Source organism: Sylvia atricapilla, unplaced genomic scaffold, assembly GCF_009819655.1.
Source record: "Sylvia atricapilla isolate bSylAtr1 unplaced genomic scaffold, bSylAtr1.pri scaffold_99_arrow_ctg1, whole genome shotgun sequence".
Lineage (NCBI taxonomy): Eukaryota > Metazoa > Chordata > Aves > Passeriformes > Sylviidae > Sylvia > Sylvia atricapilla.
In genome coordinates this window covers 1-69,283 of record NW_027077180.1, presented here as the reverse complement: position 1 = coordinate 69,283, position 69,283 = coordinate 1, and the positions used below count along the sequence as shown (strand labels likewise).

General features: G+C 49.6%; 2 protein-coding genes and 1 pseudogene across 3 annotated transcripts in view; 2 read left to right on the top strand and 1 right to left on the bottom strand.

Annotated features, from left to right (window-relative positions):
• Positions 1-18,886, top strand: part of CERS1 (ceramide synthase 1) — a 20,407-nt gene extending 1,521 nt beyond the window's left edge. Inside the window, exons 2-7 of the mRNA XM_066340537.1 lie at positions 9,680-9,839; positions 11,956-12,136; positions 13,289-13,450; positions 15,828-15,975; positions 17,406-17,542; positions 18,844-18,886. Coding sequence (XP_066196634.1) covers positions 9,680-9,839; positions 11,956-12,136; positions 13,289-13,450; positions 15,828-15,975; positions 17,406-17,542; positions 18,844-18,886 — 831 coding nt within the window. The remainder of the gene's footprint in view (positions 1-9,679; positions 9,840-11,955; positions 12,137-13,288; positions 13,451-15,827; positions 15,976-17,405; positions 17,543-18,843) is intronic.
• Positions 18,887-20,494: 1,608 nt separating this feature from the next.
• On the top strand, positions 20,495-23,764 carry LOC136375169 (derriere protein-like; annotated as a pseudogene).
• Positions 23,765-28,361: 4,597 nt separating this feature from the next.
• On the bottom strand, positions 28,362-54,952 carry UPF1 (UPF1 RNA helicase and ATPase). Of its 2 annotated transcripts, none has more exons than XM_066340535.1 (24): positions 54,715-54,952; positions 47,599-47,741; positions 46,756-46,845; positions 46,377-46,544; positions 44,608-44,788; positions 44,005-44,166; positions 43,311-43,395; positions 43,067-43,165; positions 42,740-42,857; positions 41,785-41,944; positions 41,539-41,657; positions 40,801-40,965; positions 40,499-40,613; positions 39,132-39,275; positions 36,738-36,951; positions 35,775-35,892; positions 34,664-34,820; positions 32,917-33,059; positions 32,087-32,261; positions 31,370-31,451; positions 30,360-30,521; positions 30,027-30,244; positions 29,567-29,689; positions 28,362-28,467 (listed from the first exon to the last, which is right to left on the bottom strand). In XM_066340535.1, exons 1-23 carry the CDS (start codon positions 54,937-54,939, stop codon positions 29,570-29,572), a joined length of 3,363 nt encoding a protein of 1,120 aa, XP_066196632.1. In that variant the 5' UTR covers positions 54,940-54,952; the 3' UTR covers positions 28,362-28,467; positions 29,567-29,569. The 2 variants fall into 2 exon arrangements, with proteins under 2 accessions (XP_066196632.1, XP_066196633.1); XM_066340536.1 differs by having other exon boundaries at positions 42,740-42,848.
• Positions 54,953-69,283: the final 14,331 nt, after the last annotated feature.

The window sequence follows — 69,283 nt, the reverse complement described above, 5'->3', positions numbered from 1 at the left end:
CATCCCCGGATCCATCCCCTGCTCCATTTCCCCCGGATCCATCCCCGGATCCATCCCCCGGATCCATTCCCGGATCCATCCCCGGATCCATCCCCGGATCCATCCCCCGGATCCATCCCCGGATCCATCCCCGGATCCATCCCCGGATCCATTTCCCCTGGATCCATCCCCCAGATCCATCCCCGGATCCATCCCCGGATCCATCCCCCGGATCCATCCCCGGATCCATCCCCGGATCCATCCCCGGATCCATCCCCGGATCCATCCCCCGGATCCATCCCCGGATCCATCCCTGGATCCATCCCCGCATCCCCACAAGGCTGAGGTGGTTTCTTCCCGGTTATTCCATGGTTTTTTTCCTGCCGTTCCGTGTCTTTCCCAGGGTTTGGATCCTGCAGGATTGAGCAGCCCGGAGCTCCCCCTGCTCCTTTCCCCATTATTCCCATCCCCACAAGGTTCAGGAGATTTTATTCCCGGTTATTCCCTGTTTGTTTTTGCCTTTCCCAGTGCTGTATCCCAAAGAATTTGAACATCCCGGAACCCCTCCTGCTCCTTTCCCCTTTATTTCCATCCCCACAGGATTAAGGGGTTTTATTCCCGGTTTATTTTTGTCATTCCCGGTGCTGAATCCCAAAGAATTTGAACATCCCGGAACCCCCCCATCTCCATTTCGCCTTTATTCCCATCCCCACAAGGTCAGGGATATTTTTCCCCCGCTCATTCCCGTTTTTCCCGGGGCACAGGAAGAACAGGGGGCACATTCCTGCGGGGCTTTTTTGGGATGAAATCTCCCGCAGCCTTGGGGGACGTGAATTAAATCTTTAATTTCTGGCTCTTTGGTGGAGGGTTTGGAGGGAAATCGGGAGGATTTGGGGGTCATTTTATTTTAGTTTAGTTTAGTTTAGTTTAGTTTAGTTTAGTTTACCTTATTTTACCTTATTTTATTTTTATTTTTATTTTATGAATTTCCCTCATTCCCTGTCTGGCTGGGATGGGTTGAAGGAGCTGTGGGTGAGGAACTTGCTGGGAATTTTCTCCTGGATTTGGATTTCCCCCATTCCCTGTCTGTCCGTGATGCCAGGTAGCTCCTGGCAGCTCCTGGAAGACCCTGGCAGCATCTGGCAACACCTGGAAACACCTGGCAGGTCCTGGCAGGTGCTGGTAGCTCTTGATAGCTCCTGGCAGGTCCTGGCAGCTCCTCACAGGTCCTGGCAGCTCCTGGCAGGTTTTGGCAGCTCCTGGCAGTTGAATACAGCTCCTGGCAGCTCCTGGCAGGTCCTGGCAGCTCTTGGCAGCTCCTCACAGGTCCTGGCAGATCCTCACAGGTCCTGGCAGCTCCTGGCAGCTGAATACAGCTCCTGGCAGATCCTGGCAGGTCCTGGCAGGTTTTGGCAGCTCCTGGCAGCTCTTTGCAGTTGAATACAGCTCCTGGCAGGTCCTGGCAGCCCCTGGCAGCTCTTGGCAGCTGCTCACAGGTCCTGGCAGCTCCTGGTGGACCCTGGCAAACCCTGGCAGCTCTTGGGAGCTCCTGGCAGCTTCTTTTAGCTTCTGGCAGGTCCCGGCAGATGCTCACAGGTCCTGGCAGCTCCTGGCAGGTTCTTTTAGCTCCTTTTAGCCCCTGGCAGGTCCTGGCAGGTTCTTTTAGCTCCTTTTAGCTCCTCTTAGCCCCTGGCAGGTCCTGGCAGCCCCTGGCAGACTCTGGCAGGTCCTGGCAGCTGCGAGGAGCCGTGCCCTGGGGAAATGGGTCACTGTAACCGCAGACGGGCGGCGGGTCCCGGCGGTGTCACCTTCCCCCGGCCCGGGAGGGGTCACAGGGGACAGGAGGGGGCACGGGTTTGGGCTGTTCGGGAATGAAAACTGGCCCAGAAAGGCACAAATTTGGGGTTTTAGGAATAAAAACTGACCCAGAAAGGCACAAACTCGGGTTTATGGGGATAAACTGACCCAGGATGGCAAAGCTTTGGGGTTTTAGGAATAAAAACTGACACAGGATGGCAGAAACATGGATTTTTTGGGATAAACTGACCCAGGATGGCAAAACTTTGGGGTTTTAGGAATAAAAACTGACTCAGAAAGGCACAAACTCGAGTTTATGGGGGAATAAACTGACCCAGGATGGCAAAACTTTGGGTTTTTAGCAATAAAAACTGGCCCAGGGTGGCACAAACTCGTTTTTTTGGGGAATAAACTGACCCAGCCTGGCAAAACCTCGGATTTTTGGGGATAGACTGACCCAGGATGGCAGAATTTGGGTTTTTAGCAATAAAACCTGACCCAGCAAGGCCAAACTCGGGTTATTTTGGGATAAACTGACCCAGCCTGGCACAACCTCAGGTTCATAATTCACATTATCATAATCAGAAACTAAACTATTTATTAATTACCAAACCATTTATTAGCATTCCTGGGCCTATCAGCTTCTGTCACACAACATCTGAAACGCCTCAAAGCCAATAATCTGAAATCACCCAAACTATTGTTTAATTACAAACTATTGTTTAATGAATTACAAACTATTTTTGAATTAATTACAAACTATATTTGAATTATGAACTATTTATTAATTACCAAACCCTTTATTAGCATTCCTTGGCCTATCAGCTTCTGCCACACGATGTTACAAATGCCTCAAAGCCAATAATCTGAAATCACCCAAACTATTGTTTAATTACAAACTATTGTTTAATGAATTACAAACTATTTTTGAATGAATTACAAACTATATTTGAATTATGAACTATTTATTAATTACAAAACCATTTATTAGCATTCCTTGGCCTATCAGCTTTTGCCACAGAACACTCTGAAACGCCTCAAAGCCAATAATCTGAAATCACCCAAACTATTGTTTAATTACAAACTATTGTTTAATGAATTACAAACTATTTTTGAACGACAAACTATTTTTGAATTAGAAAACCCTTTATTAGCATTCCTGGGCCTATCAGTTTGTTCTGAGGAGGGAAAATTTCTCTTTTTTTGGTTGGCCCAGGGCAGGAGGCGGGGGTTTGTGTCCGGCTTTGTGGGACCAGCCCAGTTTTGTACTAAAAGTTTAAGGTAAAACTTGAAACTAAAACTTTAAATTTTAAGGTTTTTATCGTGTGACATTTCATGGTTCTGTTCAAACTCCACATCCATGATCTTAGTGCTTTATAGTCAATGTATGTATAGTATTAAATTAAATTAAATTAAATTAAATTAAATCACATGTTATACAATATCATATTATATTATATTATATTATATTATATTATATTTCAACGTATTTATATATATATAATAGACCATTTATATATTATCGTCAATAGATATATTATAAACGATTTATTTTAGTCTGTTTATTATAGCCTATATATATATTATAGTCTATATATGTACTATAGTCGATATATTTATTATAATCAATATATCTATTAGACTATTTATTATAGTCATATATTATTATAATCAATATATATTATAGACCAATTATTTATTATAGTCTATATATATATTATAGACTATTTTTATGTATTATAGTCTCTATATTTTAGATTATATATTATAGTTTATATATTATAATCTATATATATTAAAAACTACATATATTTTATAGACTATTTATATGTTATGGACTATTTATTTATTATAGTCAATATCTATATTATAGGTTATTTATATGTAATTATATTCTATCTCTGTATAATAATCAATATCTATATTATAGATTATTTACATATAATTATATTCTATCCCTGTATTATAGCCAATATCTATATTACAGATTATTTATATATAATTATGTTCTATAGATGTATTATAGTCAATATCTATATTATAGGTTATTTATATATAATTATATTCTATCCCTGTATAATAATCAATATCTATATTATAGATTATTTACATATAATTATATTCTATCCCTGTATTATACCAATATCTATATTATAGGTTATTTATATATAATTATATTCTATAGATGTATTATAGCAAATATCTATATTATAGATTTTTATATACAATTATAATCTATCCATGTATTACAGCCAATATCTATATTATAGATAATTTATATTTAAAGCCAATTTTGGGAGCCTTTTTTACAGCCTCAGCCCCAATGCAGCGTTTTTTTGAGGGGTCAGAACTTAAATTAACACCAAAAAAATTCCAAATATTCAACTTCCAAACTGTCAGCCAGGCTCTGCCTTTTCCTCCTCCGAACACAAACCCTGGGAACTGCAGAAAGGCACCAAAAACCACAAAAAACCACAACAAAAAGTTCTTTATTCGCTGCCTGGGCTGCAGCAGCTCTGCCAGGGACACGGAATTAAGGGGAAATTGAAACAAAATAATAATACTGTCATGGATTTGGGGGTGAGAAAATCGCTTTTTTTCTGGAAAATGTTGTCCAGAGCTTGGGGAAACTGAGGCACGGAGCTGCTGCTGGGGTGGGGGTTGGTTCAGGGCAAATTTGGGAGAAAATTCTCTAAAATTTGGGTCTTTTTAAGGAGCAAACTTAATTGGTTCCTCCTTTAATGAGCAGGGGAAAGAAGTTCTGTAGGAAAAAAAGCAGGAAAAAAAAAAAAACAAAAAACCCTGTTTGTGGAGCAAACAAAGTGCTCACGAGCGTGAAAAAAATTGAATTATGTAAAACAATAAAACCTCTTGTTGTTCTGAAGTGAGGTGGTAAATTTGGGTCAGTTTAGTCCCCAAAAAAATGAGGTTGTGTCTTGTTGGGTCAGTTTATCCCAAAAAAATTGAGTTTGTGCTGTTCTGGGTCAGTTTATTCCCCAAAAAATGAGTTTGTGCCTTGTTGGGTCAGTTCATTCCCCAAAAAATGAGTTTGTGCCTTGTTGGATCAGTTTATTCCCAAAAAAAAAAAAAAAAAAAAAAAAAAAAAAAAAAAAAAAAAAAAAAAAAAAAAAAAAAATAGAGTTTGTGTCTTGTTGGGTCAGTTTATTCCCAAAAAAAATGAGTTTGTGCCGTTCTGGGTCAGTTTTATCCCCAAAAAATTGAGTTTGTGCCATTCTGGGTCAGTTTATTTCCCCAAAAAATTGAGATTGTGCCGTTCTGGGTCAGTTTATTCCCCCCAAAAACCCCCCAAGAGCCCCAAAATTGGGACCCCTCAAACCCCCGGGATTCCCAAATTTGAGTGGCCGGGAGCAGTGTCCAGCCCGGGGACACAGGGGACACAGCAGGGGACAGAGGGGACACAGGGGACACAAGGGGACACAGGGGACACAGGGGACAGGGAGAGGGGACACAAAGCGGACAGAGGGGACAGAGAGAGGGGACACAGGGGACACAGGGGACACAGGGGACACAGAGGGGACACAGGGGACAGAGAGAGGGGACACAGGGGACAGGGAGAGGGGACAGAGGGGACACAAAGGGGACAGAGGGGACACAAAGGGGACAGAGGGGACACGGAGGGGACAGAGGGGGGCCACAAAGGAGTAGACAGACGGGACAGACAGGGGACACAGGGGACAGAGGAATGGCCAGAGGGGACAGAGAGAGGGGACACAGAAGGGACAGAGGGGACAGAGGAGTGGACAGAGAGGACGCAGAAGGGACAGAGTGACACAGGACACAGACAGAGGGGACACAGAGGGGACACAGGGGACACAGGACACAGACAGAGGGCACAGAGGGGACACAGAGGGGACACAGAGGGGACACAGGACACAGAGGGGACACAGAGGGGACACAGGGCACAGAGGGCACAGAGGAGACACAGAGGGGACACAAAGGAGTAGACAGAGGGGACACAGAGGGGACACAGAGGGGACACAGGACACAGAGGGGACACAGAGGGGACACAGGGCACAGACGGGTCCCTGCGGTCACCCCCAGCCCGGTGCCAGCCCCAGCAGCTGTCGCTGCCCGGTGTCACCCCGCTGTGTGTGTCCCCGCGGGTGGCCTGGCACCGCCCGGGGGCCGCGACAAACCCCCTGAACCGCGGGGACCCGTGAGCCGGGAGAGGCTGGGTGCGGATTTGGGGATTTCTGGGTGCTCCTGTGTCCTCCTGCTGGAGCTGGGGGCGGATTTCGGGATCCCTGGGGCTGGGAGTGGATTTTGGGGTCCCTGACTGTGGATTTTGGGATCCCCGGAGCCGGGAACAGATTTTGGGGTCCCTGACGGTGGATTTCGGGATCCCTGGAGCTGGGAGCAGATTTTGGGGTCCCTGACGGTGGATTTTGGGATCCCTGGGGCTGGATTTGGGGACAGAGGCCGTGCTGGAGGCTGGGAAAGGACAGAGCAGCTCCGCGCCCTCCTTGCCCTGAGGAGGAGGAGGAGGAGGAGGAGGAAGGGGACGTTGCCCTTTAAGCAGAGCCCCGTGACGTCACGGCCCCGTGACGTCACGGCCAGCAGCTCCCGTCGCCCGTAGCAACAGCAGCATCCCGCTCCGTCACCATGGCAACGGCGGCCGGGTGATGGGAGGACATCCCCACCCCTGTCCCCACCCCACAGGGCCGCGGTGGCGCCGGGGACATCCCTGTGTCCCCTCCCCGTGTCCCCTCTGTGTCCCCCCCGTGTCCCCTCTGTGTCCCCTCCGTGTCCCCTCTGTGTCCCCTCTGTGTCCCCTCTGTGTCCCCTCCGTGTCCCCTTTGTGTCCCCTCTGTGTCCCCTCTGTGTCCCCTCTGTGTCCCCTCTGTGTCCCCCCCGTGTCCCCTCTGTGTCCCCCCCCCGTGTCCCCTCCGTGTCCCCTTTGTGTCCCCTCCGTGTCCCCTCCGTGTCCCCTCTGTGTCCCCTCCCCGTGTCCCTGAGGAGAGGACAGAATGGGATGATCCCTGTGCTCCCTCCACCCCAAAACTCTGTGGGGTGAGCAGGGATTGAGGATCCCAAATCCACCCTGGGACTGGGGAAAGATGGAACTGGGTGATCCCTGTGGGGTGAGCAGGATTGACCCCTGTGGGGTGAGCAAGGATCACCTTTGTGGGATGAGCAGATGTTTGAGGATCCCAAATTCACCCTGGGATTGAGGAAAGATGGAACTGGATGCCCTTTGTGGGGTGAGCAGAGGTTTGGGGACCCCAAACCCACCCTGGGACTGGGGAAATATTGAACAGGATGATCCCTGTGGGGTGGGCAGGGATGATGACCCCTGTGGGGTGCGAAGAGGTTTGGGGACCCCAAATCCACCCTGGAACAGAGGAAAAACTGGAACAGGATGATCCCTGTGGGGTGAGCAGAAGTCTGAGGATCCCAAATCCTCCCTGGGACTGGGGGAATATTGAACTGGGTGATCCCTGTGGGGTGAGCAGGATTAATCCCTGTGGGGTGCACAGGATGATCCCTGTGGGGTGAGCAGGATTAATCCCTGTGGGATGAACAGGATGATCCCTATGGGGTGAGCTGGATTAATCCCTGTGGGATGAGCAGGATTAATCCCTGTGGGATGAACAGGATGATCCCTATGGGGTGAGCAGGATGATCCCTATGGGGTGAGCAGGATTAATCCCTGTGGGATGAACAGGATGATTCCTGTGGGATGAACAGGATGATCCCTGTGGAGTGACCAGGATGATCCCTGTGGGGTGCACAGGATTAATCCCTATGGGGTGAGCAGGATGATCCCTATGGGGTGAGCAGGATTAATCCCTGTGGAGTGACCAGGATGATCCCTGTGGGATGAACAGGATGATCCCTGTGGGGTGGGCAGGATGATCCCTGTGGGGTGCACAGGATTAATCCCTATGGGGTGAGCAGGATGATCCCTATGGGGTGAGCAGGATGATCCCTATGGGGTGAGCAGGATTAATCCCTGTGGGGTGAGCAGGATTAATCCCTGTGGGGTGAGCAGGATTAATCCCTATGGGGTGAGCAGGATGATCCCTGTGGGGTGCACACTCTTTGAGGCCCCCAAACCCCCGAGGGCTGTCCCCGTGTCCCACCCTTTGCACACCCCAACAATCCTGCCCAGGACTCTCTCTCCCTTTTCCATTCTCCCTCCCACTTTCCTCCTCTTGTTCCTGCCTTTGGGAAAAGCCTTTGGCAGGGCTGAGAACTCGGGATTTTTTGGGGCTGGGAGCCCCTGGAAAAGGCTCAGCCCGAAATCCGGCCACAGCCTGGGGACAGCTGGGACCTTAAATTAGGAGCAGAAAATGCTGAGCCGGGGCAGGGTCCAGTTACTGGGCAGGAGTTTTGGTTTTCACCTCCAGCTCACCGGGAGGTTCCGAGCGGGGGGATCGGGGGCTTTGGGGTCCCCAAAACCTTCCCCTGTGTCCTCTCCTGGGGGTCCCTGTCCTGAAAGGGGAGGCAGGAATGGGATGTGGGATTCCAGGATTTGGAGTGGTTCAGCGAGGGGCAGGGAAAACTCCCAGCCCGGAGATCCTGGGAGCTCAGGGGGAAAGGCAGAGCCCCCGGCTCCGGTTGTTCCCAAAAAACTGAGTTTGTGCCTTGAAGGGTTCATTTCATCCCCAAAAAATCCTGGAGTTGTGGGGTCCTGGATTCATTTGTTCCCAAAAAACTGAGTTTGTGCCTTGAAGGGTTCATTTCATCCCAAAAAACTGAGTTTGTGCCTTGAAGGGTTCATTTCATCCCAAAAAACTGAGTTTGTGCCTTGAAGGGTTCATTTCATCCCAAAAACTCTGGAGTTGTGGGGTCCTGGATCCGTTTGTTCCCAAAAAACTGAATTTGTGCCTTGCTGGGTTCATTTATTCCCCCCAAAAAACTGGAGTTGTGCGGTCCTGGGTCAGTTTATTCCCAAAAAAACCTGGAGTTGTGCTGTGCTGGATCCATTTATTCCCAAAAAACCCGGGGCTCTGCCTTGCTGCGTTCATTTAATCCCCAAAACCTGAGGCTATGCTGTGCTGAGTTCATTTATTTCCATTTATTCCCCAAAAAATCGAGATTGTGCCTTGCTGGATCCATTTATTCCCAAAAACCTGAGTTTGTGCCTTGCTGGGTCAGTTTATTTCGGGCATTTTGGGGAAAGTTTCTCTCCTTTCCTCCGTTCAAACACCACGAGGGTGGAGGGAATAAAAAATCCCAGCGGGATTTGGGGCTGGCAAATCCTCCGGGAGCGCGGCGAGGGTGACACAGCCCGGCCCTGGGGGCACCTGGTGGCACTTGGTGGCAGTGCCAGTCTGTCCAGGGCTCTGCCGAGCTTTTCCCTGCACATCCAGAGGATTTTTTCCCGTCTCCAACTGCCCGGGGTAGTGTTGTTAAAGCTCCTCCTCCTGGCCGTTTTATTTCTAGTTTTATTTTTATTTTTATTTTTATTCTAATTTATTTCTATTTTTATTTTTATTTTTACTTTTATTTTTTTATTTTTATTTTACTTTTATTTTCATTTTTATTTCTATTTTTATTTTTATTTTTATTTTTATTTTTATTTTTGTTTTTATTTTCGTTTTTATTTTTATTTTTATTTTTATTTTTGTTTCTATTTTTATTTTTATTTTTACTTTTATTTTCATTTTCATTTTTATTTTCATTTTTATTTTCATTTTTATTCTTATTCTTATTTTCATTTTCATTTTTCATTTTTATTTTCATTTTCATTTTCATTTTCATTTTCATTTTCATTTTTATTTTCATTTTCATTTTCATTTTCATTTTCATTTTCATTGTTATTTTCATTTTCATTTTCATTTTCATTTTCATTTTCATTTTCATTTTCATTTTCATTTCTATTTTTATTTTCATTTTTATTTTCATTTTCATTTTTATTTTTGATTCCCCCCGGCAGCCCCTGGGGGAATGGTGCAAGCTGCAGCCCAAGGACGCGGCCAAGATGCCCGAGAGCGCCTGGAAGCTGCTGTTCTACTCCTTGTCGTGGTCCTACGGCGCCTACCTGCTCTTCTGCACCGACTACCGCTTCTTCCACGACCCGCCCTCCGCCTTCTATGGTGAGCAAAACCGGAGGGAAAAATCCCATTTCACGTTTTTTAATATTTTTTTTTAAAAAAATCAGAGGTGGCGCGAGGAGGTGTCTGAGAATTTCTGTGGCTGGGGAGGGAAATCAGGGAATAATTAATTAGTTGGTGGGTTGGGTTGGGTTGGGTTGGGTCTTGAAGATCAGCTCGTGGTCGTGGGGAGAGGCAGAGAATCAGGGTTTGAAAATCACCTCGTTCCAGTTCCTGTGCTAGGACAGGGGTTAAAAATCACCTGAAAATCACCTCGTTCCTGCCCCTGGCCAAATCAGGGGTTAAAAATCACCTCGTTTTAACCCCTGCCCAAATCAGAGCCCAAAGATCACCTCGTTCCAACTCCTGCATTGAATCTGGGGTTAAAAATCACCTCGTTCCAGCCCCTGCCCAAATCAGGGTTTTAAAAATCACCTCATTCCAGCCCCTGCCCAAATCAGAGCCTAAAAATCACCTCATTCCAACCCCTGCACTAGGACAGGGAATAAAAATCATCTCATTCCAATCCCTGCCTAAATTAGAGCCTAAAGATCACCTCATTCCAACTCCTGCACTGAATCTGGGGTTAAAAATCACCTCGTTCCAACTCCTGCACTAGGACAGGGTATAAAAATCCCCTCGTTCCAATCCCTGTCCAAATCAGGGGTTAAAAATCACCTTGTTCCGACTCCTGCTCAAATCAGGGTTTTAAAAATCACTTTGTTCCAGCCCCTGCCCAAATCAGAGCCTAAAGATCACCTCGTTCCAAGCCCTGTACTAGGACAGGGATTAAAAATCCCCTTGTTCCAAACCTTGCACTAAGACAGAGATTAAAAATCCCCTTGTTCCAATCCCTGCCCAAATCAGGGGTTAAAATCCCCTCAGACGTCGGTGGCTGTGGAGGTTTTGGTGCCCGGGGCAGAGTTTGGGACCAGCTGGATCCTCACCCAGCCCCTGCCCCTGTGCTGGGCTGGGGGGACCTGCCACCTCCTGGGCCCCACTGGTGGCACCTCCAGGTCCCCAGGCTGCTGTGACCAGTGTCCTGGTGTGGCCAGTGTCCTGCTGTGACCAGTGTCCCCAAGCTGGTGTGACCAGTGCCCCAGTGTGACCAGTGTCCCCAGGCTGGTGTGGCCACTGCCCTGGTGTGACCAGTGTCCCTGTCCTGGTGTGACCAGTGTCCTGGTGTGACCAGTGTCCCTGAGCTGCTGTGACCAGTGTCCCTGTCATGACCATTGTCTGGTGTGACCAGTGCCCCAGTGTGACCAGTGTCCCCAGTGTGACCACTGCCCTGGTGTGACCTCTGCCCTGGTGTGACCAGTGTCCTGGTGTGACCAGTGTCCTGGTGTGACCAATGCCCTGGCGTGACCAGTATCCCCAGTGTGACGGGTGCCATGGTGTGACGGGTGTCCCCATGTAACCAGTCCCCTAGTGTGACCAGTGTCCCCAGGCTGGTGTGACCAGTGTCCTGGCGTGACCAGTATCCCCAGTGTGACAGGTGTCCCCATGTGACCACTGCCCCAGTGTGACCGGTGTCCCCGTGTGACCACTGCCCCGGTGTGACGGGTGTCCCCGTGTGACTGGTGTCCCCAGTGTGACGGGTGTCCCCGTGTGACCACTGCCCCGGTGTGACGGGTGTCCCCGTGTGACCAGTATCCCCAGTGTGACGGGTGTCCCCGTGTGACCAATGCCCCGGTGTGACGGGTGTCCCCATGTAACCAGTCCCCTAGTGTGACCAGTGTCCCCAGGCTGGTGTGACCAGTGCCCTGGCGTGACCAGTATCCCCAGTGTGATGGGTGTCCCCATGTAACCGGCGCCGTGGTGTGACGGGTGTCCCCGTGTGACCAGTATCCCCAGTGTGACGGGTGTCCCCATGTGACCACTGCCCCAGTGTGACAGGTGTCCCCATGTGACCACTGCCCCGGTGTGACGGGTGTCCCCGTGTGACCAGTGCCCCGGTGTGACGGGTGTCCCCATGTGACCACTGCCCCAGTGTGACCGGTGTCCCCGTGTGACCAGTGCCCCGGTGTGACGGGTGTCCCCATGTGACCACTGCCCCAGTGTGACCGGTGTCCCCGTGTGACCAGTGCCCCGGTGTGACGGGTGTCCCCGTGTCCCCCAGACTGGCAGCAGGGCATGGAGGTGCCCAGGGACATCGCAGTGGCCTACCTGCTGCAGGGCAGCTTCTACGGCCACTCCCTGTACGCCACGGCCTACATGGACACGTGGCGCAAGGACTCGCTGGTGATGCTGCTGCACCACGTGGTGGCCCTGACCCTCCTGGCCTCCTCCTACGCCTTCAGGTGAGCCCCAGAGCCCGGCCCGAGGTCTGGGGGAGCCCCACCGGGGTCCCCTGGGAGAGGTCTGTGTCTGTCACCCCAACCCCGACCTTCTGCCCTGCTGGAATTTCTGTCCCCGAGCCCAATCCCCAATTTTCCCTGCTGGATCTGTGTCCCTCACCCCAATCCCAACCTTTTCCCTGCTGGATTTGTGTCCTCACCCCAGTCCCAACCCTCAGGCAGGGAATGACAGACTGGGGGTGCTGGGAGCCAGCATCAACTCTCCTCCCTCTTTGCTCCCTGTTTTCTCCCCTTTTATCCTGTTTTCCTCCACTGCTTTTCCCCCTCACCCTTTTTTTCCTGCCTTTTTTCCTCCATTTTCCCACCCTTTTCCCCTCCTATTTTTCCCCCATTTCCCTCCTTTTTTCTCCCTTTTTTCTTTGCCCCCATTTCCCCCACCCCATTTTCCCCCATTTCCCCATTTCTCCCCATTTTCCCCCATTTTTTCCCCATTTCTCCCCATTTTCCCCCCATTTTTCCCCATTTTTTCCCCATTTTTCCCCATTTTCCCCATTTCTCCCCATTTTTCCCCATTTTCCCCATTTCCCCATTTTTCCCCCCATTTTCCCCCATTTTCCCCATTTTTCCCCATTTTTCCCCATTTTTCCCCATTTCCCCCCATTTTTTCCCCATTTCCCCCCATTTTTCCCCATTTCCCCCCCATTTTTCCCCATTTTCCCCCATTTTTTTCCCCCATTTTCCCCCATTTTCTCCCCACTTTTCCCCCATTTTTTCCCCATTTCTCCCCAATTTTCCCCCATTTTTTTCCCCATTTCTCCCCATTTTCCCCCCATTTTTTCCCCCATTTTTCCCCATTTTTCCCCATTTTCCCCATTTTCTCCCCATTTTCCCCATTTTTCCCATTTTTTCCCCATTTTTCCCCATTTTTCCCCATTTTTCCCCATTTCCCCCCATTTTCCCCCCATTTTCCCCATTTCTCCCCATTTTTTTCCCCCATTTTCCCCATTTTCTCCCCATTTTTCCCCATTTTTCCCCATTTTCCCCATTTTTTCCCCATTTTTTCCCCATTTTTCCCCCATTTCCCCCCCACATTTTTTCCCCATTTTCCCCCCATTTCTCCCCATTTTTTCCCCATTTCTCCCCATTTTTCCCCAGGTACCACAACGTGGGCATCCTGGTGCTGTTCCTGCACGACGTCAACGATGTGCAGCTGGAGTTCACCAAGCTCAACGTGTACTTCAAGCACCGCGGCGGCACCTTCCACCGCCTCAACGACGTGCTCTCCAACGTGGGCTGCCTCACCTTCGGCCTCAGCTGGTGCGTCTGGGGCTCATCCCGATCCTCGCCCGGCTGGGGGCTTGTGTCCTTCATCCCAGTCCTGATCCCAGTGCTGGGTTTGTGTCCTTCATCCCAGTGCTGGATTTGTGTCCCTCACCCTGCTGGGGGTTTGTGTCCCTGATCCCAGTCCTGATCCCACTGAGGGGTTTGTGTCCCTCATCCCAATCCTAATCCCACTGAGGGGTTTGTGTCCCTCATGCCAATACTGATCCCAGTCCTGGGTTTGTGTCCCTGATCCCAATCCTGATCCTAGTGCGGGGTTTGTGTCCCTGATCCCAATCCTGATCCCAGTCCTGGGTTTGTGTCCCTGATCCCACTGAGGGGTTTGTGTCCCTGATCCCAATCCTGATCCCACTGAGGGGTTTGTGTCCCTGATCCCAATCCTGATCCCAGTCCTGGGCTTGTGTCCTTCATCCCAATCCTGATCCCAGTCCTGAGTTTGTGTCCCTTATCCCGCTCCTCACCCTGCTGGGGGGCTTGTGTCCTTCATCCCAATCCTGATCCCAGTCCTGGGTTTGTGTCCTTCATCCCAATCCTGATCCCAGTGCGGGGTTTGTGTCCCTGATCCCGCTGAGGGGTTTGTGTCCCTCATTCCAATCCTGATCCCAGTGCTGGGTTTGTGTCCCTGATCCCAATCCTGATCCCACTGAGGGGTTTGTGTCCCTTATCCCACTCCTCACCCTGCTGGGGGGCTTGTGTCCTTCATCCCAATCCTGATCCCGCTGCGGGGCTTGTGTCCCTGATCCCAGTCCTGGGTTTGTGTCCTTGATCCTGATCCTGACCTTCCTCCCTGCTGGGTTTGTGTCCCTGATCCCACTCCTCACCCTGCTGAGGGATTTGTGTCCTTCATCCCACTGAGGGGTTTGTGTCCCTGATCCCAATCCCGACTCTTCGTGGTGGGTTCAGCTCCCTGATCCCACTCCTCACCCTCTTCCCTGATGGATTTGAGTCCCTGGTACCAATCCCGACCTTCCTCCCTGGTGGATTTGTGTCCGTGATCCCACTCCCGACCCTCCTGGTGGATTTTTATCCCTCTGACCCCACTCCTGACCCTCCTGGTGGATTTTTATCCCTCTGACCCCACTCCTGACCCTCCTGGTGGATTTTTATCCCTCTGACCCCACTCCTGACCCTCCTGGTGGATATTTTTTTGTCCCTCTGACCCCACTCCAGACCCTCCCTGTGGATTTCTCCCCCTGCTCCCACTCCGCACTCCCCTCCCGGTTTTTGGGCCCCCTCCCCGCCGTCTCCCGGGGAATTTTGGGGCCGGGAAGGATCCGGGAGGGGCTTTGGGCCCCACGCTGGGCTCGGAATCCCTCTGTAGTGCCCGGCGTCTGTCACCGCCAGAGCGGCTGTGAAACGCTGCGACACTCCGGCCCCTGTCACCCTGTCACTGTGCGCCACCGAGTGACAAATGGCCCCGGGCGGGGACAGGGGGAGGAGGGGGAGGAGGAGGAGGAAAATGCCCCGGGATGGATGGAGGGATGGAGGGATGGATGGATGGATGGATGGAGGGAGGGATGGATGATGGATGGAGGGATGGAGGGATGGAGGGATGGAGGGATGGATGGATGGATGGATGGATGGAGGGATGGATGGATGGATGGATGGATGGAGGGATGGATGGATGGAGGGATGGATGGATGGATGGAGGGATGGAGGGATGGATGGATGGAGGGATGGAGGGATGGATGGATGGATGGATGGATGGAGGGATGGATGGATGGATGGATGGATGGAGGGATGGATGGATGGAGGGATGGATGGATGGATGGAGGGATGGAGGGATGGATGGAGGGATGGATGGAGGGATGGATGGATGGATGATGGATGGATGGATGGATGGATGGATGGATGGATGGATGGAGGGATGGATGGAGGGATGGATGGAGGGATGGATGGAGGAATGATGGACAGAAGGACGGATGAGCCACGGCCTCAGGCTTTTGATGAAGAATTTGGGGTGCACAGGGCTGGAAAAAGCCCCCAGAGCTTTTCCCACCCAGCCCCACAGTGCAGCCTCGGCCCCAAACCTTTGGGATGTGCTGGGATGAATGGGGTGCCAGGGGAGCAGATATTGGGGTGCCAGAGGAGCAGATATTGGGGTTCCAGGGGCAGGGATTTGGGTGTCAGGGAACAGATATTGGGGTTCCAGGGGCAGGTATTGGTGTGCCAAGGAACAGATATTGGGGTGCCAGGGGCAGGGATTGGGGTGTCAGGAGCAGATTTTGGGGTGCCTGGGGCAGATTTTGGTGTGCCAGGGAACAAATATTGGGGTGCCAGGGGCCCAGGAGGCTGTGCCGGCTCTGTCCCCTGCCATGGGGACACTAAACCTCGCTGTCCCTGTCCCTGGCAGGTTCTGGTTCCGTCTCTACTGGTTCCCCCTGAAGGTGCTGTACGCCACCTGCCACTCCAGCCTGCAGTCCGTCCCCAACATCCCCTTCTACTTCTTCTTCAACGCCCTGCTGCTCCTGCTCACCCTGATGAACATCTACTGGTTCCTGGTGGGTCACCCCGGCCCCCCCTGGCTGTCCCCCCTGCCCAAACCGGGGCTGGGGACAGCAGGAAAGGGTCCCCTCTCCTCGGGGTCACCCCTGTCCTCGCTGGGGTCGCAGCGGTGGAGGGGGTTTGGGGGTTCTGGGGAGGAATTTGGGGGGGTTTAGAGGAGGTTTGGGGGTTTCAGGGGAGGAGGATTGGGGGGCTGAGGGGAGGAGGTTTTGGGGTTCAGGGGAGGAATTTTGGGGTTTTAAGGGAGGAATTTTGGGGGGTTTAAGGGAGGAATTTTGGGGGGTTTAAGGGAGGAGGTTTTGGAGTTTCAGAGGAAGAGATTTTGCAGTTTCAGGGGAGGAATTTTGGGGTTTTAAGGGAGGAATTTTGGAGGTTTTAAGGGAGGAGGTTTTGGAGTTTCAGAGGAGGAGATTTTGAACTTTCAGGGGAGGAGGTTTGGAGGTTGAGAGGAGGAGGATTTGGAGTTTCTGGGGAGGAATTTTGGGGGTTTCAGGGGAGGAGGATTGGGGGGCTGAGGGGAGGAAGTTTTGGGGTTCAGGGCAGGAATTTTGGGGGTTTCAGGGAGGAATTTTGGAGGTTTTAAGGGAGGAGGTTTTGGAGTTTCAGAGGAGGAATTTTGGGAGTTTTAAGGGAGGAATTTTGGGGGTTTTAGGGGAGGAATTTTGGAAGTTTTAAGGGAGGAGGTTTTGGAGTTTCAGAGAGGGAGATTTTGCAGTTTCAGGGGAGGAATTTTGGGAGTTTCAGAGGAGGAGGTTTGGGGTTTTAGGGGGGTGTAATTCGAGGGTTTCAGGGGAGGAATTTTGGGGGTTTTAAGGGAGGAATTTTGGGGGTTTTAGGGGAGGAATTTTGGGGGTTTTAAGGGAGGAATTTTGAGGGTTTTAGGGGAGGATTTTTGGGGGTTTTAAGGGAGGAATTTTGGGGGTTTTAAGGGAGGAATTTTGGAGGTTCAGGGGAGGAATTTCGGAGGTTCAGGGAAGAAACTTTGGGGGTTTCAGGGGAGGATGTTTTAGAGGTTTAAAAGGAGGCGGTTTGGGGAGGAATTTTGCGAGTTTCAGAGGAGGAGGGTTTGGGAATTGCCTTTGGAATTCAGACCGTCTGCCGCCCCGGGGATGCAGAGGGAGGGAGCGATAAGAGCAGCTGGGATCCGAGAGAGGTGTGAACGTCCCCGGGAATGTCCCCTGCGTCCCCCGAGCTTTGGGGAGGGCCGGGAAGGAGAAACCCCACGGGACAGCACAGGACAGGACAGCTGATTCCATCATCCCGTGGGATGAGATCAGGGAAAAGCGAGTTCCAGGAATTCTCCTCCGAACCACCGAGCCCACCCCGCCGCTGCCACCGCCCCGAATGTCCCCAGTGGGGTGGGGACAGCAGGAAAAGACCCCCCCAGAGCCTGGGGCTGTCCCCTGAGGCTCTGTGTCCCCCGCAGTACATCGTGCTGTTCGTGGCCAAGGTGCTGCTGGGGCAGGTGCAGGAGGTGAACGATGTCCGTGAGTACGACGTGGAGGAGAGCAGGAAAACCGGGAAGGAGCCCGGGATCCACCTGCCCCAGGCGCTGAAGGAAAGGTAAACGTGGAGCTCCGGGCTGGTTTGGGTTGGAAAAGACTGAAAATTCCACCCCTGGGGGAAATGCCTTGGGCATTGCTCAATTCCAGAGATTCCAGGGAATTCCAGCCCAGCCCTCGCCACCCTCACAGCCAGGAATTGCCTCCAAATATCCCACACAAATCCCCCTTTTCCAGTTTGAATCCATTCCCTGTGTCCTGGAATTCCATCCTTTATCCCAAATCCCTCCCCAGCTCTCCTGGAGCCCCTCCAGGGACTGGAAACAGCTCCAAGGTTTCTCTGGATCCTCTTCCCACTTCCCTTGGGCAATTCCAGAGATCCAGGGGCAGCCACAGCCGCTCTGGGAATTCCATCCTGGCCCTTCTCCACCAGGAATTCCTGCCCAAAATCCCACCCAGGTTCCCCTTCCCTGTGTCCTGTCCCTCCATCCCTCACCCCAAATCCCTCCCCAGCTCTCCTGGAGCCCCTCCAGGGACTGGAAACAGCTCCAAGGTTTCTCTGGAGCTTTCCCTTTCCAGCCTGACCTTGAATCCTCGCAGGGAGGAATTCCTTCCCGATCTCCCATCCCTGCCCTCTGGCCATAGGAGCCACTCCCCGTGTCCTGGAATTCCAGGTGTTGTCCCCAAATCCCTCCCCAGCTCTCTCTGGAAGTGGCTCTGAGCTCTCCCTGGAGCTTTTTCCCGGTGGGAACACCTCTGGATCAGCCCCAGCCTGGGGCCAGGGGAACTCGGGAGGGGAATTTTGGGGAGTGGGACAGGAATTTTGAGCGGTGGGACAGGAATTTTGTGGGGTGGGACAGGAATTTTGAGCGGTGGGACAGGAATTTTGGGGCGTGGGACAGGAATTTTGGGGGGTGGGACAGGAATTTTGGGGGGTGGGACAGGAATTTTGGGGGGTGAGACAGGAATTTTGGGGGGGTGAGACAGGAATTTTGAGCGGTGGGACAGGAATTTTGGGGGGTGGGACAGGAATTTTGGGGGGTGGGACAGGAATCTTGAGCGGTGGGACAGGAATTTTGGGGCATGGGACAGGAATTTTGGGGGGTGAGACAGGAATTTTGGGGGATGGGACAGGAATTTTGGGGAGTGAGACAGGAATTTTGGGGAGTGAGACAGGAATTTGGGGGGTGGGACAGGAATTTTGGGGGGTGGGACAGGAATTTGGGGGCGTGAGACAGGAATTTTGGGGGGTGGGACAGGAATTTTGGGGAGTGAGACAGGAATTTTGGGGGGTGGGACAGGAATTTTGGGGGGTGGGACAGGAATTTTGGGGCTGAGCAGGGGCTCTGCTCTCCCCCTCAGGCTGCACCTCAAGAACGGCCTCGTGAAGGACAAGAGGTTGTGAAGCTGCCAGGACCTGGCACCGCCCAGGACCCTACAAAGGACAGGAGAACTTCACCCCTGACCCCCTGCCACGACTGTGTCCCTCAGGGCTGGGCCCTGTCCCCTGTCCCCTGGGGCTGGGCGATGTCCCTCGGCCTCAGTTTGGTGGCTTTGGTGGCGTTTGGGGTCGGTTTTTTGTCCCCTCCTTGGTGTTCTCTCCACGTTCTCAGCCCCACTGTGACCTCCCCTCTGATCCTTCTCCAGCTGCTCCAAACCAGGGCAGGGAAAAGCCCCTGGGAAGGGGGATCCCGAGGCCAGCTGTGCTCCAGATGCCACCCAGGTGACCCTCGGGGGGTGGCACTGTCACCTGCAGCTCCCAGGGGTGGCTCTGCCTGGGAATCACCTCGGGAGCTTCTCCCCAGCGCCTCTGCGGGAGCCCCGGGAGGTTTAATGGCTTCAAAAAAAAACAAAAAAACAACCCCGTGGGGGCCTTGGGGTGGGTTTAACAGGGTCCTGCAGGTCCCTCGTGTCCCCAGGACTGTCCCCTGGCTGAAGGAAGGGCAGAGAATTCCTGTTCTCCAGGCTGGATTTCCAGGAGGAACAGAATTCCTGTTCCCCTGGGTGGGATTTCCAAAAAGAACAGAGAATTCCTGTTCCCCTGGGTGGGATTTCCAACAAGAACACAGAATTCCTGCTCCCCTGGGTGGGATTTCCAGGAGGAATAGAGAATTCCTGCTCCTCTGGGTGGGATTTCCAGGAAGAATAGAGAATTCCTGTTCCCCTGGGTGGGATTTCCAGGGAGAACAGAGAATTCCTGCTCCTTTGGTTGGATTTCCAGGGAGAACACAGAATTCCTGTTCCCTGACTAGAATTTCCAGGGGAACAGAGAATTCCTGCTGAATTTCCAGGCAGCTCCAGCCCTGCAGGTTCCAGTCCTGAGCAGCTCTGTGGGTTTGGGTTCCTCAGCCCCTGCTGTCCCCTGGCTGTCCCCTGGCTGTCCCCTCACTGTCCCATCCCCACAGCTCCCTCCCCGAGCAGCCAGGAGGATCCAGGGGGATCATTCCAGCTGGGAGGAATCTGGGAATTTCTGGGATTTTCCCCCGTGTTTGATGTGTCACGTCGATCCCGCTCCAGCCTCGCTGTGTCTGAGCCCCAAAGGGGCCGCTGGAAATGTCCCCAAGCTGTGACAGGCCTTTGTCCCCTCTCTGTGACTCTCAGGGTGTCAGAGGAGCAGCCCGGTGCTGGAATTCCTGGTTTTTCACTGGGATTTGCAGGGCAGGAAGGGAATTGATAGCCCAGGATGGGCCGGAGCAGAGCTGGGCTGACTTTGGGGGGGATAAAACTGAATTTTGGGGACAGCAGCTGGTTCTGGGGGTGTGACATCGATGTGGGGGTGGTGGCAGCTCTGCTGTGATGGCCACAAAGGGACGGGGGGACCTGGGGGTGCCTGGCTGGGGCAGGGACCCGGCGCTGGGTGGGGACTGGTGGCTGTGGGGCTGAGTTTGGGGGGTTGATGCTTTGGGGGCCGATGGTTTTGGGGCCAGTGGTTTTTTGGGGCTGGTGATTTTGGGGCTGGTGATTTTGGGGCCGATGGTTTTGGGGCTGATGATTTTTGCAGCTGATGGGTTTTGAGACTGATGGTTTTGGGGCCGATTGTTTTTGGGGATGATGATTTTGAGGCCGATGGTTTTTTGGGGCTGATGGTTTTGGGTCAAATAGTTTTTGGGGCCGATGGTTTTTGAGGCTGATGATTTTGGGGCTGATGGTTTTGGGGCCGATGGTTTTGGGGCCGATGGTTTTTGGGGCCGATGATTTTGGGGCCGATGTTTCTGGGGCCGTGTGAAGCAGAACTCTGACGGTTCGAAGGGCTGGAGGTTGATGGCTTTAACAGGGAATCGTTGGACGCCGTGATTGAGTTTAAAAAAAGGGAATTTTGGGGAGGAAGGGCCGGCTCCTGCTCTGCCCCAAGCTCCGGGCAGGTTTTTTGGGTTTTTGTTTTCCCACCCTCACCCCCGAGCCCACGGACCGCGCTGGATCCCAAAATGACTCTGCGGAGCCGCTGAAAGGGTTAAGGGGTGCCTGGGAGGGATCCCACCCTCTCTGCCCAATCCCGCCGCGCTAATTAAACACCGAGCTCATCAAAGGAGGGGAATTAACACCCGGGGCCGGGCCGGGCTTTGCCGGGACCAGCAGAGCAGCGATGTGGCTCCTCGGCAGCGTGGCCTGGGCTCTGCTGAGCCCCGTCCTGGCCACGGGGCTGAGCGGGCACGAAACCTCCCTGCTGAAATCGCTGGGTCTGAGCTCCAAGCCCAGCCCCAAAAACCCCGGCCCGGTGCCGCCCGTGCTCTGGAGGATGTTCCACAAGAGGAGAACTCAGCCGGACAAAGAGCTGGATTCGTGTAGGGTGGAGGAGCTCAATGTCCCCGGGAACATCGTGCGTGTCTTCGCTGACCAAGGTACGCGTTCGGGCCGCCGAGCCCTGGCTCCGCGCTTTTCCTTTCTCTTTTTCCCTTTTTTCCCTTTTTTCCTTTTCCCTGTCCCCTTTTCCCCCCTCTTTTCCCCCCTCTTTTCCCCCCTCTTTTCCCCCTCTTTTCCCCCTCTTTTCCCCCTCTTTTTCCCCTTCTTTTCCCCCTCTTTCCCCCTCTTTCCCCCCCTTTCCCCCCCCTTTTCCTCCCTCTTTTCCTCCTCTTTTCTCCCCTCTTTTTCCCCATTTTCCCCCCTTTCCCCTTTCCCCTTTTCCCTTTCCCCTTTTCCCCTTTCCGAGGCCGGGGCAGCGCCCGGAGCCTCATCCCAGGAGGAATTCCCTGTGAAATCCCTGTGGCTGCCGGAGGGGATGGTCTGGGGGGTTTGGAACCCCGAGGTGTGGGTGGTGACCGGGGGAAGCTGTGCCTGGCCCTGTCCTGGAGCCCCCGGAATCCGTCCCGAGGTGCCGGTTTGATCCCGATCCCGATCCCGGTCCCGATCCCGGGCTTTGGGGTGCAGCGATGGGATCAGCACCAGCTCGGGCAGGGTCGGGATGTTCGGCTTGGGCTGTGTCCCCCCCGTCCTCATTGTCCCCGCGGCACATCTGGCTGACCCCGGGGCACATCTGGCTGACCCCGGGGCACATCTGGCTGACCCCCAGCACATCTGGCTGACCCCGGGGCACATCTGGCTGACCCCCAGCACATCTGGCCGCCCTGGGCCGTTCCCAGCCCCCTGGGGACATTTGGTGGCTGTCCCCGAGCTCTCAGGGCACAGCAGAGCTCTTTCCTCTCGCGGTTCCCGTTTGCCCCGGGGGTTAAACCGGGCACCTCCCCAAATTCGCTGCCGTTCCCCCTCTTCTCCCCGTCCGTCCCCAACAGCCCGAATCCGCAGAGGAGGGAAAACAACTCCCCGGGATGTGGAGCAGCATCCAGAGGAGATGCGGGAGCGGTCCCGGGGTCACGGCCTGCGCTGGGTCCTTGTCTCCAGAGTTTCCTGCAGCCGTGGGCTGGGAGTTCTCCCTGCAGCCCCGGCTGCAGCTCTGCTGGGAGCCCTGGAGGGATCCTGCCCAGCCCGAGGGATCCCAAATCCTTGGAACTGGGTTCTCTCAGTCCTGGAGCTGATCCTGCCCATCCCGAGGGATCCCAAATCCCTGGAGGGATCCTCCTCATCCCGAGGGATCCCCCAGCCCATCCCTGGAGCTGATCCTGCCCAGCCCGAGGGTTCCCAATCCCTGGAGCTGATCCTGCCCATCCCAGGGGATCCCCAATCCTTAGAACTGGGTTCTCTCAGTCCTGGTGCTGATCCTGCCCAGCCCGAGGGATCCCCAATTCCTGGAGCTGATCCTGCCCATCCCCAGGGATCCCTCAGTCCTGGAGCTGATCCTGCCCAGCCCAGGGGATCCCCCAGCCCATCCCTGGAGCTGATCCTGCCCAGCCCGAGGGTTCCCAATCCCTGGTGCTGATCCTGCCCATCCCGAGGGTTCCCAATCCCTGGAGCTGATCCTGCCCATCCCAGGGGATCCTCAATCCCATCCCTGGAGCTGATCCTGCCCAGCCCAGGGGATCCTCAATCCCATCCCTGGAACTGGTCCTGCCCAGCCCAGCCTCTCATGGCTCTCTCCGGTCCTTTGCCAGGCCGGTTCCTCCCCGAGGGACAGCCCCGGCCGTGGCTGTGTCTGCGGAAACTCCTCTTCTTCAACCTCTCGGCGCTGGAGGAGGGCGAGCGCTTGACCACGGCTCAGCTGGAGCTGCGCTTCCAGCACAACTCCTACGTGTCCCCGCGGCCGGGACAGGCTCTGGAGCTGCGGCTGTACCCGCTGTCCCCCCGGGGGCTGCCCCCGCTGGAGCGGTCATTTGTCCGGCTGCACAAATCGCTCCTGTTCAACCTGAGCTGGGCGCTGAAGGACCCCGGCATTCCGGGCAGGAATTTCACTCTGATGCTGGAGATCTCGGCCAGCGGCGGCCCTGGGGACAGCGGGACGCTGCGGAGCGGCTGCGCCAGCACCGACACCTTCGAGGCCACCTCGCTGCTGCTGGTGACACTGGGGCAGCAGTGCCAGACCTCCAGGAGGAGGAGGAGGAGGAGAAGCCCCCCGAGCATTCCGGCGAGCCCCAGCCCGCTGTGCAAACCCCGCCGGCTTTACATCAGCTTCAGCGACGTGGGCTGGGAGAAGTGGATCATCGCCCCGCAGGGTTACCTGGCCAACTACTGCCGAGGGGACTGTCCCTTCCCGCTGGCCGCCGAGCTCAACAGCACCAACCACGCCGTGCTGCAGACCATGGTGCACTCGCTGGACCCGCGGGGCACCCCTCAGCCCTGCTGCGTGCCCGTGCGCCTCTCGCCCATCTCCATCCTCTACTACGACAACAGCGACAACGTGGTGCTGCGCCACTACGAGGACATGGTGGTGGACGAGTGCGGCTGCAGGTAGCGGAGGGGGATAAAGGGGAAGGGTGGGATAAATCACCTCGGTGTGAAATCCCTGCTCTGTGAAATCCCCGTCCTGTGAAATCCTCCGTCCTGTGAAATCCTCGTTCTGTGAAACCCCCCGTCCTGTAAAAGTGCCGCCGTGTTTCGGGGTTTTTCGGAGGCTCCGCTCTGTTTTCCAGGTGTTGGTTGGTGATGGGGGAACTTTGGGGACAAGGGGTTTAGTGTTGGGGACGGTCAAAAGGCGCTGGGAGGGGTTTTTTGCCTAAAAACAAAAAACAAAACAAAAAAAACCCCCAAAAAAAGGGGAAAAAAAAAAAAAAAAAAAAAAAAACATACAAAAAAAAAAAAAAAAAAAAAAAAAAAAAAAAAAAGAAAAAAGGAGATAAAAAAATATTAAAAAATGCTCCGGGGTTAGGGCCGCGGTCGGTTCAGGATCACTTGGGGCGGGGTTATTACGGGGTTATGAACGAGCTCGGTGCTGGTTCCCTTCTGTCCAGGGGCTTGTGGCACCGCGCTGTGAATCCCAAATTTCCCCCCCTTTGCAGCTTTTTTGGGGGTTTTGGGGCTGAACTCTGCAGATTTCTCAGGGTATAAATGACTTTTGTGGGTGAAAAGGTTGGCCGGGGGGTGACCAAAGCCCCGGGAGCTTTTTCCAGGCTGTGGATGGCGATGGGGCGGTTTGAGGACAGGATTTGTGTTGGGTGGCCAATTTTAGGAGGTTTTGCTTAAAAAAAGATTTTACCTTTTAAAAAAATGGAGATTTTATCTTTTAAAATCCCCCCTGGGAGCCGCATGCCAGGGGCAGGGAACGCGGCTGAGGAGCCCAGGGCGGTGTGATGGGGTCAGCGGCATCTCCTCCCCTCCCAGCTCATTTAGAGTCAGTATTAATTTACCTCATTTGCATATCGATGAGCCCGGAGTGTCCCCGGGCAGGAGGCAGGAGGCAGGTGGCAGCCGAGCCTCAGGCAAGGGCAGAGCGCGGAGCACAGCTCCGCATTTTTTATTTTTTTGCCTTTTTTCGGGTTATTTTTGGTTGATTTGTTGGGTTTTTGGGCAGCCCCGCGGCCTCTGTGGTGTCGCTGAGCTCTTCAGGAGCGGCTTGGACCCAAATTTGGGCCATTTCCAGTTTTTGACCATTTTTCTCCATTTCCATGGGCTGTAAAATCACCACCTGAGGCTTCCCTGCCCCTTGGGGGATTTGGGGGAACTGAGAAGGAATCCGAGTTACACTTGAATTTTAATTTTTTTCTCTTTTATTTTAAAACTGTGAAGGCGTAGAGCAGCTTTGGGGGGTGTTTTTTTGCTCTTTTCCTACCGCCGTCGTGTCTTTTGAGGTCTGATGAAGTTTCCCCACGTCTCCCCTGAAGCTTTCACTTTTGGGGTCCCTCGTGATGGTGTTTTTTTGGGAGGTTTATTGTTGTTTTAACACCCAAAACGTGGAGCTGAAGACCGACCTCGGAGCAGCTTGAGCTGGATTCGAATTTCCCCAAATCCGGGCGTTTCCCACCCAAACCCCGCCCTGCTCCAGCCCCGCCTTTGGAGGGTTTAATTCTCATTTCGGACGGGCACAGGGATAAAATTCAGACGGGCACAGGAATAAAACCACGGAGTGTTTGTGGGTTTGTGAGGGGCAAGCCCAACCCAGCCCTAAGCCCAGAAAAGCCACTCCTGGGCTCCTGCAGCTCCAGCCTTGGAGCTTTCTCCCCATTAAAACTGGGGCTGGGGGACAATTCCCAGTTTTCCCAGTTCTCCCAGTTGTCCCAGTTGAGTTGCTCACCCCCCCTCTGCTATGCACATCCCCCCCACTTTTGTACTAGTCTTGTGTTGGAAAAAAAAAAAAAAAGGAATAAACTTGAAGTTTATACAATCAGACTAAAGCTTTAATGAACGTTTGCATGGTTTCCTCATTGAAACTTAAGGGGCCACCTCAAATGCAAAAAGCTGTTTATTCGTATTTTTTATTATTTTTTTTTAAATTGATGACAAACAGGTTTTAAAACAGAACCGAGACCCCAAAATAAAGAAAATTAATTCATTAATAAAAAAAAAAAAAGAAAGAAAAGAGTTTTGAACACCGTGCTAGCACTGATGTCTGGATTTGTAAAACTCAAAAACGAGGTTTCAACTGCTACAAAAAGGGGGGAAAAATAAAAATAAAAGCAGCACGAAGCAGAGGCAAGCATTCCCAGCAGTGAAATCCGGGGTGAGGGGAGAGGAAGGGGGTTACATTACTCATGGAAAGCTTTGCACAGAGGGGTTCAGCTTAAACCTACCCGAAAAAATCCTACGTCACTACTCAGCCTACGAAGGAAAAAAACAAAATTAAAAAAAAAAAAAAAAAGGAGGAAAAAAAAAAAGAAAAGAAAAAGCCCTTCGGCAAATGTTAATAAATAAAACAAGTCCATCTCAGAGGAAGGAAGGTGGCCTGTGTCTCCGTTCTTTCACTGTTTTAGAAGTCTAAACTCTGGAGGCTTTGGATGAGAAAAGAATGGGGTTAGTGAAGGGGGTTTGTGGGGTTTTGTGGTTTTTTGCACACCCCTCCTGGGCTGGGGTGTTCCACACCACGGCTGCTCTGGGCCCAAATCCAGCAAATCCAGGGCAGGGAGCTCCAGGAAGGAATTCCAAGGGTTTTTTCCCTTCCTCGGGTACAAAAATGAGATTTGGAGCTGTTTGAAGTTACATTCAGATGAGAGGTATTTTGAGGTTTTTTTTCCCCACCCCCCAAAAAAATAAACTAAACTAAACCAAGGACTAGAAACACTTTTAGGAGCCCTTTGAGTGTAAAGCTTCACTCCAGCCCGAGAACAGCCAGGTCCTGGATCAATCTCTGCTGCTGCTGGCCAATTGGGAGGTAGAGGTTATTCTAATTCAGGATCTGCTTTAAAAAATAAACCACCAAAGGGGCTGGAGGAATCAATTCTCTCTCTCTGCGCTGTTCCTAAAGCCACAAAGGTTCTGGCAGAAATGAACAGCTCCCAAGTGTCTCCCTGGGGTGTTTCTGACACAGCCACAGTCAGGATGGGGATGGTTTCTCCTCTTCTCACTCCTGACCCCTCAGCTGGGCTCAAAACTCGGCATTTCACAAAGCAAAAAAAAAAGGTTTTTGTTTTCTTTATCCAACCTTTTTTTTTGGTGGTTTTTTTTTTTTTCTTTTCCCTCCCTGAAAACACCTCACTCTGTCCCTCTCCTGCCTCCATCACCCCAAAAAGCCTTGACTCATTGTCCCCAAATCTCTCTGAGGCCACCACACCTTCCCCCACCTGCCTGCTTTGGCCGTCCTGCTCAGGAACTTCCCCACCTAAAGAACAACAATAATAATATCAATCCCCAATTTCCACTGCTCCTCTCCTCCCCAAAAAACCAACCCAAGCACATCCCTGGGGACCAAAGCAGGCCTGGCTGCACCTTCCCTCCAGGGCCCAAGGGCACAGGAGCCCCTTCCCCTTCGAGCACAAAGTTCATCTCACAAGAAAGGCTGGTTTTTTTTCTCAGAGTAGAGTCCAGACAGTTGCCAATTAAAGCAGACAGAAAACACTTTGGAAACCCTTCCAGCTCGAGCTCCTCTCACTCTAAACTATCCCAGGTAGGAAGAAGAGGCTGATTGCTGCAACTTGAAATCACACTGAAAGTTCTCAAGGATGGTGCTCTAATTTTTTTGTTTTGAAACTTTTTTTTTTTAAAGTTTTTTTTTTTAAGGTTTTTTTGTAATTTTTTTTTTTTTTTTTTTTTTTTGTAATATAAGCTTCTCAGAACAAGGGTCTAAATCTTCCCAGGTCCACCACTAAGAATTCAGAGACAAAACTTCTTTAAAAAAATTCAGTGCTCCTTTTGGTTTTTTGTCTTTTTTGTGGTTTTTTTTTTTTTTTTTTCCTCAAAAGAAATCTCTTTAAAACCACCTCGTTCAGAATGTGGGCGACACGATGACAACAGAATTTCAGAGCCAGTGTTGGACAACAAAACCTGCACCTCAGAGCTGAGCAGCAGCTGGATTTCTGCTTGGCTGGCTGTCACCCAGGCAGGGATTTGATTTTTCTCTCTTTGTTTGGCTTTTTTATTTTCCTTCCCCCCCTTCTCTCAGATACTCTGCTTTCTAAAACACAGCTTTCAACAGTTCCTGCTAAAAACTCCTTTTTTTTTCTTCAAGTACCCATCTCCAAAACCAAAATAAAGCACGAGCCCAACTCTGAGGTGAGGTTTTCCTCTCCCCACCCTGCTCTGAAACATTTCAATGCCCCGCTCGCAAAGAGAAGTTACGGAATGAAGTGAAACCTGCTTGTTTTTGTCGGTCGTTTTTGGTTTTTTTGTTTCGCTGTTGTGTGTGCTGTGTTTTTAAGGCCCTTCTCCGGAGCTGGGGGGGACTGGGGGGACTCAGCTGAGCACTGCTCTTGGGTGGGATCCTCTCCCCGTGGGGCTCCAGCCAGTCCTTCAGGGCTCTCTCTCCTCTCGGTCGCTCTCCTGGTCTCAGTGAGCTCCAGCAGTGGCTCTCGTGCTCCTTTTCTCTCTTCTCTCCTCTCTTCTCTCCTCTCCTCTCTCCGTTGGTTGGTTTCTTTCTTTCTCCTGTTGCTCTCTCTCTCTCTCTCTCTCACACAGTGGTGCTTCAGTTTTAGCAGTGGAAAACAGGTATCCATTTTATTTTATTTTTTTTATTACCCAGAATAAAATGCTGATGAACTAAGCTCCACGCAAGCTTAGCTCTTCTTCCTCAACCTGTGGGGACAGAGGGAGAGTTTGGTCAGGGGTGGGCCCTGCTCACACAGCCAGGGGACAGCAGGGAGGGGACAGCTCAGTCAGGGAGGGGACAGGTCAAATCAGGGGAGGGGACAGGTCAAATCAAGGAGGGGATAGTTCAATCACAGAGGGGACAGTTTAAATCAAGAAGGGGACGGGTTAAATCAAACTGGGACAGGTTAAATCAAACTGGGACAGGTTAACTTAGGGATGGGGACAGCTGAAATCAGGAGAGGGGAAGGGTTAAATCAGGGAGGGGACAGTTCAAATCAAACTGGGACGGGTTAAATCAAACTGGGACGGGTTAAATTAAACTGGGACGGGTTAACTTAGGGATGGGGACAGTTTAAATCAAGGAGGGGATGGCTTAAATCAGGGAGGGGACAGTTTAAATCAAGGAGGGGACGGTTTAAATCAAGGAGGGGACAGTTTAAATCAAGGAGGGGACAGTTTAAATCAAGGAGGGGACAGTTTAAATCAAGGAGGGGACAGTTTAAATCAAGGAGGGGACAGCTTAAATCAGAGAGGGGACAGTTTAAATCAAGGAGGGGACAGCTTAAATCAGAGAGGGGACAGTTTAAATCAAGGAGGGGACGGTTTAAATCAAGGAGGGGACAGTTTAAATCAAGGAGGGGACAGTTTAAATCAAGGAGGGGACAGTTTAAATCAAGGAGGGGACAGTTTAAATCAAGGAGGGGACAGCTTAAATCAGAGAGGGGACAGTTTAAATCAAGGAGGGGACAGCTTAAATCAGAGAGGGGACAGTTTAAATCAGGAGCAAGGAACAGTTTAAATCAGGCTATTATCAGGCTATAAATGAGAGAGGAGGCAGCTTAAATCAAAGAGGGGACATATTAAGTCAGGGGAGGGGACAGCTTAAATGAGGGAGGGGACAGTTCAAATCAGGGAGGGGCCATTTAAATTAAAGGAGGGGACAGTTCAAATCAGGGAGGGGACAGTTTAAAACAGGGAGGGGACAGTTTAAAACAGGGAGGGGACAGTCTTAAACAGGGAGGGGACAGTCTTAAACAGGGAGGGGACAGCTGAAATCCGAAGGAGGGCACTCGGGGCCCCTTACACTCTAATACTGTGACAGTCCCGTCACTCCACCATGTTGATATGCTCGTTCCCCCTGGTAAGTTGAGTCCTGTGACAGCGCCACGTCAATCTGGGATTTAAACTCATCACCAAGGTAACTGTCCTGCAGGGGAAAGGGCAGGGAAGCCTCAAAATCAGTGTCCAGGGAAAAGTGAAAAGCAGAAGCAGGTTAATGATAAAGCTGAGAGGGTTTGGGGGGTTTTTAAATCTGCTTTTTTTTGGGTGCAGAATTTCCCCAATCTAAGGGTTTTTTATTTTGAGCTGCTCATCAGCTGAAGCAACATTTCCCTCTCCTGCCCAGTGCAGGGTGTAAACGCTGCAGCTGAGTCACTGGCAGCACTGTGAGTCTCATTTCCCTGAGGAAGGAGGAGGTGCAGGCGCTGCTATCACCCAGACAAACCCCAGGAGAACCCCGTGACAGCCCAAAGATCCGTGCTCACCTGGGATAATTCCGGCTGGGAGAGCCCAGGCTGACTCATCTGGGAGGGCTGGCTCATGGAGATGTAGCCCTGGGTCAGGGGGCCCTGGGAGAAGGGCTGGGACACCACGTCCTGGCTGGCCTGGCTGTTGGGGAGGTTGGACTGGCTGCTGCCAGGAATCCCAAATCTGTTTTTCTGCCTCCCTCCACGGCCAGTCTTCCCTTTGGGAGCCCCACGACCTGGGGGAAAGAGCTCACACTGAGAACTTCTACACCCACAACCCATTTTTTTATTATTTTTTAATTCATTTGACCCCTCCCAGGTGGTTTTTAAGCCCTTTTTTCCCCTCTTTACCTGCAGCAGGGCCGTTGGCTTGGCCAAAGTAGCCCGGGGGAGGCATGGGGGGCATGACGAGGTTGAAGGGGATGGGAATGTTCATGGCAGTGACGTGGCTGGGGCCAGCACTGATCATCCCAATCTGGTCGTGGGTCTGGAAGTACATGTTGGATGGACGCCCTGGGAAGGAAACACAAAGGTTGGAGGAGTTCTGGGTGTTTCCAGGTCAATCCCAAGCCCCTGGAGGAGGTGGTGAGGAGGGTGGAGCTGCCAGAGTTTGTGCCTCGTTGTTTAGTCCCACCTGGGAATTCCATCAGGTGGTTTAACACATCCTCAATCCCACATTTCCCCCTCACAGCTCCATCTGAGATTCCTGAAATGATTCTCACACTCTTTTTCCCCTCCTTTTCCACCTGCTCTGCACGTGTCAGGTTGGGATTTTATTGGCAGAGAGTAAAATCCAGGCTGAAGATTGTCAGCCCCCAAACGTTTTCAATTGTTAAGTTAAATCCCAAATAATTCAGCCTCGAATTCATCCTTAAAATTCATCCCGAACATTTTCAGCCCTCAAATTTATTCTGAACGTTTTCAGTCCTCCAATTCCTCTAAAGCATTTTTAAGTCCTTAAATTCATCCCATTTTCAGCCTCAAATTCACCCCAAACATTTTCATGCCTCGAATCCACCCCAAACATTTTCAGCCTCAAATCCACCCCAAACATTTTCAGCCTCAAATCCACCCCAAACATTTTCAGCCTCAAATCCACCCCAAACATTTTCAGCCCTCAACTCCACCCCAAACATTTTCAGCCCTCAACTCCACCCCAAACATTTTCAGCCCTTAAATTCCGTATTTTTCTGTAGTTGGAAGTTTAAATCTTTCACAAATTCAGATTTTTTTTTTTTCCCACAGGTTTATGAGCTTTTAAGGAGTTTCCAGGTTTGAAGTGTGTAAGATGTGACCCCTCAGGGGTTGGTTTAGTGTAAAAAACAAACCCCTACAAGTGAATTTTTGGGGATTTCCTTTACCTTGGCTGCTGCGGTCGTAGACAGAGCCAGGGATGATGGCCTCTCGTGCATCATACATGGCAGTGGTCATGAAACGAGCACCCTGCAGAGATTTGGGCAATCAGACATTCATCTTCATGGTTTTTCCCCCCAGAAAAACCTTGCACTGCACCTCAGGGGCAGCTATTTGGGGTAAAAATCCATAAAACCCCACAGATATCACGGCAAGGGTTGAGGAAATGGATTCATTCTAACACACAGAAAAAGTTTAATTGGTATTTCAGTCACATCCTGAACACCAAAAATAAGGTTTTGCAGCAGCTTGTCCCAAAGGGTGAAACATTTGGTGAGTTTTTAGTCTGTTCTGAGAGTGTGATAATTCCCTTACTCCATTCACTGTCCTGTGGTGGCTGCCAAGCTCCCTCAATAATGACTTATCTTAAACACCAAGTATAAAACTTGAGGGTTAAAAGTGATTTTTCCCTTTCTACACAAACCAGTTCCTCCATTTCATTCCCCTCAGATAAAACCCCTGCAATTAAAAAGAACAACTTTGCTCAGCTTTGGGGGACAGCAGCAGCTGCTCCCCCCTTAAGTCACGCTGCACCAAAATTAGAAAACTCCCGGGGGTGTGAGGCAGCGTGGGTGGCCTCATTGCACCCCTCACCGATTAATTAACCCATCAGGGGCTAATTGGCTGCTGTCAGAGCCCCGGGAGGGCAGGGGCAGGGCACTCACGGGGTTGATGGTGTTGACAAGCTTTCGGGGTTTGCTGAACTGCATCAGGCTCTCCCTCAGGTTGTTCAGGGGCCCCTCCACCAGCACCTTCTGCTCCTTGTAGTAATTCAGGAGGTGGTTCCAGAGCGGCTGCTTGGACAGCGCCTTGGGGTTGCCCACAATGATCACCCCGTACCTGGAGAAGAGGCACAGTTAATTTGGGGAGGTTAAAACCACCTCAGAGGCAGAACAGCCCCTGAGTTACTCCTTCTGGCAGCAAAATGGGAGCTGCAGGAGGAGCCTGGCTGGTTCCAGCCCTCATTCCAGATGTGGCCCCACAGCTGGAAGGATGCAGCTGCAGCCAGTTTCTCCAGTTTCCTCCTTGAGGCTTGCTCTGGGTTTAACCAAACCCACCCCGTGCTGGGTTTGAAGCTCGGAAACACGTCTCTCAGCCTTTTTCGGATCAAAGCCATTAAAATTAAAATGCAAAATGGGCAAAACAAAACCAAAAAAGGTTGGTGGGAGTGATAAAGCAGCAGGTGAAGGGAAGGGATCTGGGCTGGAAAAGGGAAGGATGTGGTGATCTGTCCAGTTTACTGAGGTCAAACGGTGACAGGGGCTGAGGTGAGCAGATAAAAAAAGGCACAGAATGTTTTTGGGGTTGGAGTGGGTCTCAAAGGTGACCCAGGGACACGTTCCCTGCTGCTCCAACCTGCCCTGGGACACTGCCAGGGATGGATCAGCCCCATCTCCTCTGGGAATTCCAGCCCAGCCCCTCACAGGGAAGAATTCCTGCCCAAATCCCCCCTCTGTGGGACACCATTCCCCGTGTCCTGCCCAGTTTCCTTCACCTGGCTCTGGTCAGGGCCACGTTGAGCCTCCTGGGGTCGTTGAGGAAACCAATTCCCTGGTGCTCGTTGGCCCTCACACAGGACAGGATGATGAAATCCTTCTCCCTGCCCTGGAAGGCGTCCACACTGGCAATTTCCACTTCCTGCAGCACAGGAGAAACATCTCAAACCAAGCAAACAAAACAGTTCTGCCAGCACCAGGCACTGCCAAAAGGCCCTGAACCCTCCATCAGCTGAGAAAAATGTTGGTTTTGGAGTGAGGAACGGTTTGGTAATTCCTCTGGGCACTGAGCAGCTTCCCCCAGAGAGTCTTAATTGAAGAGAAATTTCCTTTCATGTTCAGAGCTTTGTGGTTCTCCTGTTTCCCCCAGAACTCTGCAAAGCAGCTCTTCCCTCCGCCAAAAAAAGTTCTGAGTGTCCCAAAAATGACGTAGGATGAGAGGTCCAAATGAGAAACCTCAGTGAGAGAGGGACACATCATTCCTGGCACAGGGGGAAAAATATTTCCACCGAGTTTCCCTGCAGTGAAAACACATCTCGAGTTCTCAGTCTTGAAAAACAAGAGCAGATTGAACAGAGAATTGTGCTGTTTGCAGCAGCTCATTTTTCTGTTTGCTGCAGGAGCTGCACTGATGGCAGGATGTGTTCCAATAAATCCAGCAGGATTTATGTGGTTTGGTTTCCTGCACGTCCCTGGGAGGGCTGAGGAAGGTTTTCCACAGTGACCTCCTGGGCCTCAGAGGGTTGGCTGGAGCTTCTTGCCACACAGATTTGAGCAGAGCTTCTTCCTCTTTTACCTGTTGCCATTGTACCTCCTAAGTCTTCTTAATTTTAGCCAAAACCAACTTCAGAATTAAAAACAAAAATTCATCGACATTAACAAAAACCAACTCAAAAATTCAAACAAAAAGTCATCGATGTTAACCAAGACCAACTCAAAAATTCAAAAAACAATCCATTGACATTACTCACAACCAACTCAAAAATTAGGGAAAAAAAACCTCAACATTACCCAAAACCAACTCAGAAATTTTAAAAAACGCAAAACTATCAGCATTACCCAAAAACAACTCAAAAATTCAAACAAAAAAAATCCAACATTACCCAAAACCAACTCAAAAACTAGGAAAAACCCCCAACATTACCCAAAACCAAGTCAAAAATTCAAACAAAAATTAATTGACATCACCCAAAACCAACTCAAAAATTAGGAAAAAAACCCCCAACATTACCCAAAACCCACTCAAAAATTCAAACAAAAATCAACTGACATCACCCAAAACCCACTCAAAAATTCAAATATCGACACAGACCGAGGCTGAGGATGGAATAAACATTTAAAAACCTGAGAATTCCCTCATTTTTGGCTCTGAGGCTGCAGTACCTGGTAGGGTTTGGTGTGCAGGGAGCCACTGAACTGCAGGTACTGCACCAAGTAGGAGCAAAACCAACTCAAAGATTCAAACAAAAATCCACTCACATCACCCAAAACCAACTCCAAAATTCAAACAAAAATTAATTGACATCACCCAAAACCAACTCAAAAATTAGGAAAAAAACCCCCAACATTACCCAAAACCAACTCCAAAATTCAAACAAAAATCAACTGACATCACCCAAAACCAACTCAAAAATTAGGAAAAAACCCCCAAACATCACCCAACACCCACTCCAAAAATTCAAATATCGACACAGACCGAGGCTGAGGATGGAATGAACATTTAAAATGACCCTGGGGCTGCAGTACCTGGTAGAGTTTGGTGTGCAGGGAGCCACTGAACTGCATGTACTGCACCAGGTAGGAGCGCTGCCCCTCGTAGGGGGTGATGATCCCAATCTGGTCAGGTTTGGCCCCAGCCTTGAGCAGCTTGGTGGTGATCTTCTCCACGTTGGCAGCTTCAGTCCTGGGAGGGCACAAAGGCTCAGGGTGGAAGGGATCAGGTGGTTTTTAGGGAGTTTATGGGATTGGGAAGGTGAATTGTGAGCTGTGGTTAATTTGGGTCCAGCTCCTTGCTCAGGAGGGATTTGGGTCAAAATCTCATCTCAAAACCCTCAGGAGGACACAGATTTTACCTTCTTCTCACAACAGCCAGCAAAAACCTCCTCAGCTCCAAATGGAACGTCTTGCTGGAGGTTAAATGCACATTTTTCTCTTTCTGGAGCTTTTCTAATTATCATTCCAAACATCCCCCACGTCCTTTATCTTAAAGCTTTAAATAGAGAACGTTTTGAAAAGTCAATGTCCCCCTATCAGCCAACCATTGTGCTGTTTGTTTGTGCACAATCTGCTTCACTGTAGCCAGTCTTGCACATGCTGTTCAGGAAACAGACTGGAATTAAAAATATCTCAGCTGATTATTTTGGGGAGTTTTTTCACAAGTTGGGCTGGTTTCCCTGCCAGGCACGTGGACAATCATGACCCAAGAGGAGCAAATTTTAAGTTTATTTGTTGAAAAAGAAAGTGGAATGTGCAGAAAAAATGATAAGGGGTGAAAAAAAAAAAAAAAGTTGATTTCCATCCCTTTTGGATTAAATCTGAGATTTAGGATTCTGCTCGAGGAGTTCTTAGAAATGGAGTTATTCCAAAATGTGACTCGATCAGCATTTCTTGCTGGCCCAAATTCATCCACATCTGGCATTTTATCACACCCAGAGAGGGAAGAACTCCTCCACACAACAATCCCAGCCCAGCTCGGAGCTGCTCCCACCTTCTCCTGGTTTGCTCCCACAGGAGGAGGCAAAACCAACTCTGCAATGCACCACCTCCCCTGATGGAAGCTCTCACTAAAGCTGGATTTATTCCCTGAGGATTTATTCCCTGAGGAATGAGGCCAGGGGCAGGTCTGAGGTTTGCTCACCTGTTCAGGTAAGAGGTGCCTGAGCTGGCAATCTCCTCCTGGCCCTGGGTGACGTAGAAGAACATGGGTTTGTCAGGCTGGGGCCACTGGAAATCAAAGCCTTTCTTCACCCTGTCAGCTGAGGGGAGCAGCACAACACATCAGCACCACCACTTGGCAATTTCCATATCAAAGAGCCTCAAAATGAAGCGTGATGCAGATTTTTTTTTATTTAAAAAATCCCAACTCGGATGAGAACACTCCTGCTTTGATCCCTGCTGATGTGCAGCTCTCCCTGAAGGCTCAGAAACCTTTAGTGTCACTCTTTTCTCAGATGATCATTTTTATATAGAATCTTATTCACTCTTCAGGTTGTTTTCAACTGCACCAACACCTTCCAGGAAACAGGAACTAACAGGGGTAACCCCAAAATGGACAGGGGCAACACCAAAATGAACAGGGGGAACCCCAAAATGAACAGGGCTGATCCCAAAGGAACAGGGCTGGCCCCAAAATGGACAGGGGCAACACCAAAATGAACAGGGGGAACCCCAAAATGAACAGGGCTGATCCCAAAGGAACAGGGCTGGCCCCAAAATGGACAGGGGTAACACCAAAATGAATAGGGGTAACCCCAAAATTAACAGGGCTGAGCCCAAAACGAACAGACCTGGCCTCAAAATGAACAGGGGCTAAGCCCAAAATGAGCAGGGCTGAGCTCAAAATGAGCAGGGCTGAGCCCCAAAATGAGCAGGGCTGAGCTCAAAATGAACAGGGCTGAGCCCAAAATCGACAGGGGTAACACCAAAACGAACAGGGCCGAGCCCAAAACGAACAGGGCCGAGCCCAAATAAAGCCAGTTCCATTTCCATCCTGCAAAGGGAACACCTCTGTGAGCCCCCACTGCCCACCCAATGCCCCATCCCCAAACCCCACCTCCCCACAGCAGCAGGATTACCCCGTGAGGCCCCAGCAGCCCCTGACCTGCCGTGACGCCGTTCTGCAGGGAGCCCTCGTAGAAGATGTTGGAGGGGAAGGCGCTGAGGGCGGGGTGCATGCGGTACTGCACCTGCAGGCGGATGGGCCGGATGCCCAGCACCACCAGCCGCTCGAACAGCGACTGCGACAGCCCCGCCTTGGCCGCCTTCTTGCACATCACCACGGGGCCCAGCTGGCAGTGGTCGCCCACCAGGATCAGCTGTGGGGAGCAACGGTTTGGGGGGGTTCAGTTGGGTTGTTGGGGTTTGGTCAGAATAATAAAAACATGTTGCTGAAAAATCCAGAATCACGATGTGGGATTTGGGGGGATCTTAAATTGCACCCAGAGCCACCCCTGGGACACTGCCCACCATCCCAAGTGGCCCCAGCTGGCAGTGGTGACCCACCAGGATGAGCTGTGGGGAGGAACAGTTTGGGGGGGCTCAGTTGGGTTGTTGGGGTTTGGTTTACAGTAATAGAAATGTGCGGCTGGAAAATCCAGAATCGCGATTTGGGGACCTTAAATAACACCCGGTGCCACCCACAGGACATTGCCCACCATCTCAGGTGGCAGTGGTGACCCACCAGGATCAGCTGTGGGGAGGAACGGTTTGGGGTGGCTCAGTTGGGTTGTTGGGGTTTGGTCAGAATAATAAAAACATGCTGATGGAAAATCCAGAATCGTGATTTGGGGAATCTCAAATCACACCCCGTGCCACCCCTGGGATGTTTCACACCATCTCAGGTGGCAGTGGTGACCCACCAGGATCAGCTGTGGGGAGGAACGGTTTGGGGGGGCTCAGTTGGGTTATTGGGGTTTGGTCAGAATAATAAAAACACGCCGCTGGGAAATTCAGAATCACGGTTTGGGTCTGGGGGATCTTAAACGGCACCCAGTGCCACCCCTGGGACACTGCCCACCATTCCAAGTGGCAGTGGTGACCCACCAGAATCAGCTGTGGGGAGGAACAGTGTGGGATGGCTCAGTTGGGTTGTTGGAGTTTGGTCAGAAAAATAAAAATGTGCTGCTGGAAAATCCAGAATCGCGATTTGGGGAATCTCAAATCACACCCAGTGCCACCCCTGGGATGTTTCACACCATCCCAAGTGGCCCCAGCCCAGCCTTGGGCATTCCAGGGAATCCAGGGGCTGATCTGGGAATTCCAGCCCAGCCCTGCCCATCCTCACAGCCAGGAATTCCTGCCCAAAATCCCACCCACGTTCCCCTTTTCCCAGTCTGAAGCCATTCTCTGTGTCCTGTCTCTCCATCCCTCACCCCAAATCCCTCCCCAGCTCTACTGGAGCCCCTTCAGGGACTGGAAACAGCTCCAAGGTTTCTCTGGATCCTCTTCCCACTTCCCTTGGGCACTCCAGGGATCCAGGGAAAGCCACAGCTGCTCTGGGAATTCCAGCCCAGCCCCTCCCCTCCCTCACAGGCAACGATTTCCCCTAAATTTAAAATCCAAACCCACTCTCTGTCAGTTTAAACCATTCCCTGACATTGGGAATTAATTATTCTAACTTGTGATAAACTTCAGCTCTCCCCAAAGGCTCAGAAACCTTTAGTGTCACTCTCTTTTCAGGTGATAATTTAAATATAAAATCATCTTCACTCTCCAAATTGTTTCAACAGCACCAAGACCTTCAAGCCCACGGAAACAGAAACTAACAGGGGTAACACCAAAATGAAAAGGGCTGAGCCCCAAAATGAACAGGGCTGAGCCCCAAAATGAACAGGGCTGAGCCCCAAAATGAACAGGGCTGAGCCCCAAAATGAACAGGGCTGAGCCCCAAAATTAATGGGATTAGCCCCAAAGGAACAGGGCTGAGCCCAAAATGAACAGGGCTGAGCCCCAAATGAGCAGGGCTGAGCCCCAAGGAACAGGGCTGGCCCCAAAATTAATGGGATTAGCCCCAAAGGAACAGGGCTGAGCCCAAAATGAACAGGGCTGAGCCCCAAATGAGCAGGGCTGAGCCCCAAGGAACAGGGCTGGCCCCAAAATTAATGGGATTAGCCCCAAAATGAACAGGGCTGAGCCCAAAATTAATGGGATTAGCCCCAAAGGAACAGGGCTGAGCCCAAAATGAACAGGGCTGAGCCCCAAATGAGCAGGGCTGAGCCCCAAGGAACAGGGCTGGCCCCAAAATTAATGGGATTAGCCCCAAAATGAACAGGGCTGAGCCCAAAATTAATGGGATTAGTCCCAAAGGAACAGGGCTGAGCCCAAAATGAACAGGGCTGAGCCCCAAAATGAACAGGGCTGACCCCAAATGAACAGGACTATCCCCAACTGAAGTCAGTTAGGTTTATATCCTGTGAAGGGAACCATTTCTGGCTGCTCAGGGCTCCTCCCAGCTGCGTTCCCAGAGCCCCCTGAGCAGGATCTCCAGTCCCTGTACCTGCTTTGCCCCCAGCACCACGGGCACCATGCACTCGGGCTCGGTGGCCTGCGTGCTCTCGTCGATGAGGATGGAGCGGAACTGCATCTTGGCCAGGCGCGGGTCACCTGCCCCCACACACGTGCAGCAGATCACATCGGCGTTCTGGGGGGCAGAAACGGGGTCTGGGGTCAGCAGTGGGGTCAGAAACAGGGTCTGGGGTCTGCACTGGGGTCTGGGGTCAGCAATGGGGTCACCTGCCCCCACACACGTGCAGCAGATCACATCGGCGTTCTGGGGGGCAGAAACGGGGTCTGGGGTCAGCAGTGGGGTCAGAAACAGGGTCTGGGGTCTGCACTGGGGTCTGGGGTCAGCAATGGGGTCACCTGCCCCCACACACGTGCAGCAGATCACATCGGCGTTCTGGGGGGCAGAAACGGGGTCTGGGGTCAGAAACGGGGTCTGGGGTCTGCACTGGGGTGTGGGGTCAGCAATGGGGTCACCTGCCCCCACACACGTGCAGCAGATCACATCAGCATTCTGGGGGGCAGAAACGGGGTCTGGGGTCAGCAGTGGGGACAGAAACGGGGTCTGGGGTCTGCACTGGGGACAGAAACCAGCACTGGGGTCTGGGGTCTGCACTGGGGACAGAAATGGGGTTTGGGCTCTGCACTGGGATCTGGGGTCTGCACTGGGGTGTGGGGTCAGCAATGGGGTCACCTGCCCCCACACACGTGCAGCAAATCACATCGGCGTTCTGGGGGGCAGAAACGGGGTCTGGGGTCTGCACTGGGGACAGAAACCAGCACTGGGGTCTGGGGTCTGCACTGGGGACAGAAATGGGGTCTGGGGTCTGCACTGGGGACAGAAATGGGGTCTGGGGTCTGCACTGGGGTCACCTGCCCCCACACACGTGCAGCAGATCATGTCGGTGTTCTGGGACAGGGCCAGCAGGGTCAGAAATGGAGTCTGCACTGAGTTTGGGATCTGCACTGGGGTCTGGGATCAGCACTGGGATCTGGGGTGGCAGCACTGGGATCTGGGAGGGCTGTACAGGGATTTGGGATGGCTGTACAGGGATCTGGGGGGCTGTACAGGGATTTGGGATGGCTGTACAGGGATCTGGGATGGCTGTACAGGGATCTGGGGGGCTGTACAGGGATCTGGGGTGTCAGCAGGGATCTGGGGGGGCCGTACAGAGATCTGGGGTGGCAGCACTGGGATCTGGGATGACTGCAGGGATCTGGGGGTGCTGTACAGGGATCTGGGGGGGCAGCAGAGATTTGGGGAGGCTGTACAGGGATCTGGGGTAGCAGCAGAGATTTGGGGAGGCTGTACAGGGATCTGGGATGACTGCAGGGATTTGGGGGGGCAGCCCCAGGCCTCACCATCAGCAGCTCCCTCTCCGCCGTGCGCTTCAGCGCCCGGTAACGCTTCTCATCAGCAGAGGAAAGTTCTCCAGTCTCATCCTTGAGCTGCTGCAGCTTCTGAAGCTCTGGCATGCTGAAAAAAAAACCCCAAAAAATCCAGGAATTTTGCTTTACAGCCCCAACCAACTCTGTAGGATTGCAGAGACTGAAAAGTGATTTTTAACTAACACAAAAGCATGAGAACAACGGTGCTGCGGTGACAAAACCCCTCAAAACACTCAAATGAGCACCCAGAATGGAGCTTTTCCCTCATCCCTCACCTGTCCATGTTCCTGATCTGGTTGTGCAGGGCCAGGAAGGACACGGGGGAGTCGATGGCCTCACGGCTCTTGGCACACAGACGAACCACCTTGAGGCCAGTCTGGTGGATCTTCTCCGTCAGCTGATCCACGGCGATGTTACTGGGGGCACACACCAGCACAGGCCTGCAAAACCAGCCAAAAGTCAGGCAAAAACCAGCCAAAAACCAGCCCAAAGTCAGTCCAAAACCAGCCCTAAAGTCAGCCCAAAACCAGCCAAAAACTGGCTCAAAAGTCAGTCAAAAAACAGCCCAAAACAAGCCCAGAAGTCAAGCAAAAACCATCCCAGAAATCAGTCAAAAAACAGCCCTAAAGTCAGTCAAAAAACAGCCAAAAAGCGGCCCAAAAGTCAGTCAAAAACCGGCCCAAAAGCTGCCTCCAAAACTGGCCCAAGAATCAGATAAAAACCAGCCCAAAAGTCGGCCAAAAACCAGCCGAAAACCAGCCCAAAAGTCGGCCCAAAAACCGGCCCAAAAACCGGCCCCAAACTCTCAATAAACTGCAATATTTTCCTTTCAACTAGACTTGCCATAAAATCTAAGTATCACCACATCCCCTACAAACACCCTGGGGAAGGGTATTCCATGCAGATCTCCCCAGAAACCAGCTCAGTGACACGAAGGATCCCTGCTGTGAAAATGGAGCTGATTCCCTGCAGGAATTGAGCCCACCCCGAGGCTCAGAGAGAGCAGCTCTCACCCATTGCCCTGCCTGGCCAGGTGATACACGATGGTGGCCGATGTCACTGTCTTCCCAGTGCCAGGGGGACCCTGGATAAGGCTCAGAGGACGCTGCAGGACTGTCTTGACAGCATAAACCTAAAAAAAAACAATAAAAAAATTCAATGTTAATGGTGTTTAACACTCCAAGCACAGCCATTTCAGTTGTTCAGGCTGTTTGTGAGTGTTGTGTGTCACCCTGGGCAGTGGGAGGAGAGGAGGTCACCTGAGAGTGGTTGAGATCAGGGAGGCCCTGGGCTGTGAAACGTTTTGGCAGCTGGCATTTGATGATGACATCTTCCACCTCGTGGCCCAGCAGTTTGTGGTAAATGTAGCCAGACACCGAGGTCTCGTCCACTGCAAATGTTTTCAGGGCACTCTGCATCCTGAAATGAGGAGAAAAGCAAGGAAATTAAACCCTAAAAGTCAGTGTGGCTTCAAGGGAAGCACCCACAGGTGTCCTACAGCAGGTACTAACAGAAAACAGAACAGCCAACAGTTATAAACAGAATTAAAATGACAAAAATCATATTCTGACAACACCAGATTTTGCTTTTTTCCCCATGGGAACAGCACAAGGTGATCCCAGGAAAATGGGGAGAGTGATGCCAGCCTTTGGTGACAGAATCTGTGACTAAAATTTGAGGTGCAAGAAGCTGGGACAGGAATTCGGGTGCAAGATTTGAAGGAAATTTGCAGCCACAATGGTTGAAATAATAGAGGAGGTAACAGGATATACTACTAATAATTCTAGGAAAATATTAGCAAATAAATTTAGGAAATTATTAGGAAATTCTAAGGATAGGATAAGCCAACTCATGTCTTAACAAACACTGACTTGGCTGAAGCCTCTGGGCCCCACAGCCAAATTTTGATATTTTAACTGTTCAAAGCAATTTCAGGAAGCTGAAATGTGAAATTGTTTCTCTTCTTCTGTTTCAAGTAAGATTAAACCCAAGGTAAATTTCTCCCTTTGATGTCTTTACAACAAACCCTTCAAAATGAGGAAAAAATTGCCCATTTTAGGCCATCAATCCCATTTCTAACCTCTGTGAGCCAGCTGCTCATCACACACACTGAGATTTCTGATGGGTGCTGCCCAAAGCAGGACCAAATTCTTTTGTTTTTGTTGTTCTTACACCCCCAGTGAAGGCCAAACCCAAAAACTGCTCTGCCAGTACCTGTCAAAGGACGTGGATTTCCACACAAAATCCACCTGGAAGTTGTGAGTGACCTCCACAGGAGCTCCCACGCTGCTCCTCAGCTCGATGGCAATCTCATCACCATAATCTGTAGAACCTCGTTAAGTAGTAATTTCGAGCAGAAATTTGGATTTTATTCTCCCCCAATTTTTTTTTTTTTGGTGATTTTCTTCGGCAGAGCTCGACCCCTCCCCTCAGACAGATTTTTGAATTAACAGAGAATTACTTTTGGAGATAATAAATGAGGTTTTTTGGTGATTCCAGCTCTGGGCTGGCCTTGCTGAGGGCTCTCTAAGTAAAGGATACTATCAGGAACTTTGATCACATGCCCAATTCCTTTCCAGAGAGGGGCCAGGTCTCCCTTGTACCTCAGGCAGATCTCATCTCCCTGCATGAGGCGCATGTCTGCAACAAAAAAAAGGGAAAAGAAAGCTCTGAACAACCATAAAAACCTTCCAGAGCCACCCCAGGCCAAGCCTCAGAGTGCTCTGAAGGATGATTTAAAAAAAAAAAAACACAACTGAGGAGGAGACAATGCAGGTGTTCTTACCTGAATCAGTCTTTGGCAAAGTGAAATAAGCAATTCTCTTCTTGTTCAAGCCCAGGTCCCACCTGACTGTGATGTTATCTTGGGTCTGAGGGTTAAAAAAAAAATAGAATTATTTTCTTTGAAAAAAATCTATTATTTTTAAGATTTATTCTTTTCTTGAAGAGCTGTTTGCCCAGCACCACAGCCCTGAGCTTCAAAACAGTGGAGAAATCACAAAATTTGCTGTTCCAATGTCACAAAAATTCTGTATTTATTCCTGCACCTGCAGAAGGTGAGTTCTGTCCTGAGAGTTGATGATGAGAAGCAAAGTGCTGCTGTGGAATTCTCCCTGATTCCAAACACTCACTGAGTGTTTCCAGGAGCTCCCAGAATTGCCCTGTCCCTTGCCAAGGGAACTGCAGCTGCTGAGGTAACAAAAATCTGCACTTCTGCGAGAGGAGGTGGGCTTTTGGAAAGAAAAACTTGACCACAGAGAAGGTGAGGAGTTCCCAAATGTTTTAAGCTGTTAAAACCCTCCTCTGTGAGGGTTTTCCCTCTGCTCTCCCCATCACACTGATTTCCCAGAGCTGTCACACCACAGCAAGTCAAAATTTGATTTATTTCACTCCAGTTTTCCTTCTTTTTGTGATTTCATGTTTGATCCCCCCCAGGACTGCTCAGGAGTCCCTCAAATAGCAAATTTCACATATTTTACCTGAGATTCCTTGAGTTTCTTGTCATAATCTGCCTCAAGCTTGACCAGAGGACCAAATATATTTTGGTATTGATAAGCATCTTCATATCTAAGCAGCACGTGCTGGGGTTCCTCATCAACACCAGGTTTTTCCAAGTCCTCGAGGGTTGCAGATGGATTTTCCTGGAAATTAAAGCAGAGATGTTTTGTTTCAAAGTCTGAAGTATAAAAAACCTGACAGCAGGACTGATAAAAACTGTGTTTTATTGATACAGGGAGTGATATCACCCTTAAAACTACGCCAGGGCATTACAGATCATATTTAAATTTTAAAGGATGCACAAAAAAACCCTCTCATGAAGTGAATGAAGCAACAATTCCAGGCATCACTTAAAGCAGGAATATTTGCAAGCCTTGATATGAGCAAGGAAAAGTTGTTGAAAGCTTCACCAAGCTGAAAAAAAATTAACAATTCTGTGAATCCTTTGACGAATTCCCTGTGGCACAACAGGATTTCAACCTTGTGGGATTTTTGCTTTTACTTTTGCTAAAAGCCTCATCCTCTTCCCGAAGAAAAACCCCTCAGAAATGGTAAAATAACCCCCCAAAAGCTGGAGGCTGTACCTTCCAGAGCTCCTCCAGTTTGTTGATTTGCTGGGCTGTGATCTGCCTGGCCCGGAGCTGCTCCTGCTCCGAGGGGATCTTCACCAGCCAGGAGAGGAAACAGCGGTCCTGGATCAGGGGCTGCCACTGGGAACTGTCCCAGTTGATGTCCTTGAGGCTGCTCTGGCTGGCACAGGGCTGCCTGCAACACCCAAACAGCCAGGGTTGAAAAGAGGGAGGGGAAGGTTGGGGTGGAGGGTGAAATTAGGGATGTGTGTGCCTGAAATGGCTCAAAAATCACAAAAATCCAACTAAAACACAGCCAGAACTGTGAATTTGAAAAGAGGGAGGTAAAGTTTAGTGTGGAGGGTGAAATCAGGGCTGTGAGCTCCTGAAATGGCTCAAAAATCACAACAGTTTAACCAAAACACAGCCAGGGGTGTGAGGGGTTGAAAGGAGGGAGGGGAAGGTTGGGGTGGAGGGTGAAATCAGGGCTGTGAGCTCCTGAAATGGCTCAAAAATCAGGAAAATTCAAGTTAAACACAGTCAGGAATTGTGAGGGTTTGAAAAGAGGGAGGGGAAGTTTGGTGTGGAGGGTGGAATCAGGGATGTGAGCTCCTGAAACAGCCCAAAACTCAGGAAAATTCAAGCAAAACAGCCCCAGTCTGCTGGGAAAACTCATTTTTTCAGTTCTTATTTCAGTACTGAAATGTTGCTTGGGTGTTCCCAGGAGTGAAAATGCATTTAAAATATTAAATGTGGCACCTTTAGAGGTGGTTCTAATCCATGGAGGTTGTGCACAAACAGATCAGAAAAAGGAGGTTATTTCCCCAACAGAACTTCCTCCACAGAAATACAATTCCCAGTGGCAAACACACAGTGACAGCACTGAACTAACCACACAAAAATTATAAATTTTCACTTCTGACTGAGCCTGTCAGAACAATTCCTGATTTATTGTGGCCTCAAATGATTCTGTGAGCTCAGAGAAAAACACCCAGAGTGAGAGTCACTTCCTGAACTGAGCTGTGGCTCTCCCAAAGCTCCAAAAAAACAGAGAGAAAAACACTTTTCTTCCATTAAGGAATGGCAAAAATTAGGGAAAATAAGTTTTCTTACAGAACTGAGATGTTTGCCCAACATTTCCCCATATTTGCCAAAAGAATTCCCTTTGCTGCACAACTGAACACTGCACAAAAGGAAAAGGGGTGGGAAAATCAGAATATAAAACTTATTTTGAGCCAAAATGAAAGCAAGGGGCTGGTTTTTAAAATAAATCAGAGGTTTTCTCTCACTTGCACAGCAGAACCACCAGAGAGTCAGGGAAAAGGGTGGGGAAATCAGAATATAAAACATATTTTGGGTCAAAATAAAAGCAAAGTATTATTTTTTTTAATAAAGCAGAGGTGTTGTCTGACCTGCAGAGCAGAACCACCAGAGAGTCAGGGGAAAGGGTGGGGAAATCAGAATATAAAACATTATTTTGGGCCACAATAAAAGCAAGGGATATTATTTTTTAGATAAATCAGAGGTGTTGCCTGACCTGCACAGCAGAACCACCACGGAGTCAGGAAAAAGAGTGGTAAAATCAGAATATAAAACATATTTTGGGCCACAATAAAAGCAAGGGATATTATTTTTTAGATAAATCAGAGGTGTTGCCTGACCTGCAGAGCAGAACCACCACAGAATCAGGGGAAAGGGTGGGGAAATCAGAATATAGAACTTATTTTGGGCCACAATAAAAGCAAAGGGCTGTTTTTTTAGATAAATCAGAGGTGTTGCCTGACCTGCAGAGCAGAACCACCACGGAGTCAGCCTTGGCTGGGATGAAGCCCAGCAGGAAGACGTTCCTGCAGCCACAGTTGTAACACTCCAGGACAGTCTCCCCCAGGGGCCCATCCTTGTGCAGAGTCACCTCTTTGCACTTGGCTCTCACCAGGTGATTCACGATGTGGCTGTAAAAAAACAGCACAGACCATTGCAGCTTCACCCCCCAAAAATCACATTGATCAGCAATTAGCAAAACACTCATCAATCTGCTGATTGATTGGCTGGATCTGGTTCTTTCCATCCACCTTTGGGAACGTTTCCATTTGTGCTTTGGGTGTGAAAGAAGAGGAAATGGGTAGAAATTTGTCTCTTTTTTTTTTTTTTTCCCCAATTTACCTGCCAGAGGTGTTGCCACGCCCGTTGCAGAACCATTTCTTGCTGGTGTTGCAGTAAACCACACAGGCAGGGTCATGGATCCCACAGTAACTGCAATTCCACAGGGAAAAAAAGGAAAGGATTGGTTATTGGTAAAAAAAAATTTAAAAAATGAAGGGATTTGGTAAAAAAAGGAAGGGATTTGGTTATTGGTAAAAAAAAAAAAGAAGGGATTGGTTATTGCTAAAAAAAAAGAACGGATTTGGTTAGTACTAACAAAAAAAAAAAAGGAAAGTATTTGATACTGCTAAAAAAAATTAAAAAATGAAGGGATTTGGTAAAAAAAGGAAGGGATTTGGTTATTGCTAAAAAAAGAGGAAGGGATTTGATTATTACTAAAAAAAAAAAAGGAAGGGATTGGTTATTGCTAAAAAATGAGGAAGGGATTGGTTATTGCTTAAAAAAAAAGGAAGGGATTTGGTTATTACTTAAAAAAAAAAAGGAGGGGATTTGGTTATTGCTAAAAAAAAAAGGGAAGGGATTTGGTTATTGCTGAGAGGAAAATCCAACCCCAAGCCCTAACTCCATTTACAGGGCACAAAAATAAAGGGAAGTGGAAATTTGGGGAACAATTCCAATTCTCAGTGCTGGGAGATTGTGGTAAATGTAATTATAACAGAGGTGTAACAAAGAGGAGGCAAATTTTTGGTTTGAGTCACAAATATTTCCCAACTCCCCATGGCTGGGGTGGCTGAGCCTGGGATTTATTCCCCAGGGAGCTCCAAATTCGTGTCAGAACTCTGAGGGGAGCTCAGGGAGAGTTCCCAAAGCTCCCCTGTGCCTCCTGCCCTCTGGAATTGTCACCTGCAGGCGTGCACAGGGAGATCCTTGGTGTAGTAAGTGTCCTCCTCATCCTCCTCAAAGTTGAGCTCTGCCAGGAGCTGGCTGGTTTTGGCCACGTTCTCATCCACTGCTCCGTTCTGCAGGATGCCATCAGGACCATTCACCTGGAATTGAGGGGTGAACACCCAAAATAAACCCCAAACTCATCCTCAAACCACTGGGATCCCATCAGGACCTGGAATTGAGGGAGTGCAAACCCAAAATAAACCCCAAACTCCTCATCAAGCCATGGGGATCCGGTCAGGACCTGGAATTCAGGAGTGCAAACCCAAAATAAACCCCAAACTCCTCCTCAAGCCATCAGGATCCCATCAGGACCCAGAATTGAGGGGTGCAAACCCCCAAATAAACCCCAAATTCTTCCTCAAGCCATCAGGATCCCATCAGGACCTGGAATTCAGGGGGGGAACACCCAAAATAAACTCCAAACTCCTCCTCAACCCCTTGGGATCCCATCAGGACCATTCACCTGGAACTGAGGGAGTACAAACCCAAAATAAACCCCAAATTCTTCCTCAACCCACTGGGATCCCATCAGGACCCAGAACTGAGGGGGGCAAACCCAAAATAAACCCCAAACTCCTCCTCAACCCCTCGGGATCCCATCAGGACCCGGAATTGAGGGAGTGCAAACCCAAAATAAACCCAAAACTCATCCTCAACCCCCTCCCCAAAATCTCGTGTGCCACTGAGAAACCTCCAGTGGGAAAACAATAAAAAACCAAAAGCTGCCAAAGAGCTGGAGCACAGCCATCCTCTAACCAGGCCTTGCTCCATGGAGCTCCTGTTTTCCAGGATTATTTGGAGCCCAGCTGCTAAGTTGGGATATAAAGTTACCAGGAGGAGATTGCTCTCCTGCAGATTGTATTTTTCCACACAGTCCCCTCCCCACAATCAATACCTGCTCCACCACCACCTCCTGTTGCACAGGATTATTTAAACTGCAGCTGATAAAGCAGGGAAAAACAAGGAGATTGCTTTCCTGCAGTCACAGTTTTTCCCACAGCCTTATGTAAGGTGAAATTCCATTTCAACAATTCCAGAGGCTGTTCCCTCAGCTTTTCTCTTTTTATTCCAGGGGGATCTACCTGGAAACAGGAATTTTATATTTTTTTTTTTACTGCACAGGATTTTCCCTCAATTATCCAGAACCCTGGAATTCTGCAACATTTGGTGCTGTCTCAGCAACTTTGCCACCCCCAAGGTTTTCTCCTGATAAAAATAACTCCATTTTTGGGCACTTTTATCACCAGGAGGTGTGGATGTCACGCTGGGATTTTGCCCTTTGGGCTTTTCAGGTGTCCTGGTTTCATTTTCCTCCAGTCCTGAGGGGGTTTCAGCACCCCAATACTGAGTTGGGGAAGACCCCAAACCTTGGTTTGTTCTCTGCCTCCTTTAGCCAAGATCCCAGCAGAAGCTGAGCAGGGATAAACTGATCCTAATCCATGTTAATTTTGAGTGGAAATTGTGGCCAAGGAGGCACCAAAGTGATTGGAATATTCAAGTGATTTCCCCATCACAGGGGTAATTGGCACACCCCAGTTTTGTAAAGATAAAAATTATTTCTAAATTCTAACCAGCCAAACAGCACAAAAATCACTCAAGGCCTTTGTCTGTGAATATAATATTTTAACAACTCAGATTAAATGCAATTTATCTGGGAGGTGCATCCTGGCTCTGAGAGAAAGCTGCTCCCAGGGAGAAAAACCTTCAGAAAAAGGAACCAAAAAAATAAATAAAAAGTTGCTCTCTCCAAGCTGAAACGAAGCAATTCACATTCAGAAAGAGCCCACATTAAAAATTAAAACTGCAAGAGTTAAAACTCCCAACCAAACTTTTCCCCTGGCTGCCCTCAAAGCCACCAGGCTTCTGCCAATGAAAAGGAGGAGCATTTAAATGAAAATAAATAAATGGATGGACTTTTTATTGCTGCTGTCTCCCAGCAAAACGATCTCACAGTAAAACAATCAGCCCAAAGGGAGAGAACTGCAAAAAGGGGAGATGGAAAAAGGATCCAAAGCCCCTGAAGGAGCAGCACAAGCCCATAAGTGAGGAGAGGGCAAATGCCATCAGCACAGGGGAAGATCCACTTGGAAATCCTCAATTCCCAAAGGGATACTGGATGTTATGAGAGATAAAAAAGGTCTGATGGTGGAGTTGATCTGAATTTCCTCACAGCTACTCTCAGCCCACAACTGTGTTGTTTTAAGGTGAGTCGATTTTAATGCGTTTTTGGGGTGCTCTTAATAAACCCTTTTAAACCTGTTTTAAACAAAAAAGCAACGAAGTTTGGGTTTGGTTTGGGATTTCTGAAGGCAGAAAGGGGACAAATGTCAGGTGCAGGGTTTGGTTTTGGATTTTTGAAGGAAGAATTGCAGGTGCAGGGTCTGGTTTGGGATTTTTTGATGAAGAAAAGTCAGGTGCAGGGTTTGGTTTGGGATTTCTGAAGGAAGAATTTCCAGGAGCAGGGCTTGGTTTTGGATTTCTGAAGGAAGAATTGCCAGCTGCAGGGTCTGGTTTGGGATTTTTTGAGATAGGAAATGCACAATTGCCAGGTGCAAGGTCTGTTTTGGGATTTTTAAAGGAAGAATTGTCAGGAGCAGGGTTTGGTTTGGGAATTTTGAAGGAAGAATTGCCAGCTGCAGGGTCTGGTTTGGGATTTTTTGAGATAGAAAATGCACAATTGCCAGGTGCAGGGTCTGGTTTGAGAATTTTTGAGGCAGAAAGTGCAGAATTGCCAGGTGCAGGCTCTGTTTTGGGATTTTCTGCGGCAGAAAGTGCAGAACTGCCAGGTGCTGTCCCTGCCCTCGGGGAGGCAGCAGCGCTGTCACCTGTCCCATGAAGTGCAGCCCCAGCCCTCGGCAGGCTGTGCAGGAGGAAATGATTGTTCCAAGCCCTCCTGTGATGTCAGCCCTGTGTGCACTGCATTAAAAACCTGGCACTGGCAGCTCTGGTGGCAGGAGGGCCACTGCTCTGCTTGGAAAAAAAAATAAATTAATTAATTAAAAAAAAAAAAAATTGTTGGCTGCAACTTCTGGCACGGCGAGTTTGGCAGCTCCAGGGCTCAGGTGCCACAAAAACTACTCCCAAAAACTCCCAGAGCCTTCCTGGCTCCTCTGCTGCCCTCAGAACATTCCTGGGAGCAGAAGGACAGGGGAGCTGTGGCTGCTCCATCCCTGAGCTCGGGGAGAGGTGGAGAGGGAAACCTTGGAGCTGTTCCCAGTCCCTGAGGGGCTCCAGGGGAGCTGGGGAGGGATTTGGGGATTAAAACTGGAATTCCAGGACACAGGGAATGGATTTAAACTGGGAAAAAGAGAATCTGGGTGGGATTTTGGGCAGGAATTCCTGGCTGAGAGGATGGTGAGGGGCTGGGCTGGAATTCCCAGAGCAGCCCCTGGATCCCTGGAGGTGTCCAAGGCTGGAAAAGTGAAGCTCCAGAGAAATCTTGGAGCTGTTTCCAGTCCCTGGAGGGGCTCCAGGGGAGCTGGGGAGGGATTTGGGATCAGGGATGGAGGGACAGGACACAGGGAAGGGGAACCTGGGTGGGACTTTGGGCAGGAATTCCTGGTGGAGAAGGGCCAGGATGGAATTCCCAGAGCAGCTGTGGCTGCCCCTGGATCTCTGGAAGTGCCCAAGGGAAGTGGGAAGAGGATCCAGGGAAACCTTGGAGCTGTTTCCAGTCCCTGGAGGGGCTCCAGGAGAGCTGGGGAGGGATTTGGGGTGAGGGATGGAGGGACAGGACACAGGGAATGAATTTAAACTGGAAAAGGGGAATCTGTGTGGGATTTTGGGCTGGGAGGATGGTGAGGGGCTGGGCTGGAATTCCCAGATCAGCCCCTGGATCCCTGGAATGCCCAAAACCACTGGACAGGGTTTGGAGCACCCTGAGAACAGTGGAAGGTGCTCCTGCCTTTAGGAATATTTAAGATTAAAGTCCTCCACCCCAAACCCTCCCAGAAGCCTGCTGCCTGGATCAGCAGCCCCAGAACATTCCCAGGGCTGCCCCCAGGAGCCCAGGTGAGCACACCTGCAGCCACCTCACCCACCTCTGCCTGTCCAACTGCAGCAAGAACCTCATATCACACTCCACCAGCTCCAGACACAAACCACACAACACATGAACCAGGTAACTCTGCTAGAAAAGCCCTGTCCTGAGAGTTCTGCTGGATTTCACACCACAACCGAGGCAATTCCCCCCAAACGCCACAGTTTTGGGGTTGGGGGCAAAGGCAGCTGCTCTTTGGGGTTTTTCCCCTCAGAGGGGTAAAGCAGAGGCTGAGCTGAGCTGTGATCCCCGAGGGAGAGAGATTGGCTTCAACTTTCCCGAGGAGGAAGTCAGGGAAAAGCCTCGCCCCTGGGAGGGAAGGACCAGGACAAAACAACCTTTGTTAGGGCTGGAAAGGAGCAAGGAAATGAAACCCAGCCTCTTTAGGCTGGGCTCAGCCACTCCAGGAGCAGATTAATCCACGCTGAGGGTCCCAACAGCAAAAAAATCCCAGCCACAGGAGGGAAAAAGTGAGGCAGGAATGAGAATTCCAGAGAAAAGACCTTCCATGATCCTTTGGATACTCCCAAGGATTCAGCTCCTCTGAGGAGTTGGAAATTCTTCTTAAAATGCTTGGAAAAAATAAAATAAAATCGATTCTTATTTCATCCAAGGAAACAATGGGAATAGAATTTTCTGTAGGGGAAAAAAAGCCAATGGGGAATGTTTGTGCTTTACTCCTACTTTGGTCAATTGGCCACTAATCAATTGTAACGTTGTTAATTAAATATCTTGGGGAAGGAAGTTGGTTTAGACTAAACCCATCGAGTTTTCCTTAAAAAAAAAATAAAAAATGAGGTGTCCTGCATTGCTCAGCTCATCTTTTTTTTAAAAAAGACCCCAAAACCAGCAAAAGTCTCCATCTCCTACATTCCTCCAAATAAAGTTATTTACTTCCTTAGCTTTAATTATAACCACAGGGCTGATATTTTCATTAACAAAACCTGATCAATGTGAGAAGTTATTATTGAAGATGCCTCTTTGGTGAGGGCAACAAAAAAATTTTTGTCCAGAACTTTTTTTTGGGGAAAAAACCAAAAAAAAACCCAAAAAAACCCCAAAACCACTTAATTTGTGATTTTGTGATTTTATCAGCCCTGAGAGGGGCAGGTCTGAGCAGCTCCTGGGGCTTGTTTTACTTCACTCAGGAGGAAAAAATGACATTTCTCACATCAAAATGAGCACCAGGATGACCACAAAAGTTGGCAGAAACCTAAAACCACCCTGATTAAAAAAAAAAAAAATTAAACCCCCTTCCTTTTAGGCAGGAGACAAACCCAGTACCTGAACGTGCTCTCCAGAGTTTTAATGGTTTGGTTTGATTTTTTTTTTTTTTAAACTTTGACTTCAAAGGTTTTTCCAACATGTTTAGACAAAAGAAAAAGGCCAATTAATCACCCTCTTGTCTGGACTTTCAGCTTCTGAGGCTGATTTTGGGGTGGTTTTTCTTCTCCTTGGCCACAAATTCTCTGCTGGGAGCTCTGCAGCGATCACAACCCACTGAAGGTTTCAAATGAAACACGATGAAAAGTCTCTTTTTAACGACTAGTCAGAGATTTGACTACTGGCAGCAAAGAATTCTGACCTCTCCAGGCCCAAACTGGATAAATTCTACCAAATCAAAAAAAAAACCAGAAAATAACCCAATTGTTTTCTGAGCCCTCTGCCTCACAAACACAGCGACCTGAGCACAGCCCTGCCCTCTCTGAGCACTTTCAGATATAAAAAAATTGATTTAATTTGTGCTGGGATGAACCCCCAGGACAGGATAAATCCTCCCTGCTCCACTCACACACACAGCTGGGGTGGGTTTTGCAAAGAAAAAGATAAAAAAACCCAGATGTAGGATGTTTGGGTTGGGTTTGGGGGATAAAACTCACCTAAAACTTCTCTGGTTTGGGTTTGGGGGATAAAACTCACCTAAAGCTCTCTCAACTCCTCTTTAAACTCATCCCTTAACACGTGGGTGATGCAGAAGCACCGAATGGTTAAAAATGGCATTTCAGGAGTCTGGGAGAAAACTGAATATTCCCTGATCTCTAAACTGGAGAAACGTGTGGCTTTTTTTTGGTAAAATAGAGGCGAGTTCTCGGGTGTTTTTGTTGTTTACTACAGGCACACCGAGATTGTTATCTTCGTTTGCAGCTTTTCTTGGGAGCTGTAATCCTAATTCCTGCCCTGCCTACGAGCTGTGAATTGCTGAATAAATCAAATTTCCTTGTCTTTTAGGTACCAACCATCAACCGTAAAAATAAAAAAAATAAAAAAAAAAAGAAGAAACAAAACTAAAACCTGTTTTTTTAAGCCACGAGGAACCAGAGCTCAGAACTTGTCCCAGGCCCGTCCCTGCCACACAAACCTCAAACCAACCAGCCCAACAACCGTGCCGAAAAAAAAAAAAAAAAAAAAAAAAAAGAAAAGAAAAGCGGAAATCGAAATAAAAAAATTAATATCTATGTAGCAACAAAAAGAAAACGACGGGTATTTTAACGACAGGAAGTAAAAAAAAAAAAAAAGGCCGAATTTCCTTCAGCAACCAACTTTCGATAAGCAACCACCACCCCAAAAGCAGCTTAAGGAGAAAGAGCCTGAAGTGACGCGCAGCCCCGGCGCTGGGGTGGGTTTTTTTGGCTGTTTATCACGACACAACTATCGCGACTCGGCCGGAGTTCCTCCAGGGAGGCAGTGCCGGCAGCCCCGGCGCTGGGGTGGGTTTTTTTTGGCTGTTTATCACGACACAGCTATCGCGGCTCGGCCGGAGTTCCTCCAGGGAGGCAGTGCCGGCAGCCCCGGCGCTGGGGTGGGTTTTTTGGCTGTTTATCACGACACAGCTATCGCGGCTCGGCCGGAGTTCCGTCCCCGGAGGCAGCGCCGGCAGCCCCGGTGCTGGGGTGGGTTTTTTTGGCTGTTTATCACGACACAGCTATCGCGGCTCGGCCGGAGTTCCTCCCGGGAGGCAGTGCCGGCAGTTCCGCCCGCCGGGGCCCGGGACACGCGGCCGCCGCCTCTCCCCGCCTCGGCACCCCGCTCACCTGCGCTTCCAGCGGGCCCGGAGCTCCCTGCCCCGCTCCGGAGGGCCCTTGGGCGGCCGCCGGCCCCGCCTGGCCCGGCCCGGGCGGGGTTTGGGTCTGGCTGGGGAGGGTGAAGTCGGTGAACTCGAACTCGGAGCCCTGCGTGTCTGCGCCCAGCAGCTCGGCCTCCTCGGTGTCCAGGAAGGTGAGGGTTTGCGAGCTCGGCCCGTACGCCTCCACGCTCATGGCGGCGGCGACGGCGGCGGCGGCGTTTTCCTTCGCTACCCACCCTCCCCTCGCCGAGCCCGGGCGTCCCCCTCAGCGAGCCCGGGCGGCCGCGCTACGCGAGCGCCGGGATCCGCCGCGCGCAACCAGGCCGCGAGCCCCCCCCCCACACACACAAAAACGAACCCGCCGCCGCCGCGCTGGGGCCGGCTCGCCGGGAGGGCCCGGAGCCGAGGGGCGGGAGGGAAGCGAAGAGAGCGGCGGGGCCCTGTCGGTGTGCGGGGCCGGGTCCGAGTTGTCCGGCCGGCCGCGGCCCGGGAGCGGTGACGCGGAGCGCGCGCGGGGGACGCGCCGACGGCAGCGCGCGCGCGCGGGAGGGGACGGCGGGCGGGGGCAGCGCGGGGGGGTGACGCACACGCAGCACGTACCGGGGGAGGGCCCGGCGCGGCCGCCAGGGGGCGCGCTGCTGGCCCCGCCCGCTCCCTGAGGGAGAGGCGGGGTTTGGGTCTGAGTGATGGGTGCGGCAGCCAATGGGTTCTTGTGGTGAGTGGGGTGCGGGCTCGCCTGCCCAGTGCACGCGGTGGGAAGGGGCGGGGTTTGGGTCTGAGTGATGGGTGTGGTAGCCAATGGGACATCGAGGTAAGGGTGAAGAGGGGGTTGGGGGCGTGGGGATGCACGCCCACACACGCGGGGAGGGGCGGTTTTGATTCTGAGTGACAGGTGTAGCAGCCAATAAGAGCGAGAGTGCGGTGGGTGCGAGCCTCGCCCACCATAGCACACGTTGATGGGTGGAGCTTAGCTCTGAGTGACGGCCCAGCAGCCAATGGGTTCTGGAAATTAAATGATGGGCGGGGTCTGGCTCTGAGTGACGGCTGTGGCAGCCAATGGGACATCGAGGTAAGGAGCGGAGGCTGTGGGGGCTGAGGTGATGGAGAGGTCACTGAGATGGATGTGGTGACCCTGGAGTGTTGTGAGGGCCTGAGGTGGTGGACAAGTCGCTCTGAGGGAGATTTGGTGACACTGGACACTTGTGAGGGGTTGAGGTGATGGCCAGGTCACTCTGAGGGAGATTTGGTGGCCCTGGACTGTTGTGAGGGGCTGAGGTGGTTGACAGGTCACTCTAAGGGGGTTATGGTGACCCTGGACACTTGTGAGGGGATGGAGGAGCTGTGGTGGGTGACCCTGTGGTGACAATGGAGTCACTTCGTGCCCTGTGCCCACCGTGAGCTGCCAGCTCTGCCTGTGGGACTGCTGGGAGGGATACAGGAGGCTAAGTGGGAATTAAGGGTGGGGAATTACAGTAATACCTGCTCCAGCCATAATTCCTGTCACACCTGCAATATCCCATGGCCCTGAGTGAAAGCTGAGCTGCTCTCAGTGTGCTAAATAAACAACAAAAAAACCCCCTTTGGATTTACCCTCATTCCATTCGACCAGCACACAATAAATCCCATTTCAGAGAATTTTTCTGTGTTGGGAAAGGCTGGATACTCAGTCCCTCTTCCCTACCGTGTTAAGATGCAAATATGTATCTTCTCTTATAAATAACTTTGATTTTATATTCTTGCTTTTGGTGTAAGATAAAGCCTGTGGCCTGGAAACAACGTGTAGCAGATCTGCAGCTGGTGGGCTGAAGAGATGGAGATTGGAAAACGTCCTGGGAATATTGTGAGGCAAAAAGAGGGGAAAAAAAACAATTGCAGAGAACACAGGAGTCACCACTTTCTGCAGAGAGACTGAATTAATCTCGTTTCTTAAGCTTTTGAGGAGAAGAAACTGTTCAGACCAAACGGGGTGAAAAAGCGTGAAATAACATCCGAGGATATAAAAGTGGAACCGGGAGGGAGGAGGCAAAAAAAAAAAAATTAAAAAAATATAAAAAATCCAAAGGCAGGTGGCTGCTCGCTTCGAAGGCTTTTATTTATTAATAAACACAACGCACTCCAAACGTTTGGCTGCTCGACAGAATCCTCAAAAGCCTTGGAGAGGGATCAAAGTTCTGCTGCCTCCACGGCTCGGGGAATAGCAGCGCCTTTGAGGACAAGCGTGGCAATGTCGCTGCTGTGCCCGCAGGAGGTGGCTTTGTCCCCTCGGGGTGGCCTTGGGGACACTTGGGTGCTGCTGTCTGAGGTGCTGAAGCTGCAGTTTCCCCACCATCACCTTCTGGAAATGCTGGAAAAAAAACCCAAACTGTGTTTCAGCTGAAAGCCGGAATTCTCTTTTGTACCAGCGCGGAGCAGAAATTGAATTTGGTGGTGGTTTTGCGATGCTGAGGGTGTCACTTGGAAGCTTTGAAGGGTAAAATGGATCCACGCCAGGCTGCAGAGCTCCCAGACTGTATTTTTTTAAGGTTTTTTTGGGTGATTTGTGCAAGTTTTGTCCCTCAGCTCGGGGCTGCTGCAGAGGGAAGGCGCCGTGACTCAGCGGGCAGCCAACAGGGAATTCAAAAAGGCAAAAACTGGCACGATTCCCTGAAAAGGGTGCTGAGTTTCCCCGTCCTGCACAGCAGAGGCTGGGATTCACGGAGCCACGGGGAGAGAAGGAAACGTGAGCCAATTGATCTTTGAAAAGGTGTTTTCTGCTTCCAGGAGGTGACAATGTGCAGGCGATCATCCCGAGGGAGAACCCGGCAAAGGGAGTGAGCAGCTGGAAGTGCTGGCAGGAAAAAATGCCAACCTCTGGGAATGAGGAGAGGCCTTTCCCTGAACCTGACTGGAATTCCAAAGGCCCAGCAGCTCTGGGATTTGCTGCACTGGGTTGGATTGGTCTCCAGGAATTCACAGAGATTGGATTCATTGGATTGCTCTCCAGGAATTCCCAGGGCTGGGATTCATTGGATTTGTCTCCAGGAATTCCCAGGGATTGGATTCATTGGATTGCTCTCCAGGAATTCCCAGGGCTGGGATTGGTCTCCAGGAATCCAAAGGGATTGGATTTGTCTCCAGGAGTTCCCAGGGCTGGGATTGCTCTCCAGGAATTCCCAGGGGTGGGATTCATGGGATTGGTCTCCAGGAATTCAAAGGGATTGGATTAATGGGATTTGTTTCCAGGAATTCCCAGGGCTGGGATTGCTCTCCAAGAATTCCCAGGGGTGGGATTCATGGGATTGGTCTCCAGGAATTCAAAGGGATTGGATTTGTCTCCAGGAATTCCCAGGGATTCATTGGATTGCTCTCCAGGAATTCCAGGGATTGGAATCACTGGGAATTGCTCTCCAGGAATTCCCAGGGCTGGGATTCATTGGATTTGTCTCCAGGAATTTCTGTGAGGAAGCAGAGCCAAAGGAGCCCAGCCTGGCCCAATCCAGGGGAAAAATCAGGATATTTTCCTGCTGGGATGGAATCATTGGGATCAGGGTGGAGCAGGGATCACGTGGGGAGGGAGGAGCAATTAAAGCATCCAGGATGTTCATTAAGCAAATTAATCACTTTATTTCCCCCCTGCTCTGGTCACATATTTATAATTTTATTTATTTCATGCTCAGGGAGCTCAGAGTGTTTAAAACTCAGGAATTCCAGGACACTCCAGGTTGTTCCAAAAATATTTAGTTCATCATATCTTAAAGGTTTTATAATAAAGAATTTAATCCATATGATATAGATATAAATGAATATTATATATTTTACCATGTATTAAAGGTTTTATAATAAAGACTTTCATCCATATGAATAATACAGATATAAATAATACAGATATAAAGGAATAATATTTAGTTCATCATATCTTAAAGGTTTTATCATAAAGAATTTCATCCAAATTCTCAATTTTCTTCATTTTCTCTCTCTCTCTCTCTTTGTTTGCCTTTTTCTTCCCTTTTTCCTTAAAACAAATCCTGAATGAAAATCCCTTAAAATTTTACTCCTTTTTACCACACCCAAATGCCAAGAAATGAAAGAACAACAACAACAAAAAAAATCCATTTTTTTAAATAAAAATAACCAAAATTCTCTATGCTGCCCGAATTCCAACCAAATAATTTTTTTTATTTCATTTTTTAAAGGGGTTAAATCCACAGGGGGAAAAAAATCATTTAAGAATTAATTTTTATTTTTTTTTCCAGTACAGCTGAGCCATTTCTCCTGACTTACCACGAGAGGGACACAGAGGGAAAGCCAAAGGAGCTGGGAAAGAAAAAGAATCCGAGGAGCAGCTCGAGGTTGGGATCACAGCGACACATTTCCCTTCTGGTTGGGAATTTCTGCATTCCCACAGCTCCTGTCATCCCTTAAAACCCCGATTAATCCTCACAGGGGATGGGCTAAGAGATGTAAATTTATTTTTTTTCTTGTTGTTGATTTATTTTTTTTTAATTCGTTCATTTTGAGTTGTTGATTGATTTGTTCATTTTTATATTTATTTGTTAATTTATTTTTGGTTTTTTGGGGTTTTTTGTTTTGGTTTTTTTTTGGGGGGGGGGGGGGAGTTTTGTTTGGTTGGGGTTTTTTGGTTTGTTTGGGGTTTTTTTGGGTTTTTTTTTGGTTTTTTGGGGGTTTTTTGGGGTTTTTTTTCCCTCCAGGATTTCCTGGTTTTCCCCTCAGTCTGTTTTTATTTTTCCCTTTTGAATGTCAGGGCAGGGAGAGGTTGAGCTGCCTGGGATTTGATTCCATCCCCAACTCCTGGAGCAACAAATCCCCCCAGGATTTTCTGGAGGTTTTTTGGGGTGGGGGAAATATTTTTCCTCATCCCTCAGGGAATTTTTGGGGAGGAATTTCTGTTCATTCCCAGGGAAGTTTCCCTAATCAACAGCTGATGATGCAAATGTCAGGAAGTCCCAAAATCCCATCAAATTCCTGCCATGGAACAAAAACTCCATCAAAACCTCCCTTGAAGTAAATATTGAATATTTCGTGGGGCTTTTGTGGAATTAAAAATGCTCCTGGATTGGAATTAATGCAGAGTGGATTTGGAGGGATCTGCACTGGATTCATCCTGAATGTCAGCAAAGCTTCACTGCTGGGCACTGGCATAAAAATGCTGGGAAAAAGGAAAAGAGGAGGGGAAAAAAAACCACCTTATTTTTTTTTATGTGACATGAGAAGATAACAGATAATAAAAGATAATTAATAAAAGATAAGAGCAGGAGATGAAAAGCAGCAAATGAAACTTGGTGGTTCCAAACCAGCTCCAAATCAACACTAAAAATAAATAAATTCAAATAAAAACGTGGGAAATCCAATAAATTGGGGGTTAATATTAAAATAAGAATTCGAAATGCTGAGTTTCAGCAGGAAACTTGAAATTTTTCCCCCCAAAAATGTGTTAAAACTCCCATTTCCTTTAAAAAGAGCTGAGACAAAAGGACAAGACCTGGACTGAAGGAATTAATGCAGGAATAAAAAGGATTCTCATGGCCACAACTTGTGGCTTTTGTTGCTTTTTTAGCTGCAGAATCTCCAGGTGAAGTTAAAACTCACTAAAAAAAATTTACAAGAGTTCCTAAAATCCAAGAAAAAAAACCAAAAAAATTGGAATTCTTGAATTTATTCAAGGAGATCTTTTTTGGGGAGGGGATAGAGATCTGTTTATATCTTTAATAAATTGATTTTTAATAGGGATCTGTTGCCTATTAAAGCTGCTTCTGGAAGGAGCAGAGTTGATAAAAAATCCTCAATTTCCAAAGGGGCATCAACAGCTTTGGGGAAAAAAACACCTTAATAATAATAATAATAATAATAATAATAATAATAATGATAGAAAATAAGGACATTTTTTTTTCCAAAGCAGATGTTGTTGGAGCTGAGCTTAAAAAAAAAACCCCAGCAAAATAAGCCCAAATTGGAGCTTTTTGATGGGCTCCAAAATGTCCCTGTTTGTTGGGATTGCTGGCAGCTTTCCTGGGCAGATGGAGGGGAATGTGGAGTAATGGAAAATCCAGACTTCCCACAGGGCTGGAGATCCTCCTCTCCAAAATAAAAAATAAAGGAAAACAGGGAATTTTCAGTTTATTCTCTGAAAATTTGGGGATATCTGGAGTTTTGGCAGGTTTTTTGGGGTTTTTTGGGGTTTTTTTTTTTTGATGTGGTGACAAGATGATTTTCTCCTCAGCTTGTTGGTGAGGAGAAAATACAAATTATTTTATTTTTAAATTTTGGGAGGAGGGATTAACCTGAGGGTTGGGGGTTGTGTCTTCAAAGAAAAAAAAAATCAGTTTAAAAATCATCATTTAAAAACAATCCTTTAAGAATCAGGAATTTTGGTGTCCCACCTTGGGGTTTTTTGGGTTTGTTTTTTTTTTTGTGCTTTTGGCATGAGGGAATAACCAATTTACATTCTCTGCTTAGAAAATAAACCCTCCCAAGGAAATCTTTTTTTTCCTGTTCTGGGAGAAATCTTCATTTGGGCTCTTAATAATGAAATAATGAAAGGAATTAATAATTTGGGGCGTTTGGCTGAGTGTCCCAATGTGTGTTTGGATTTCCAGAACCAAACACCTTCACCCCAAAAAAAAACACCCCTGAAACAGGGAAAAGCATCTCCTTTTCTGGCCTCCACCCCTGAAGAATTTTCCTTTCAGTCTTTTTTTGATGTTAAATTTACCAGCTTGGCTTTCTCCTCCTCCTCTTAAAAACCCCCGAGTTGGGACAAGGAGTGTAAAGTCTTTTTATTTTTGCTTCCTCAGTTATAGGAAAAGCTGGTGATATTTCATCAAGTTTCTTTTTCTTTTTCTTTTCCTTTTTCATTTCCTTTTTCTTGTCCTTTTTCATTCCCTTTTTTCTTTTTCTTTTCCTTTTCTTTTTCCTTTTCTTTTTCCTTTTCTTTTTCCTTTCCCTTTTTCTTGTCCTTTTTCATTCCCTTTTTTCTTTTTCTTTTCCTTTTCTTTTTCCTTTTCTTTTTCCTTTCCCTTTTCCTTTTTCTTTTTCCTTTTATTTTCCCTTTTCCTTTTCCCTTTTCCTTCCCTTTCCCTTTCCCTTTCCCTTTCCCTTTCCCTTTCCCTTTCCCTTTCCCTTTCCCTTTCCCTTTCCCTTTCCCTTATCTTTTCCTTTTCCTTTTCCTTTCATTTTCTTTTCCCTTTTCCCTTTTCCCTTTCCCTTTCCCTTTCCCTTTCCCTTTTTCTTTCCCTTTTTCTGCTTGAACAGAACTTTAACCCAAACCCAAGCAGGCAGGAGGGAGCCCCAGAGTGTTGGCTGTTTGCAGTTCTTTTGCAAAGTCGTTTGAAGGCCCTTCCCCAGGAGCTGGCTTTGGACACGCCGGTTTTGAGGAAGGGCAGGGAATGTTTTCCTTGCCGAGCTGTGTGGATTTGGGGAGGAATGCAGCCCCAGGGCTGTGAATGGTCCCAGTGTAGTTGTGGGAGGCCTTCCCAGAAATGAGGAGTTCCTCGGGGAGGAGCCCAGCAGTGTCACCAGACAGCCCCGGGGACAGCATCAAAGGGCTCTGGGCTCCCACATTCCCACCCCGTGTTCCCACAGGGAATGTTCCCATCCCAGGATGCCTCCAACCCCCGGGAACAGAGAGACCCTTCAACTGCCTCTGCCCCAGCTGCTGGGAGGTTCCCCTCATCCCACCCGGCTTCAGCACCTCCCAGGGGCTTCCCTGGCCAAGGGTTATCCATTTCCCTTTTTCCAGAGCCTCGGGAGGGATCCTGTCCCTGCCTCAGGCCAAGGATTATCCATTTCCCCTTTTCCAGAGCCTCGGAAGGGATCCTGTCACCTCCTCAGGCCAAGGATTATCCATTTCCCTTTTTCCAGAGCCTCGGGAGGGATCCTGTCACCTCCTCAGGCCAAGGATTATCCATTTCCCTTTTTTCCAGAGCCTCAGGAGGGATCCTCCCACCCCAAACTGCCACTGCTGGGTGCTGTCACCTCCTCAGGCCAAGGATTATCAGTTTTCCTTTTTTCCATGTGGTTCAGAGCCTCAGGACTGATCCTCTCACCCCAAAATCTGGGTGCTGGGTGCTGTCACCTCCTCAGGCCAAGGACTAGCAGTTTTCCCTTTTTCCATGTGGTTCAAGAGGGATCCTCCCACCCCAAATTCCAGGTACTGGGTGCTGTCCCTGCCTCAGGCCCAGGATTATCAGTTTTCCCTTTTCCCACATGGTTCCAGAGCCTTCTCCCACGCCAAAATGTGGATGCTGGGTGCTGTCACCTCCTCAGGCCAAGAATTATCAATTTCCCTTTTTCCAGAGCCTTGGGAGGGATCCTGTCCCCACCTCAGGGCAAGGATTATCAGTTCTCCTTTTTCCCACGTGGTTCCAGATTCTCAGGGTTGATCCTCTCACCCCAAACTGCCACTGCTGGGTGCTGTCACCTCCTCAGGCCAAGGATTATCAGTTTTCCTTTTTTCCATGTGGTTCAGAGCCTCAGGACTGATCCTCTCACCCCAAAATCTGGGTGCTGGGTGCTGTCACCTCCTCAGGCCAAGGATTATCCATTTCCCTTTTCCCACGTGGTTCCACAGCCTCAGGACTGATCCTCCCACCCCAAACTGCTGCTGCTGGGTGCTGTCACAGGCTCAGGCCAAGGATTATCAGTTCTCCTTTTTCCCATGTGGTTCAGAGTCTTCTCCCACCCCAAAATGTGGGTGCTGGGTCCTATCACAGGCTCAGGCCAAGGATTATCAGTTCTGCTTTTTTTTCCATGTGGTTCAGAGCCTCAGGACTGATCCTCTCACCCCAAACTCCAGGTGCTGTCACCTCCTCAGGCCGAGGATTCTCAGTTCTCCTTTTTCCCACGTGGTTCCAGAGCCTTCTCCCACCCCAAAATGTGAGTGCTGGGTGCTGTCCCCACCTCAGGCCAAGGATTATCAATTTCCCTTTTTTCCAGAGCCTCGGGAGGGATCCTGTCCCTGCCTCAGGCCAAGGATTATCAATTTTCCAGAGCTTCAGGACTGATCCTCCCACCCCAAAATGTGAGTGCTGGGTGCTGTCCCTGCCTCAGGCCAAGGATTATCAGTTTCCCTTTTTTCCAGAGCCTCAGGAGAGATCTTCACACCCCAAAATCTAGGTGTTGAGTGCTGTCCCCACCTCAGGCTGGTGATGGAAACACCTCAGCCCCTCCCTGGCCCTGAGGCACCTTCTCTCCCAGAGCCACAGGAGCCTCTTGGCTTCTCCCTGTGCTGTGTCAGGGGGCAGAGCTCCCACCGGGAACAGCAGCCAGCTGGACAGGGAATAACCACTGGGAAAGGTGTGGGAGAGCCCTGGAATTTCAGAGACAAGGAATTTCGCCGTGGAAATTCAGAGATAAGGAGTTTCTCCATGGAAATTCAGAGATAAGGAATTTCTCCGTGGAAATTCAGAAATAAGGAGTTTCTCCGTGGAAATTCAAAGATAAGGAGTTTTTTTTTTTGTGCTGTTCCCTCCAGGAAGGGTCAGAGGCTGCCACAGGTGCTGTGTTGGGAGTGGAGCCTGGTGGGATTCCTGCATGAGCAGCCCAGAAAAACCCCCGTGGAGGAGTCTGGAAACTCTGAACTGGGGCTGTTTTCACTAAAAATGGCATCACTAAAAACGGCCCTGATTTATGAGCAAACAGAAGTTTGCAAAGTGCTCCAGAAATCCATCAGCCTGATGTCATGTGGACAGGGCCCAGAACACAGAATTATTTTTTATGGGCTTGTTAGCAAGCGTTATGAAGAAATTGAAATGCTCAGTTGGAATTTTTTTGTTTTTGTTTTTGTTTTTGTTGTTTTTTTGGCTATAGGATGAGGGCAAAAAGTCCTGGAATGGATGTGGACAAGACATTCCAGTTTTAGGCCACCCTTCCTGGCTCCAGATGAGAGCACTGGCATCGCTTGAAGAAGGAGATTGCAAAAAGGGGGATGTGAGGGAGGTCTGGAGAGCAAATCATTTCAAACAGCACTTCAGCCATGATGTCATTCCAGCTGAAAAATAATGTTCAAGTTTGGGCAAGAGGAGCCTGGGGCCGACAGCCAGGGTGGGGAGGAACTGCAGCAAAAAAATGGAAAAAAAGTCCAAAAAAGTCCAAAGCCTGGAAGGTCATGGTGGAAAACCAAAACCAGAATAACCCTGAGGAAAGGTGGATTAAAAAAAACCCAACAAAACCTGGAATTGTCTGTGAGTGTGAGGACTCCAAGGAAATGGAGGAAGATGTTAAAACCTTGAGCAGGGTGGTTTTTTTCACTCTTCTGTCTCCAAGGCAGAAGGTGAATCTTGGGGGAGCTGGAGCCCAGCTGAAGGGTTGTTGTGACCCCAAACTGGGATCTCAGAGTGATCCCGAGCTCTGCTCCTGGGATTTAACCCAAATCCAGCCCAAATCTGCACCCACCTCCCTGCCTGGGGAGGCCAGAGGGCTGAAACAGCCACAGGACGATGTTCAGGTGGATTTGGACATCCAAAATACCATCTCAAAGCTGCTTTGTGAGGTTTGAAACGGAGCATCACCCTCAGGCCAGGCTATAGGATCAGGGAGCTTGAAATGAATTCCCACTAATTCAGCCATAAAAAGCTGAGGCTTGGTCAGCCTTGGATAAAGCACATTTTGTCCTTTCCTTGTTCCACCACAAACCACAGCTGAGGGAAAGAAAAAACCAACAAGGCAGCAAAGGAAGGGGCACCTGCAGCTGGAAATGACCCAAAGCTCCTGTTTTAGGAGGAGATTTAGGACTTGGATCTCCCCAGGAACAACTTCTCTTCCCTCTGTGGTGGGAGCCAGCAATGAGCTCAGGCTCTGAGATCAGATTTTGCTGACTCTACAAAGGCTTGAGCCTTGTTCATTCCTCTTTTCCAGAAGTTCCCCTCTCCGAGCTGTGCCTGGAGATTTGATTTTCTCAGGAAATCTCAGCAGCTTTTGCTGCATTTCGTGTCTGGGACACTCAACTCTGCCAACAGAGAGAGAGAAAAAAAAAATTTTTGCTTTTGTCATTCCCATTTCTCCACCTGAGGCGTGGGGTTCCTGGAATTGTGTGAGCTTTTCCTGGAAGAAGTGGTGGAATGGTTTGTGCAGAAATCACTCCAGAGGTGTCCAGGAATTCAGGGAGAGCTCCTGGAATTCTCTCTCCTGCTGGGGGTTTCTCCGGCTGTGGGTGTCACACCCAACGTGCTCTGGCTCCAGGGGAACCTCAGGGAAGAACCTGACCCTGTGCTGGCCAAAAGGAACTGGAATTTTATGGAGGGAACACTGCAAAAAAAAATTTTAAAAAAGCAGAGGATTGATCTTGTTTCCATCTGGGATTAAAATTAAAGGACTTTGGGGCCATCACAGTCAGGCCAAACCTGTGCTCCTTGGGGTTTTTGGGGTGGGAAGAGCAGTTGAGAAGAAGCAAGGAGTGACTGTGGATCTCTCCCAGAGGAAATGATGCTGGAAAAAGAGCAGGTTTGCTCCTGAGGCTGTTTTTCAGCTCTGGGTGGGGTCGGGAGAAGGCACTGCCAGCACTCTCCAGAGCCAGATCATCCCTGGGAGATGTTCTGGGAGCTGAGATCCTTTTCTGGAAAACTCCAGAGGTTTGGATCCGTCTCCATCCTCCTTCTCTTTCTGGAGACCTTCCCGCCCCTTGTGAGGCTGCACACGCTGTTTTTCCATTTCTCTGCAAGGGACCAAAAACCCCAAAAACAACCCCAAGAGCCTGGATGATGCTGCTTTTTCCTCTGAGCTCATCGAGGATGTCCAAAGCAGCACCATTGAGAGATGGGGCCAAGAATCTGTAACGTCTCAAAGCTGAGCAAAAAAATAAAACGTTGTGTGAGAGAAGAGATGGGTGATAAAGGGGAGCTGAGGGGGTGGGAGCCAGGAAAAAAACATGGATTTGGGAGCCAGTGGTTGTCCCCAAAGCCAGGAGGGGGTGAACTGAGCATTTCCACGTTTGTTTGGACCTCTTTAATGAATTGGTTGGATTTGCATTTGTTAATTACCTTGAGTTTCCCTCTGTTTCCCAACCCCTCCAGGGTTTTCTTTATGGAAATTCTTCTCTTTTCTTCTTTGGAAATTCACCTTTTTATGCGAGGAAACTCTTTTTTTTTGGGAGAGACAAAGTTCTGCTCCCGAGGGTGTCCTTGTCCTTGCTCAGAGCATCTCTGTGGATTCATCCTGGTCACAGGCAGGGTTCTCCTGGCTGGAAAATCCTCTGGAATGCCTCAGGAAATCCCTGGGAAAAGGAGACAGAGGGTGAGGGAGGGACACACCGGGGCCTGTCCTGGGATTGTCCCTCTCTGCTGGAATTTGGGAGCTGTCCCCAAAGGAATTCAAAGGGGGTTTTGGGGAAGAAAACTTCTTTCTGGTTTGCTGGGGCTGAAGTGTCAGGCCAAGAGGATGGAGACAAAGCTCTGCTCCACCAGCCCCAGAAGAGGAAGAATTTGATTATAATAAATCCATTTTCTTATTGGAGAGTCTCCTTTTGACGGAGGATAATGAGAGCACTTCAAAGAACAACGTGGGAAATTTGCTCTGTGTTTCCTCTGCCCCTCTTTTCTTCCTGTTCTTCACAGATCTCCTGATTCCACAGGAGGAAAAATAAAAAATCCCCACCTCTCCTGGAGAATTCTCATTGTCCTTCAGAAAGGTTTTCTCCCCCATTCTCCCATCTGAGAAAAAACCCTTTTTCCTCACACAAGTATGAAACGACTCCTCTTAAAACCGAATTTCAGTGAATTTCAGTGGATTTCAGTGACTTTCAGTGGATTTAATCTCTTCCTGAGACAAGACAGAGAACGTTACATTCAATAATCAATTGATCCCCCCCTCCTTTTCTCTGTCCCACTCGGTATTTCCAGTTTGGGAGGAAGGGAATTAACACACAGGGATCGATCCTTTCTTCCTCTCCTTACAACTCAAATCTCATTTCCAGCAGGGGAAAAAGGTTCCTGTCTCCTGCCAAGAGCTGGCTGCAAAACCATTTGTACAGAGCACCTCTTTGATCACTGCTGTCCTGAAAAGACCTGATTCCGCTGCGTTTGCTTCTTCCCAGCTGTTAAATTATCCCGGATATCTCCCTGCTGGATTGGGTGAGGTGGTTTTTTAATGGAAAAAAAGGGGAAAATTGAGAGGAAAATTGGGAGGGGAAACTCAGCCCCATGTTGCAGTCAGTGAGAGGAAGAGGCAAGATAAATGGCATTAATGTTGGATTAATTAATTAGGAGTTGTTGTTTTGTTGGGGGTTTTTTTGGGTGGGTGTTTTTTTGGGTTTTGTTGTGGGTGGGTTTTTTTGTGGGTTTTTTGGGGTTTTTTTTGGGGTTTTTTGTGGGGGTTTTTTTTGGGTTTTTTGGGGGGGTGGTTTTTTTGGGTTTTGTGGTGGGTGGTTTTTTTGGGTTTTTTTGTGGGTTTTGTGGGTTTTTTTGTTTTGTTTAGTTCTGTTTTTTGGGGGTTTGTTTTGGGTTTTTTTCTTTCTCTTCTTTTTTTCTTTTTTTTTTTTTTTTTTTTTTTTTTTTTTTCTTTTTCTGGGTGTTCAGGTGATTTTGGCTGGTTTCCTTTAAAAAAAAAAAAAAAGGCAGCAATTCCTGGGGAAAGGAATCCCCAACTCCCCACTCCTCCAGGCTGAGACATCCCCATTTCCCTGGGGATTTGCCCAGCTCTGTCTCCAGGGGATCTGCAGAATAAAAACCCCACAAGGTTTTCTCTGGAGTTCCAACCCGAATATTTCCATTTTTTCCCCCCAATCCCTGTTATTAGAGGTGACTATTGTCAGGTTCTTTGGGATATTCCCTGCGGAAAAGAGCCATGGAAATTCTTGTCCTGGATGTCCCCAGCTGTGCCACGAGACCACCAAAAACCCTCCATAAAAAAAAAAAAAACAAACTCCACTCACTCCAAAAGATGATTTTTTTAAAAATTCAAAGATATCGGAGATTTCTGGGGCTAAAAAAAAAACAATAAAAAAACCTCCCACTGAGCCTCATCTGAACCATCCTTGCCACCACAAAAACACCATTTTCCCTACCAAAAAAATTTAAATTTTTCTGCATCTCCAGAGCCCACCGTGAGCAGACAGCTCCAGGAGATTCCCAGGAACCAGCCCCAGGGTTCTGCCTGTCCAGAGGTCGGTGCCAGATGTTCCTTTGGAGCGAATAAATATTTTTGGGAGGCGTTCAGAGGCAGCTCAGTGCTCGCTAAGAGAGGTCCTGGAGCTATTAAAGCGTGGCCGTGCTGTCGTGGTTTAGGGGGAAAAAGGAACAAGCCAAGCTGCTTGGAAGAGGATTTTTTTGGTTGTTTTGAAGCTCTGCCATCCCGGGGAGAGTTGTTGAGTTGGGGTTTATTTTTATTTTTTTGAGGGGAAGGCAGAGCAGTAAATCTGTGTTATTGTCATTACGGCTCGGCGAGGTGTTTTTCAGGAGAAAATCCTTTTAAAAAAATTTTAAAAAAGAGGGAAATCGCAGCCAAAGTGAATTTTTTTTTTAAGTGGGAAAACCTGAATACTCGGAGCGTGAATGTCCCAACAATTCGCAGCAAGCCGCGATGTGGCTTCACCCTCTGCTCCTCTCGCA

Excerpts from the sequence above, each read along its gene's own strand:
- UPF1 (XM_066340535.1), bottom strand. The coding sequence starts at position 54,939 with ATGAGCGTGGAGGCGTACGGGCCGAGCTCGCAAACCCTCACCTTCCTG. Across the intron at positions 44,789-46,376 it reads GTGGTGGTTCTGCTCTGCAG|GCAGCCCTGTGCCAGCCAGA; the intron begins GTCAGGCAACAC and ends TGGGTGTTGCAG. Across the intron at positions 41,945-42,739 it reads AAATCCACGTCCTTTGACAG|GATGCAGAGTGCCCTGAAAA; the intron begins GTACTGGCAGAG and ends TCCTCATTTCAG.